General features: G+C 36.7%; 3 protein-coding genes across 3 annotated transcripts; 2 read left to right on the plus strand and 1 right to left on the minus strand.

Annotated features, from left to right (window-relative positions):
- The first annotated feature begins 3,538 nt into the window (after positions 1 to 3,538).
- On the plus strand, positions 3,539 to 16,991 carry LOC140146413 (uncharacterized). The gene is made up of 5 exons (XM_072168255.1): positions 3,539 to 3,665; positions 8,370 to 8,530; positions 12,198 to 12,302; positions 13,568 to 13,735; positions 15,669 to 16,991. The coding sequence occupies exons 1-5, from the start codon at positions 3,620 to 3,622 to the stop codon at positions 15,900 to 15,902; spliced, it is 714 nt and encodes a 237-aa protein (XP_072024356.1). The 5' UTR covers positions 3,539 to 3,619; the 3' UTR covers positions 15,903 to 16,991.
- Positions 16,992 to 17,186: 195 nt separating this feature from the next.
- Positions 17,187 to 36,943, minus strand: LOC140146412 (monocarboxylate transporter 2-like). Its single transcript, XM_072168254.1, has 4 exons — positions 36,686 to 36,943; positions 24,138 to 24,284; positions 20,509 to 21,414; positions 17,187 to 18,390 (listed from the first exon to the last, which is right to left on the minus strand). The coding sequence occupies exons 1-4, from the start codon at positions 36,882 to 36,884 to the stop codon at positions 18,251 to 18,253; spliced, it is 1,392 nt and encodes a 463-aa protein (XP_072024355.1). The 5' UTR covers positions 36,885 to 36,943; the 3' UTR covers positions 17,187 to 18,250.
- A 9,803-nt stretch (positions 36,944 to 46,746) lies between these two features.
- LOC140141492 (uncharacterized) lies at positions 46,747 to 48,873 on the plus strand. Its single transcript, XM_072163379.1, has one exon. It carries the CDS (start codon positions 46,747 to 46,749, stop codon positions 48,871 to 48,873), a length of 2,127 nt encoding a protein of 708 aa, XP_072019480.1.
- Positions 48,874 to 72,089: the final 23,216 nt, after the last annotated feature.

Raw genomic sequence — 72,089 nt, forward strand, 5'->3', positions numbered from 1 at the left:
AACGAGAAATATAATCGAAAACGCAAATTCGTGCTTTTTTCATAACCCATTTTAACTACATTTCCATTAGTAGGCCTATTAGGTCTACCATATGCCATGATTGCGATAAAAGCTTTTGGTTTTACAACACTTTTTGCGAATGTTTTGGCCGAATGCCTTTTTATTTGCAATGTTTGTCTGACTTTCAACTTTCACGTTTATAATGTTTTCTGCATACTTTAAAAGGTAATTAAACTGCTTTAAAGCATTTTTCGTGAATGTTTTCATGCAGTGTTTTAAAGCGCTCTTTATAGCATGATGCCTATATACGGTATAGTAGGCCATGCATAAACCACAATCTAATTTAAAGCCATAAGTGTTCCGTTTTCTACTTTTGAAATTCGGTTTTGTTAGGCTATGTCAATTTCCGTGTTTTTCAGTTTTCTTGTGACCTCTCCGTGTTTTGCCCGTTTAACATATATATAGGCCTACTTTTTGTCCGTTTTACAAGAAGTTTATTCAAGACATATTACAACTTTTACCCCACTTTTTACACGTTTATTTGATTGAAAACAACAACAGACACACTTTTTTAAATTTTTGTTGTTGTATTTTATTCACTTTTTATGCGGTACAAAATATTTTATAACTTTATTGTGGCTTTAGGCCTATAATAGGCCTATGACTTTTGTACGCGTTTGATATTCCACAAAAAGTTAAAAATAAAATATGATAACAACAAACAATTACAATAACAAAAACGGAATATTGAGTAATGCGACACATCAGAATCTTAAAACTCTTAAAATTTTACTTGGGATTCCTGTGGTGTAGGCAGCAGGCCTAGCTATAACGGGCGTTAAAATGCCTATCTTTGGCGCGGACGGGCCGCCGTGGTGCCTCTCAAGCACCAACTAAAAAGAAAAAGCAACGAGTAGTAACAACATCATGTTTGCGGTTCAGAAAAGGACAATGAACATAAAAATGCAATATTTGTCAACACCAAAAAAAAAAAAAAAAAAAAAAAAAAAGAAAATCACCAAAAACGATAAATTAAAAACATAACATTTTTAAAGCAAAATTATGAAAATTAGGACAAAACAGAAATCACAATATATCATGATTAGGCCTATGTCTCAATTTATTCTTCATTTCATAAAACTTCCTGATTATCTGCTAAAATAATTGCTTGTCAGTTATTCTATGCTACTTTTAATGTTCTGATGTCCGCAAATTTTAATACAGAGCATGATCTTTTTTTACACGGAACAGGACAAAATTGTGCTTAAATAATCATGGTTTCGTTCGCGGCAACACGACCATGCACTGTGCAACTTATTCGCGAAACCTGTCTGTCTGTCCGCGCGCCCTGTCGCTCCTCAAACGCCGACGCGACGCCTCGGCCTTGCCGGACGCACTGCTGCACCATGGAAACAACACTACAGTAAATAAAATGGCTACTCCATGTGGATAAACATCTGCCGAATGTGCACGGATAATTTTGTCATATTGTATATTTTACCTTCTAAATCACCAAAAAATGCCAATCTGCTGCAGTTGGAAGCCCTTCTCATTTTCTAACTTGACCAAACGTCACAAGTCACCGGATTATATATTTATGGAATAATCTTCAAAAATGGACCTAAAATCCGCTGTATTTTTCTAAATCGCGATTTTCGGCAAGTTCACTTTTGACCACTTTTAACCATTTTTGGTCCGCCATAGCGTCTAAATGAAGCATCACTGAGGTAAGTTTTTAAGTCAAACGTTTAGATATGGCCAAAATCTAGATAGTGTTTTTCAGTTTTTTAAATTAGGGCCTAGAACTTTTTTATCACCCATGATTCAAAAAATTTGAACACGGGTCACACGTTTTTACTGATTTTTTGCCTATATTTTAAAAAATAAGCAAAATTTCGAAAAAATAAAAAAACACTTTCTAGATTTATTTGTCTAAATTAATAAAATTCATGTTTTACAGTTTTTGATTTTCAAATAATTTTTTATGGCGGACCAAAATTTTTGGTCAAAAAGCCGTTTTTGGGATTTTCTCGAAAATTGTACTTTTTGACCCAAAACTGACATTTTAAATGGATTTATGAGCTCATTTCCTTTCAAAAAATGTATACTTTTATATACTTTACATAAATAGTTTTCGAGTTATGAGGTGAATAATAATGGATAATTAGTGATCCTGTGTGCCTCCTTAATGTGATCTTCCTTCCTTTTTACTAAAACGTCCAGAAAATTATGTTGGTGTTGTCCGAGTATAATAAAGTTGAACAATGAAAATGGCATCGAAAACGATGTATAAGTTACGTGTAAAGAACTTCAAGGCCAATATGTTAATAGTATATGTATAATTATATTAAACAATATTATCCACAACAATTGTGTAAACTTGAATTTAGAATCAAAATAGTTGCAATAGATTTGTTGACACGATCATCATTGTCAACAACTTTCAACATTAAAGCTATAATTGTACTAGATTTCTGTTGGAAGAAAATTTTATTAAAAATTCTGATTTTGAAAATAATATGACCTGCGAAAAACAAGGCCTTGGTGCCGTAAGAAAATTTAGAGATCAATCGCCGGAATTCCGAGATTTATCGCTGGAGTTGGATTAAAAGATTTATCGCTGGATTCTTAGATTTATCGCTGGATTGTGAGATTTATCGCTGGATTCCGAGATTTATCGCTGGATTCCGAGATTTATCACTGGATTCCGCGATTTATTGCTGGATTCCGCGATTAGGGGCCTATCGCTGGATTCCGAGATTTATCGCTGCATTCTGAGATTTATTGCTGCGTTAAGAGATATATCGCTAGATTCCGAGATTTATCGCTGGATTCCGAGATTTATCGCTGGATTCCGAGATTTATCGCTGGATTCCGAGATTTATCGCTGCACTGGATTCCGAGATTTATGGCTGGATTCCGAGATTTATCGCTGGATTCCGAGATTTATCGCTGGATTACGAGATTTGTCGCTGGATTCTGAGATTTATCACTGCGATCAAGAGATATATATCGCTAGATTCCGAGATTTAAATCAGCCAATCATATTGACTGTTACATGCATCCATGGTCTAACATTTTGCGTGAGAAAAAAAATCTTTCCAGAAATTTTACAATATAATATTTCTTTAATTTGAATATAAAGGACGTGTCTCAAGATCAATGCAACTCACACTGACTGCCCTTGTTTGTTTTAAATACATAAAAATAGCAAAATAAACATGTTTGAACTTTTATCCCATTAGGCCTAACCACTTTTCACTTGGATGCCATTTCTTCTGAATACGTCGACGGACTCAACTTCCGCGCGTGGATGGGGCTGCCATGGTTATAGAACATAGACCCATCTTTAATCACGTTTTACCCGGGCGTTTTACTGCCTACAATTTCAGACTGTGACCTCTGATTGGTCTTTGGTTTTGGAAAACCGCAGTCAAAATAACTAAGTAGGTATATAAATGCTTAGAAAATAATGTTCTTTACCAAAATACACATTAGTTATATGTGCATGTATACAAACACATTCGGGGCTTTAATTAATATTTTGTCTTCTAAACTGTAGTAGCCTATATACAAGATCTTCTAACTTTTATAGCTCTCAACATTTTGTCGATAAAACATGGACTTCGGAAATTTGGAATTTGTTCTTACTTCATTAACAATTGGTGAGTATATCTATAATGATTATATTGATTTGGGCTATTTGATATTTGATGGGCAACTGGTTACCTCTTGTTCATATCTAGGGTCCGATTTCTCGAAGCTTGGCCAGTGGTCAGACTTCCTAAGCCAGTAGGCTAGCCCTAACAATGTGCATCCATTTTATTGAAGGTGGTTTATGATACGAAATATTGTAAGCACTGATAGGCCTATGGCTTAAGACTGATGGCTTATGAAGCCTGACCACTAGGCCTATAGACAATAATTACATAATCCGGAGCCAGAGATACAGTAACTTGTTCGTGTCTGACGTCAATCAAACTCAGAAACGGTTTGTTTGTCGTGATGATTGAAATTTCTGTTCGCAGCGATGTAACCGCTTGCCGATGATTGAAATTTCTGTGCGCAGCGATGTAACCGCGTGCCCTATGGTTAGTTTTGCACTTTTAAACATTCAAACCGTCTCAAAAGTTAGGTCTCAGTGATATGAAACTATCTTTCCTGAAGGCATCGCCATGGGATAAGCAATGCCTATATAGAAAAGTAATTATAGCTTTATTGTAAAAGTACCGCATCGTTCACCCATTGTTTGTGATTCCTTTTCGAGGAAGGCGCGTATACCAGATGAATCAACCTTCCTTTTACGTGCTACTATCCAATCGCAGGCGGTGGGGAGTTCATTGTCACACGCGAACTAATTTGTTTTAATACCTGTCTCCAGTTATAAAATATTCCTGCCAAACGTGATCTTGCGTGTAAGACCCATGATATATCGTTTTTAGTTTCTTTCAAAATATTGCTTTAACGAATTGATTTGTTTATGATTTGACTTGAGAGCGTTCTTTGACGTATTTGAAATATTTTTCGGGGATCACGTGTTGAACACTACATGTTTTTCTTTTTTTCCCATCTTACTTTTTTTTTCTGCCCTACTTTCCGCTTTTCTTCCTTCATTTCTTCATTTCTTTCTTTCAGCATTTCTTATTCTTATCTCCTAGCTTTCTACCTTTGATTCTCTCTTTTTCCTGTTAGGCCTTATCTTTCTTTTTTTCATTCTATCATTTTATCGTTGTCAAATTTTCACCGGTCAATCACCTCAAATATTTCTGTAATCGGAAATACCGAGTATGACATATAACTTCCCATATACCGAATATCACGCACTGGTTTGGCTTACCACTCTGTAGGAAATTCTCAAACAAATATAGTTATACATAACCACAGTCATGAAGTTACTTCCGTTTTATTTGAACTCTTGGCCGTGACCTACATGCCGACACTAAAACAACCCCCCAAAGAAAAACCCGACCCAACGTTTTCATTCCATTTTCAGGCAAAAACAAAATCATCAACCCCCATGTCGGCGCCCTTCACAAGAACAGCGCCCGGCACAGCGTCATCATCCCTATATCTTCGTGTCAAAAATTGACGTGATAGTACGGCGAATCCTCTCGTTTTTCAAAAGCTACGCATAGCGATTTTGTTAGGCCGAACGACTCAGGCTAAGCAAACCATTTACACGATATGAGATACCACAGAGTTTCTATTCTACACGTTTTTACGATTTGCGCCTGCTCAGTACCCCATATGATGTTGCCATTACAAGAAAATTCGATTTGTTGTCAGGTAAAACCCAGGTTTTGTTTTCAATACACTAACTGGAAATTCAATACACTAATAGGCGATTGCTGTTGTCGATATACGCATATAGTTTACTGCATTTTATACATTAACTTTTTTAAATCGTACGTTAAAATTGTGATATATTCAACTGTTTGAGAATCAAAATCATATTAAGCTGAGATCCACGTGCTCTATAGAATATTAAATCACAAGTCTATAATACAATGCAATATATCGAGAGCTATCGAGCTATCACTATGTAACTTTCTTTATCTGCGTCAATAATAGAATATTGATTTTTATCGAATTGAATACATCTCTACATTTTGAGTTTGTACTTCAGCACTGAGTGATCTAGCGATCGATTCCTAGCCAATCAGATAGGACTCCTTTTCTTGCGTTCGGTGAAATACCAATCGCCCGTCGCTCACCAACGGAGTATTAAGCTGCAGGGAAAAATCTTTTGATACTGTGCACGGAAGCTAAATTTCTTTTCGCAACTACAATCAGTATGCTTCGACTATATTTATAAATAGGTATTTATAAATACGCACGTGACCCATGGGCATGCGCGACCCCAGACAAACGAGCACCTAGGTACTATGGGCACGACATACCAAAACCAGCAAGCGTGACCAAATCCTCATGGCATTGAAAAAGATAGGAACTCTTTAGATAAATGTCATCAAATTTAAGTATTAATTGAATAGGAAAATGATTACACATGGTGGGATATCGAATTTGTAATATATCAAAAACAGCATTTTGAAAGTATTTGCCGACGTCGGAAAAAATATTTATCGAGGGAAACGTTTACAATATACTCACAAAGTTGATAAAAACAGACAATTTTGCTGCAGAATAAAGGTTCTAGAACAATTTTTGTCCTCTCATGAGTCAGGAGAACCCTCCCTCTTGAACCTCTAAAAAGGTTCTTTAATTTTGGAGAACCTTAAAGATTTTCTACAGAACTGAAAACGATTCTGTATATCACGTTTTTTGGGCCATTTGCGATGGTTTTGTAACCATGTTTGGCTCTTTAGAGAACCTCTAAGGGTTCTCCTGAGGGGACAACTTTCGAACCTTTTTAGAACCTTTATTTCTTAGAGTTTCTTTCTACAAAAAAGATTTTTATACCATCAAATACCTAGGACAACATCATGATTGTGTGCAGAAGCTTTCTTGCGGACCAAGTTGGTCGTTTGACAAAGATATCGTCCATTTTTTAAATATTTTTATTCTTCGCCCATCACTTGAAAGCGAAACAATTAATTATGGTTTTTACTGTAGGTTGTTGGTTTTTATGTTCACTTTATTAATATGCGTGGTATAATTTTGATCAGGAAAGTGGTGTCTGAGTTTGGGCCCGCTTGCACACCAAACGGAGTACAGGAGACCTTATTAAAACATCGCGGTATCTTTCACACTATTAGTCTCCTCCACAGCAAGTTTAGTTACGCTCCCTCCACACAAACAGTCTGCCAATGGCCACGTATGCGCCGTTTCTGATAAGTGGGTGACAATGCAAAGTCTATAAAAACCTGATCAAAAGCGATCCATCCGGGAAATTGTTTGGGTTGGACAGATAATCAGATACGTGAGCAGCACGTGCTGGATGACGTCATGGGAAAAGTGCTAGCAAATCAAAAAGAACTCGTTCGTTATCATTGGCTGCTATGGAGACTATCCCACTATGGCATCAAAAAAGTACACTGCACTATCACTTTTATGGGTGAAAATATGTCATGTATCCCAGAAAACCGCTGGCTAGACCATATAATAGACCGCCATAAATGATTGCCGTTGCCCATGCGAGTCTACGGTATAGAAATATCACCAATCCCACGTATTTGGGCTATTCCGGTTGAAATCCATACGCCCCTTGGACATGATCTTAATCTCGCACAGGGGGTGTAGATTTCCAATGGTGTCATAAGGTAACCACACTCCTTGTGAGGGGGATTGAGGTCTTCCATATGGGGTGTATAGATTTTACCTGGAATGGCCCATTGGTTAATTAGACTTTAATTGGTAGGGGGCCTAATCTTACTCGATAGTTTTGCAGTTACCTCTGATTCATACTCCATCACTGAGTGTCGAGCGATTGGTATTTGACCAATAAGGTAGCACGCTTTTCCCAATGCAACAATTACAAAAAATCTCATGGGCTAAATAAAACCCAATCGCTAGCGCTCAGCGATCTAATATAAATTCTATTCGTAATATATATTTTACCCGCTTCTTTGTTGTGTCTTTAAGTTTACTGGTTAGGAAAATAGTTACGTTACTTAAAGTTAGTATGCAATTAGAGATAGTGATGATCCATGCGTTTTACGCCATACGGGCGTTCATACGTGCGTACATAACGCTACCTAGTCTCGGTACCAAGCTGGATTGTGTTCATTCGTCACGAAGGAGCACTAGCTCGTCACTGGAGAGTGAATATTAATTTTAGCAGGGGAAAATCACGGTGAATGAAATTGATTGCTGTTATTAGATGCTTAGGTCCGTATGCACAAAAGATTTAGACTAGATATAAAGTTAGACTTGGTCTAAGTGGAATTTAGTCTTAGGAGAAAGGACGTTTTCCATTGCATTTGCTTAAATTATTTTGTATTATTTTTGAACTTTGCATTAAAATCTTTAGAATTTGCTAGCTACTATTGGAAGGAAGTAAAGGACCATTCCGGATAGAACTAAATTCCACTTAGACCAGGTCTAACTTTAGACCTGGTCTAACTCTTTTGTGCATACGGACCTTAGAGTTTAGACTTTATCCACTAGTCCTTCAACTGCTATGCGCAGTCATCGGGTTGTGTTTGCAGTTGAAACGGTCATGTTTTCCGCCATGTTTACTGTTTCCAGGTCGGGGCCAAGGGACTCAGGCTATAGTGTTTGCCCTATAAGTAACCGCGTAAGTGCATGTTTGCTAGGTTTTGGAAGTTAAAGTTATACGAGTCGTTATTATATCCAATTTAGTACATTAGTAAGTTAGTTCTTTAATATATTAGTTGGTATGTTAGTATTTAGTATTAGTTGCGGTGGTCTATAACCCAAGCTTCTTAACTATTTTCTTGCTCATTCAGTGATATTGATGTCTATGAAGTCGATTTCAACGCATCCTTGCCCCACAGAGGTGGTTAGATCCCCAAGCGTACAGCCTACTACAGAATCTACGATACAGTCTCTACTATTCAATGACGCTGGACGCGCTTATACTTCATTCACCCTTGCCTTTGAAAAACTGGTAGGTTATAAAATGCACTATATGTGATATATCACTTAATATTATTAGCATCCCCGGTGCACCGGTAGAAAAACCCCAACCGCGTACACACTGTACTAAGATCGAGGGTTGCTAGAAAGCCGTTACTGACAAAGACATGCTCCCACAAAATAAGCATAAAGTCACCAGGTCACCATAGAAGATACAGTTGACCACAAACATGACAAAATTCAAGGAAACAAAATAATTCTGAGAAATATTGATATTTAAAGACCAAAAAGAGGTACCATCTGAACATGACTGTTTGGTATGATTTTAAAGGGTATTAAAAGGGGTTTAAATCAAAACTTTATTCTCATTTTCGACATTTTGTGAGAGCAGGTCATTGTGAGCTAAGGCTTTCTGGTTCTCAGCCCTGAACTGCAACAACTGCTAGTTGTCAGATATGTACAATAAGGGACTGGTATATCAATATGCTTGAGTGAACTCCATGAAACCATTACACTGTTAAATAGCCAATTGTGATGTGGCAGGAGTTTTAAAAACACGAGCCCTGAACAAAATATGATGCGCGCGCATACTGCCAGGCAAAAAACAATGGAAATTGTGATGATGCGTGCGCATACTGCAGCTTAATGCCAGGCATTGGCGTCAGAAGTCAACTCATCTATAGAATATTATTATATATAATATATATATTTTTCTAAAAATATGTGCTGCAAAAATAAGAGAAAAAGAAGCTAAATTAACAAAATTACAGTAGTTTTACATCAATGGGTCGAAAATCACTTTGTCCACACGTAATTTAATGCGATGTATCCGATTACCAACAGCATTGCGTTATGCATTGTAATTGGTAAACACCATCGTCTTTTCATTCAAAAGTATCAAATATTTTATATGCATGAATGAATTACAATCCAAGATTTTAATCCTCACTATTCATGCTAGATACAACAATGTACCTGAACTTCAATCCCGTTACTGACAAAGAATTATGAAATTAACAAAGCTATCACAGAAAAGAAAACGAGCAAGGTACACCAACTTAATGTGGGGAAACAAGTAAAATACAGACTAGACAATATGCAGGGGGGGGGGGGGCAAAACCAGCAAATGTAGGCATAGGAAGTAGGCAAAGTTCGATAGCCAAAAATTACAGACAGTCTGTTTGGTTTTGTTTGTTTGGTTTTGTTTGTCTGCTCCAGGTTACTTTATCCTTGTTGTTTTTGCAGGTTTAGCACTTTTGTGAGCCTTGGAACTGGTAATTTTTGGCCATCGAACTTTGCCTACTTCCTATGCCTACATTTGCTGGTTTTGCCCCCCCACCCTGCATATTGTCTAGTCTGTATTTTACTTGTTTCCCCACATCAAGTTGGTGTACCTTGCTCGTTTTCTTTTCTGTTGTTCATATTCAAGGTATCCTTTTGTATCATTTATTGATCCTTGATGTGTTTTGTGTCCTCGTCCGTTGGATTCCCCATTACCCACTTTTTTTTTAATCTATCACAATTTATTTTAAAATAACTTTTCCATCAAATACTAATAAAAAGATGTTCTTCAAAAAACTGCCATGGTTATTTGATGGGATCATTTATTAGTTTTTCAAACAAAACATCATGTACATACCCTAATTTTAGACTCAAACTGCTAAATGTGATATCAAGCTAATGTATACAGATGCTTTTGAGTCAATCTCAAATTTAATTTCATTTCTTTTACAAAATTATTCACTTTTATAGCATCTATATAGCTTTTTTGGATATAAAATGTATCCATCAATGACAAAATTGGTGGCGCTATTTAGTTACTGGTAATTACTCTTTCAAGCTTTTAATACAAATAATTCCTTTTATTGTTTGATAAAATATGTTTATAAAATTTCTTTGTGGCTTCTTTTACCTATTCCAGCTGTTTTAATGGCAGTATTAATCACCTATCCCTTGCAAATACAGAAATATGATTTAGGATAAATAGCGCCATCTATAGTTTGCATTTAGTTAATAATGAAGCCAATTCTATATACATCAAACAACAACGATTTGAAACGTCATTCGTGATATGTGAGACAAACTGCTGCGTCTATAACTGACTCTGGAGTATTAGGCGGGAGTTTGGCACGTTCTATTAACATGATTACGTCCACTCCGTACTTTACATCTATTTAACATATACTTCTAATGTAGACTAATGTTAGATTTGGGTAGGATTCTCACATTCTGGAAACGAATTCGAATTCACGCAGCACGTCCACAAAACTCCCTGTTCTTAAGTACACTTCTGCCTTGAAATCCTGTCTAGAAATCCACGCAGTCACAAAATGTAAAAAAATTCAAATTCAAAATCGTATCAGGTGAAATCAATGAAATTGTGTAATTGCTACATTAGTTTAACAATGTTTATGTTAATTTCGGGTACATTTTTTCATCTAGCATGACTACTGAGGATTAAGATCTTAGATTGTAATTCATTCATGTATGTAAAATTTTGAATGACAAGCCGATGGTGTTTACCAATATACAGCCTGTCTCAAAATAAGTTGTGCAAGTGAATAGCGCCCTCTTTGGCAATTAGAAAATACCGTTGTGACATAATGCTTACATCAACGCCAAGGGCGTAGTCTTAGGTCTCTAATGCCGTTTGTTCTGTTCAATTTGCTTGTTTTAATCTCGAGATATGCTTACTTAACAACAAAAGGGTAAAATCACAATTGTGCCACTTTTACCCAAGAAAGGGGGCTGTACATGTAAATCAATGATATCATCAAGTTTATCAAGAGTTCCTTCGTGAAATCAAAAGAATGCATCAATTACACAACAATACAAAATAGTTTTTACTGTTTTTACTGTTTTATCATGATTTAGGTATAATTATTCTCTTTTCCACTTACGACAAGTTACAAGATAAATAAATATTTCACATTCTGCTGTAAAATTAAATACATGTGCATGATTTTATCATGGTAAATACAGTGGGTTTTTTTGTCACACAAGATACAAACAAATTTTGCACATTTATAGGTTAATGAACTTAGATAAGTTCATGAAATTTGACAAATTAATGAAATTAGACAAAATAATGCACGAGCGCTGATGTTGATGCGTTTAATACACGAGCCCCGAAGGGGAAGTGCATTAGACGCATCAACATCAGCTATCATTGATTTACATGTACAGCCATATTCCCTAGTAAAAGTGGCACAAATGTGATTTTACCCTTTCGTTGTTAACTAAACATATCTCGAGATTAAAAAAAGCAAATTGAACAGAACAAACGGTATTTGAAACCTAAGACTACGCCCTTGACGTTGATGTAAGCATCATGTCACAACGGTATTTTCTTATTGCCAGAGAGGGCGCTTTTCACTTGCACAATTTTTTTTGAGACAGGCTGTACATGCCTAATGCAATACTATTGGTAATCGGACACATCCCATTTAATTACGTGTGGACAAAGTGATTTTCGACCCTCGGACATAAAATTGGTCCAATTTTGTTACTTTAGCTATTCTGTTTCTCTCATTTTCTCACCACATACTCTTAGAAAGATATATATTTAGAATGTATAACACTTTTTTAGGATAGCTGCTCTAAACTCCGAGAAATGAGCTCTCCAAATTGGGTATAGTGGTTTTTGGACCATACTGTATTTACTCTTGATTACGGTATTTTCTTTTTAATTATTTTAGGAGGAACGGCTCGGACTTTTTGAATATCATCACTTTAGACCAGAGTGCACCCCGGAATATTCCAGATTGAATAACACCTACCGACTTGCATTAATAAAAGATCAGGTAGGTATACACACGCATACAAAAGGTGCATTCTTAAGGGATCTAGAATGAGCGTTTATGGTGTTTCGACAGTATTTTTTGTGTGGGACATGAGAGCACCTCAGACGTATCGAATTGCATTCTGAATACGAAGCATGTCTTTCTGATATCAAATAATTTTCATTTTTGAAATTCACGATATAATACAAATTTTATGACAAATTATTAAAATTTGATATTTTTCAAAATTTTGATATATAACAGTCCTCGAAATAAATTTTATAAATCTAATGATATATTCTTAAAGTGTATGTAGCTGGGAGGAAAAGCCGACGATCAATTGAAGATATGGATTTTTTCCCAAAACGACCTTTTTTTTTTTTGGAGTTTTGGGAAAAAAATTCATATCTTCAATACGAAAAGGTCAACATTTTCAATTGATCGTCGGCTTTTCATCCCACCTACATACACTTTAAGTATAAATCATCAGATTTATAAAGTTTACTTCAAGTACTGTTAAATATCAAAAATATCAATTTTAATGATTTGCCATAAAATGTGTATTACATTGCGAATTTCAAAAATCAAAATTATTTGATATCAGAAGGACATTCTTCGTATTCAGAATGCAATTCGATATGTCTGGTGTGCTCTAATGTCCCACAATAAATACTGTCCAAACGTTCATACCCCTACCCTTAAACACTTAACAAAGTTCAGAGTCTTGCAATCTTATTGGTTCTTAGCCATGTGTTATGACATGATATGCACGGTTCAGCGCGTGCGAGTCGACGCGATACTCGATCGTACGCGCTATTTGAAACAATCAGAGGCTCTTAGCAACAACGGGACTGATCGATTCTAAGCCCTAGGTAATTCCTTGTAAAATGTAGGATTTAATTTGATTAAAATGTGATACTTATGTTAAATATTTTTTAGCCGTTGTCGTGCATCTATCGTCTCATTTTGGGCGGTAAAATAACGAACTCGCCGGTGTTATTTAAGACGATAGATGGGCGACAGCGGCTAAAAACAACACCTTTATTCTCTATTCTCTATCTATAGCACAACATACCTTCTTCACAAGGAATGGAACATAACTTACAAACACAACCACAATTTCCTTACAAAACTCTACACTCCCACCTACACTTCTACAATCTCACCTCATCCCACTACCCACCCTTTCATGTAGATATGTGGGAGCCCATACACATACCACACCCACCCCACACATCCCCATACACCCCACACATAACATTTTTTTTTGCCTTTTCTTATTCCAGCCACAAGATTTGTTTGAGACTCATGTTAACAATTTGGAGTTCTACGTGTCCTTGGCCGATTGGGTCATTGATAACGAGGATTTATATCCGGGTCATAGGTCACTTACCCCGGAATTTGAAGCAGCATACCAGCATTTGCTTACTGTTATTAAAGAACTTGATAATTTTGTAAGTACAATATCTTCATGAAATTTCAGTTGATTCCGATTTTGCGTTCGCGAGTTATGCATGATTATGTGTATTACACTGCTCCATAGACAATGCGTTGTAATTTCGTTCTGGTGCACCAGAACGAAATTCAAATTTCACGATATCTCTGCTAAACGAATTAATCTGCAAGAAATATTCTGTACATAAACATTATGTAGTCAGAGATTTCCAGTGATATAAAAATCTCAACTTTTTTTGAGAAAAGTGGGGGGATGAGGCTGTGGATCACGAAATGCCCTTTTAATTCCTACTTTTTTTCAGATCGTACTCCCATCTGTTATCATCAAGCGGGAGACTGTGATCATTGTTATGTGGTCGAGATGTTTTTGTCCTTAGACTTGTGTCCTCGTCCTAGTTGAAAGATTGCCCATTTACGTTGCCGTACATTGATACAGCGTTTAAAACCACATGTGGTCGATCGCTGTAAATAGATCCTAACCTGGTATAAGTCCAGATGCTTCAATGTGAATGTGGTTTGATACTTAAGATCTGGTAGAACTTGTCTCATGTGTACCAGGAGCGTTCCTTACACTGATTGGTCGTTATTGTTTTAACTTAGCATGGACTGTAATAATACACAGGTCCAGTAATATTCTCTCAACAAGAACGAGGACAGGAGTCAACGAGTCTGTTTGATTAGGCATTGTCTTGTCTTCAAACCTTGAGTAGGGTCCCTATGTTGACACTATCACTAGTAGGGCCCAACGTTTGCTTGGCTGAATCCAAAGAACGGTTGGATCTAATCCATCCGGATACCATGAAAAAGCTTTTCTTTACTCTGGTGAGACCTATCTAGGAGTATAATGTGCTCCAGTTGTGGCTCCTAACAGAGAAGGTCACAAAAATTACCTGAAAGGGGTCCAGAGAAGGCTCACCAGATACTGTTTTCCTGATCCTTGGCATTCCAGGGCTTCTTACAGCACAAGGCTCCAGACCCTTGACGTTCCCACCATTCTTTCTCGCTTTGATTATCTTCGCATTAAAAAAAATAAAATAAATGTAGATATTTATATAGCGCTTTATGCCGTAAACAGCCTCAAAGCGCTTTACATTTATTCCGCCGTCATTAGAATATGTCGGAACCACGTTTGCAGCCTACAAGTGGCGCAGGGTCCATCAGTACAACGACTGTGACTACCCCTAACAGCTTCCCATTGCACCTGGGTGGGGTGAGGCAAGCGAGGCAAAGCGCCTTGCCCAAGGGCGCAACACGGTGGTGGGACGGGGAATCGAACCCACGCACGTCGAGCAAGCTCTCAGATTATGAGTCCAAGGCCGTAACCACTGAGCCACCGTGCCCTCTTATTATGTTTGCTGATGGGTGTCTGTGGAATAAATTCAATATTAACTATATCAAGCTGAATATACTTTCCTCTAGACAATGAGCCAACATAGATTTCCGGCATTTCCATCGCAGCCGGACTGACGCTTTCCAGTCCCTCTTTGTCGCATTCCCTAGGTTATAGCCCACCTTACCAAATGATGTCTACAGTGAAATTGTTTTTAGTTTTTCGTAGTTTTTGTACCTTTTAATATCTGTAATATGTTGTGTATGGGGTTTTTTGTCTGTTTGTTTTTATAAACTATTTATCTTTTTCGTCAACGGAGATCCACTTGCTTGCATGAATTCAATAAATCAAATCAAATCAATCAAATCAAAGGTAAAAAGGTCATGATCTCATCACAGTGATCCCAGTTACAGTCTGGCTTCTTCAACGATGGAGTCCCATCTGAAATTTTCGTGGTAGGAATTAATTTCTTGTGTTTGGATAAAAAGGTCCAAAAATATAAACATATTAACGTATTAAATTTATAGAGGGATTGTCATAAATCTTAACTCAGACTAGCCTTCCTTTTTTGTAATCTCTTGTCATGTTCTGTACTCTTTCAGATGATTTACAACGATTTTGTCAATGGTACAAACATAACCCCTACCGAGTGTGAACCAACAGCGCCATCACCGAAAGAAGCCATCGAATTTGAAAGATATAGCCGTGCATTAGTCATCCTTGCCGATATCCGCGCGATTCTGCTGTCTGTCATGTTGGATGTTTCTGTTTGTTTGTCTTCCTCGGATGTATACTCGCCACATGTTACTGAAATTCCAACATTGCCTGTTACTTAAGATAAAAGCAACGGGGAACTTTTGTAAAATATTATATATATTATTAATTTATTGAATTTATTGCAATGTTTTCACTGGGACAAACTCGTACTAAGATTTCGATATCGACGTCTAATTCGATTGCGACAGAAGATTACCATAAATTCGTATTCGTGCGATTCCGAATAGAACATTTCAAATCAAGATCGCAAAAGCTGGATGCCAGAGGTAGATGTCTCATTTACGACAGAAAATCACGGTGTATTTAGGGTTAGGGGTTAGGGTTCGTTTCTGTCTTAAATGAAACATTTACCATGCCAGGTGCAGTGAGCGGTATTCATCCAAAAACCTAGGTGGTCAAATTGGCGGACAATCAAATGTCATGTATCATGGTACCTATTTGAGCAGGCAGGTAAATATCACTTGAGATCTTCTCAACTGCGTGGGCAACGACATCGACCCTGGAGCCCCCACAACCAGATGAAAATAAATTTCACTTGCTATTTACCTCTCTGCTTTGAAGCAAAACTGTAGCTATTATTTAACTGATGTCAAAATGGATTCACCAGGTAAAATATTTTGCTTACATATTGGACATAATATGAAGACCTGAGCGCAAGAAGACCGTAAGTCCATATTTGGCATTTTGAGATGTGATCGTTTAAACTTTTTAAAATAAGATAATTTGGAAACCAAAAGAGCCATAATATTGATACTTCTCAGGTACATGGGTATAGGCAAGAAAAATCATTTTGTATATCAACCAAGTAAATATCTGTAATATTGATCGATATTGATCGATTTATCATTTTTGGACTTACGGTCTTCTTGCGCTCGGATTGAAACAAAAGCTTATAACTCAAAACTTTATGCAGATGTTGGAAATATTTTACCATATTGGTAATCTATGTGCAAAGACGAGCAATTCGACACCTTGTTTGTTGAATTTGAAGGTTGTTTTTGACATTAGTTGACCTTTAACCGGAAGTGACCCTCTAACTCATTAACCGATCTCAAAATATATGATAAATTATATATTTTCTTAATCGTTGTGTCAAAAAAAAATTGTCAAAATTTATGTCTTCATCCAATAACTTCAAAACCACCTGTAACTCAGTCTTCTAAAGAAAACTGCAAATATTCGTATAGTTTTTGGCAAATTAAATTTTAGCCGCGGCGAAAGACGCTGACGAAAAATTGGCCATTGTATCTGTCGCAATGGAAAAGTGCCCGCAACACATGGGATAAAGGGCCATACAGACTTCAAATATTTGACGTAGAATTCGTTCAACAAGTATTCGTTATTCAATCTAGTAATCATTTTTATCATCTAACGAATGTTTGTTGACGAAATATCAGTTATATTTGATGTTAAATATAATATCAACAACCATTCGTTAGAAGTTGAACATGATTGGAAGTAGCATATAAATAGACTAAATATAACGAAGACATGTTGTATCGACTATTCTACGTCGCATGGTGGAATAAAAAGTCTATAGCGGGCCTCCTGGCTTTCAGCATTGCCAGGGAACTTCGATCTCCGGGAATTGCGACTGAAAAACGTCACGATTCACACAAGTGGTACCTCATCTCTGCGATCTGAATTGACATAGGTCAGTTTATTTCCCGGCATGCTTAGTAGGCACACCCGTCTTGCCATAGACCATGGAAGATATTAAATAAACATTTGGTCACAATTTATCAATATGTTAAATATTAATACAGTAAAACATAGTATAAGAACTATTCTATTGTAAATCAGTTATACCAAGTAACTTATGAGGCATTAAATATGCAGGATGTTATGAACTTCCTAATACTAATAGGCAGACTATACAGGTCACAGACGTGGCTTCACTTCCGCAAATGGCCATTGGTGGTACCTCATATTCTGACATTGCCCTTATGAACTTTCACCCTCCTGGCATTGTTCAGTGTGGGAAACTCAGTCCTCGCTCTTATGCTGGTTTCATACTTTTATGCTGCTTGCAGCTGAGCGGCATGACGCATGAGCAGTGCAGCTAAACGGTCACAATCAAGGCTTATGATTTTGGAATAGATTCATCAGGATTGTATAAAGTCATTAAGTTCGTTAATTATGTAGACAAATCCAATTTTCTACTCACGGTTAGACAGTTTCGTCAACCAGGTCGGTTGACTTCTTCAGTAATGCGATGATCCACCTACACCCCCGCGAAATTTCTCATTCCACACAGATCAATACCTGAACTTCTCTTCGCAACATCCCCTGAAAATTGGATTTGTCTACATAATTAACGAACTTTAAGGCTTATGATTGGCTGATACGTCATGCTGCTTGCTCTACGTACTGTATATCCATGATAAGTCGATGTTTGGGATGCAGTTTAACCAAGAACACGACTGTGCAGGTCATCGATACATTTATAAACCAGGTCGATACTGATGATGAAGGCGACAAAGACATTCATAGATCCCATGACTATCCAACTTGCATCGTAGTTACCTGTGAGTTCGTACAACCAGCCTGTAGGGATGATATATAAGAGCACAAATAATGCTGCGCTCTAGTGGGTTGGATTCTCTTTGGCCCTGTTACCCTTTTTAATTCTGGCTGCGCTCTATAGCTGCGACAGTTCCCAGGTTGGCTGCAACCTAGGTATAGTTTGATCAGCTCGTAATCGGCGGGTATTGTTTGATCACTACGCCGAAAAGTAGGACCATGTTAAGAGTGTTTAAGCTGACTTAGGGGGCTGGCATTTTCTTCGGAAGGGGGGTCACAAATATACTGGGGGGGTCATAGAATTTTCAGACCAAAAATAGGGGGGGTATAATTTTTTAACACCCAAAATAGGGGGGGGGGGTTATAGAATTATTTAGGGCTGGTGACTTAAAATTTGCGCATTCTTTAACTTCGCAGTCGAAATGTGCGTACAATCTATGCACAATTTTTACACGCTCCGCGCGCCTTCTTTACACTTACAATAAAAATTTTACCGCGCTCCACACACTTTCTTCACTTTTAAGTTTTGACGCGCTCCGCGCCTTAGTTCCAGTAATAAATAATTTTTCTTGAGTCTGTGTAGTTGGAAGGGGGGGGGGACATAAAATTGTTCGACCCGCGATAGGGGGGTCGTAAAAAAAAATTTGCCCGCGATAGGGGGGTCATAAAAAATTGACTCCGGTCACCGACATATTTGTGACCCCCCCCCCCTTCCGAAGAAAATGCCAGCCCCTTATTAAATACTTCGTGATACTTCTAGCGAGATACCACAAGAAAATTATCGAAATATATCAATCCGCGATGTTATAAGGCCCGCCGATTATGAGCTGATCAAACTATAGTTAATGTATTTTGAAGATTACAATCAGAGCAGGGCCAGTTGGTGTTAGGGTGCATGAGTAAATAATTTTGGGTTGCATATAATTTTACTGTACAATACTATTATTCCTATTGTTGACTTTAAAGGATTTGTCGTTTTCTGGATTATGTACTACTTTTACAACAAACCTTTTGTGCCTTAGATTCAATTCCTTGGGTTTTGGATATGGGTCGCAAGGTACTAGATCATGAGATGGTAACAAAACACCATAAGTTAGCACAGCCTAGGGCCAATTTTGAGCTGGTATCGCCAGCGCTCAAATTAGGTCACAGCCAGAGTGGAGCAGACCTGCTGGAGGCAGCGTGATCTTGTGGCAAATGGCAAATCGATTTGAAAATATACTCTTTTTGTAATGTTGTTGATAATCAAAAGGATGAAATAAAATAAGCAGAATAAACTAAAGGAAGACTAAAGCTGAATTTATACTCGATCACTCTTGGACAAAAGCGGTTCTCTCGCACTGTTCTGTGTTTAGTTCCGATTCCAGAGCGTCGAGCCGATTGATCGACACCCATTGCTTTTCTGAACTCCTGAGCGATGTCGCTGGTGAATGCATCAACCCACTGTGGCATCAGCCAATTATTTCCTAGCAATATGATCTATTGATTTCATAATTAATTTACCTTTCTCGATCATTAATCTTCTGAGATAGATTAATTCAAAACAATCATTATTGACAGCAACGGATGTTCTAAAATTGTGTTCTGTGGCCCAAAGTTGTTTAGTATCAAATGAATACAACATGCATGGCAAAATTCGGCGATTTCCCCATCGCTCTCCAAAAGCGATGCATCGCAATTGCTCAACGATAGAGCATAAATTCAGAGTAATGAGGGAAAACAGCTGGAGAAATAAAAGAGGAGTAAACAGTCGAAAACGTCGACAGTATACTGTCGGACTTTGGAATAAGTAGATGTATTTATATAGGCGTGGAGTGGTGCCGGTGTGTGATTGAGGTGGGGCTGCGCGATATGTGTGGATGCGAGTACTTGTATGTTGGAGTGCCCGTTGAAAGCGAGGAATTGTGAAAGATCTACGCATACAAACCGAGGAAAAATGACAAAGCGAAGAACAAGCGAGGATTTCTAGATTATTAGATAGGCAGACCTCATTTGAAAAACACAACTTTCCTCGCTTTATATGGGTGTAGAGTGGATGCCTCGGTATCTATGTACAGAACTTTTTATGCATGAAAGGTGTAGGGCGCCCTCGCTTTCAACGGGCTTCCACGTAATGGTATCCCGTGGTGTCTTATGGCTTACCAATGAAAAATCCAGCTAACATCCGGGCAGCTCCAGTCACAACAAATATCCACGCCACCGCTTTTGGTAAGTTCTTTACTCCAGTAATGTCTATCATCATTACAAATACAATCAACATCGTAGTGCCCAGCGTAAATCCAAACACCACAGAAAGCATTATTAGTATCACATAGTTGCTACAGAATGAGTCTAATATCAACGAAATTCCACTGAGTAACAAACCCATCGTTAATAAAATTGTCGGAGAAATTATTTTTCGATCTAAAATCGGCGAAATAACAATTTTGCCTATTAAACTTCCTATGCCACCCGCAGTAGCGAGGGAGGTTGCACCATAGGTAACTAGTCCTTTTCCCTTTGCGTGTGGCACAAGGTATACCATCCACCCTGCGTAAACGAACATACCCACAAATGTAGATAGCAGTAACGCAAGGAATTTAACGTTGCAAAATAGATGGAGACCATATTTATCCAATTTATCGTCTTCTTTTGGAATAGGAATTGATTTTACATTTAATGGTGTGTGTTCTGTGGCGCCCTCATCATGCTCATGTAATTCTGCGTATTCTGTAGCGTTCTCGGTATTCATACTGGCGTTAGCTGCAACATCATCATCGTCAACTTTGATGTCTACAACTTCTTGCAAGGTTTCATGATCCCCGTCATCGGTTACCGCTTCTTTCATGACTCCACCGCAAACAATTACGTGGGCACAAATACCACCGAGTATCAGCAACGTGCCTCTCCACCCATACTCAATAATGAGGTATTGTGTTAAAGGTGCAAATATAATGATGCCAGATGATGACCCAAGAAAGGCAATACTGTTTGCAATTGCGTAATATCTACTGAAATATTGCCCTAGTATTGATGTGCTCATGACGAAAGATAATCTCAATGATACTCCTGAAGGAGAAAAAAAAAAAACATATTAGGCCTAAAAATTGTTTGATTGGCGTAACATAAGAAAATTAGGGTAGGTCGGTCGGCAATTTTTTTACACACGCATTTGAAGCTGTACATTGCGTATGATAAAGGCCTTGGAACTTTTTTGTTTCTTTCTTTTTTTCCTTTTTTTCCTTTATTTTATTTTATTTTTTATTTTTGCAAAAAAAATAAGAAAAAAAAAGTCTAGGGTCGAGCCTATTTTTAGGGTCGGTCGGGTTACGCCAATCAAACAATTTTTTAGGCCTTTGTATTTAATAATGAAGATGGAGGCATTGCTGTGCTCATGACAAAGGCTAATCTCAGCGGTGCTCTTGAAGGAGGAAAAAAACACGATACAGAACAAAGTTTGTTTATAATGATTATGTATTTGTTAATTTATTCATACATTTTTATGTAATTATTTATGTGTAATGTATTAATTAATTAATTATTCGCACGCGATAACATATTTTTGATGCAGATGCTTTTTAAAGGCACATACAGTGATCCCAGCGAAAGAAAATTGTGTACAAATTGCCTAAAAGTGAAGAATAAGTTATTAAAATTGTCATTTAGATACTTTGAAAAATTGGGCAAAAACGAGGAATACAGCAGTATTGACAAAATAGAAGCCCCATACAAATAAATGTTGCTAATTTCACTACTTATGTACAGAGATTCGTGTAACATGCCAATAGAGAGATTGCGATTTCCAGGCTGAGCAAATCACGCGGGTGTCAACGGCAGATGTCAAGTTTCATTTTTCATTTCGAAAATAAAATTCATAGTTTTCAATTTCCATGACTATATTTGGAATTAGCATGAAAAATGCATTAAATTGAGTACAAACAAGCCTAGTATTGGTTCAGTGGTTATCGAAGCCTATGGCTAGCATGCAGAGTACTCGACTAGTCAACACCAAATGTCACTACTATGGCAAGTACTTAGATTTGGAGGTAACCTTTATGCCCAAAATACACAAAATCAACACGCGTAAGGTATAGACAAAAATATGAATCAAATACTGGACTCACCAACGATTTTTTTCAGTAACGTTGCGACCCGTTCACCGGGTCTTCATCAGACTGCGCAGAGACTTGACTGATGGTTTGGTCACGTGATGGTAATCGGCGAGGAAGTAGTTTCACGGTGGGGTCCCAGGCGTGTGATAGCAGGAAACGGAGGCCCCCCCTTCTTGTTGAGTACTGGCTGCTCGGCTCTTTCCCGGATGGACCCCACCGTGACTACTTCCTCGCCGATTACCATCACGTGACCAAACCATCAGTCAAGTCTCTGCGCAGTCTGATGAAGACCCGGTGAACGGGTCGCAACGTTACTGAAAAAAAATCGTTGGTGAGTCCAGTATTTGATTCATATTTTTGTCTATTTTATACTACTGGATGACTCAAAATATTCATAATCACGCGTAAGGTATGTTTCAGAATGAACGAGGCAGCATCATATTATGCAAAGACAACGTCTTCAGACAGGCATCACAAAACTTGCTTTTACTTTTTTTTGCTCGATATTAAAAATAAGTTTCTCAAGACGAACAGTGAATGTGAGTACGCAACAGTTAACCCCATGAGAACTACCTGCCGATTGGCCAAAAGAAGTTTTCATTATCAATTGGACCAATTAGCAACATTGTTAGAATAATTTCCACACACACAAAATTGGGGTAAATTATTTGCAAAGCTCCATTCTGATTGGTGATTAAAGTGAAGGTATCATGTAATTGACCAATCAGAGGTAATGTTAGATCGGCAGGTAGTGCTCAGGGTTTTTAATTAACGTCTGAACCTTAGCCGCGTCTTTCAATCTAGTCGGCAATGTAGTCAATATCAAGCTATTTTGTAATTTCAACAACGGCCGGAACGTGTAAATTCAGCCAAACCTTATGTATTACAATTGTTTTATTTATGTGGGCCTATCTTGAAGACACAATAAATAGTTGTCTGTCGTGCAAAATAATCAGTTTCATACTATATGAAACGAAAGTTGATACACAATGGGTTAATTTTGTGTGAAGCGCGAGATATTTTCAAATTTACAAAGCAAGATATTTACCGAATGTTTGCGTATTAAAACAGTTCGAGGGTTGACAAACAGAAGGCCTTAACTCACTTTTGGCCATTTTGAGATTTTGGTACCAAAATAATCTGTAATACCCATAGATTCTTAAAATCATAAACCCTTAACTCAATCAACTTCCTATTGCATCTATAGCACAATAATACTTGGTCACATTTCAATGCAATATTATTTTTACTAATTTTTCTCAAAAAGGCACTTTTTGAGTTAAGGCCTTCTGTTTGTCAACCCTCGAGTTCTGAGAAAAGGGAACATTTCGTTTTCTTATGTTCTTCGAGTTGTCAGCGGGCAATCGCCTACAACCCCGTCCAGCCCCTCGCCTACCAGGCACGTCGCAGTGGCAACCTTAACCACTAATAGTCGCGACGGCAATTATTGGCGACTAAGTCGTAAACAGTGGTACGTATATATTATACATTTTACATACACCCGCGTAAACTTTTTAAACATCAAGGTCCGAATGCACAAAGGAGTTAGACCGGGTCTAAAGTTAGACCTGGTCTAAGTGGAACTTAGTTCCGTCAGGAATGGTCCTTTACTCTTATTTCCTTCCTAGAGTAGCTAGCAAATGAAAGATTTAAATGCAAAGTTAAAAAAAATTTCCCTACCTGTAAAGCCTATAAGTACCACTCCAAATCCCGTGATTGTCTTTGTAACCCAGGAACATATCACCAATCCAGTCGCTCCTATGAGCCCACATACCATAATGATGGATCTTGAAGACACTTTCTCACCAAGAGGTCCCGCGGATAGACCTTAAAAATACACATTAACACTTATGATGGTAATTGTGATATGAGCCTGATAAACAGTAAAATACTTAGTAAACGTAGGTTGCCGCCATACTGCCACATCTGACGTCAGCATGGCAAATAAATCTAAAATCAACACACAGATAATCTTTGCACAACCCCTTATGTAAAAATTGAACATAAACATCCCTAGGACTACGAGAAGGGGGGGGGTACTAAGCCCCCTAAGAATTTGTATCTTAGCCCAAACGACCTAAGCTAATCATAGATCCATCCATTGCTCTCATTTTAGTGATCAAATTTTTACAACAACACCTTACCCTGGGGTAGGACCGTCCAAAAAAAATGAACAGGAGGATGAAGCTCACCAATGCTTTCTACAGTAAAATCAATGATTTGTATTTTGCTCTTGTAAAATTATTGTAAAAGAGCTACTGACCTTTTACTTGCCGAAAATCAATTTTGCCTATACTTTTGTACATAGCCAAAATTTCCCATATTTGCATGGGCGCCCTCACATTATGACGTCATAGCGATATTATGTGAGGAATGTTTGTACTTATTGTGGTATCACTGGATAGAGGAGACCCATATAGCTATACTTTGGTATCAAGTATAAAGGTATGACGTTTATAGTTGAACATTAGGGGGGGGGGGGGCAAACAACTCAATCCCTTCGTAGTCCGTGTTAGATGTCCCAGATATCATGAATTCATTAGTGGGCATAGGATTTCCGAGGTGTTACTGAATGTATGACAAAGGTAAAACCCTGATTTGAGTTTAAAGCCATATTGTAATATCTCCTGATGGAGCAGGCCCTCAATATTTTTCACAATTATGTTTTTACACGATTGTAATGCGCTTCATAAGGGTAAAATACCCAGCAAAATCAAGTCTTTAGGTGCTGTAGTTTTGTGAAAATCAGAGATTAAGAATAAAGTGCAGGAACCGTCGTTTAATTATTACGATGGAAATAATAGTCGAACGCGTATGCCATGTTCTTAGCATAGTACGTACATGGCGTGCGAGACGGCATTACACAGGACCGTGTCGAAGCAAAGTATTCTACAATTCTATACAAAGTATTCTACTTTGGTCGAAGCACGACCTACGTGGTGATATGCACTAGCAATATCGGCGCTGGTAGTAAATTCCAATTTTCTTTGGTTTACTAGCTACAGTTGTTCGGCTCAAAATTAAAAGGGAACATAATGACAGTAAAAGCTAACATTTTATGGAAGGGAAATACTTAATTCAAAGTATTCTGCTTAATTTAATTATTATGGAAATGTTATAATACAGCTTTAATATAAAAGCTGTAGACAAAGGTAAATCTAGGCAGACCTTAAAGGGGGGTAACCCTAATGGTTTTGGATATGGATTGTCTTTAAAATTACATAATAATATCAAATATCGCCCCCTTTATGCTGCTTTGTGAAAAAACGAGAGCATTTTCAGCGTAAATGTGAATAAATAGCCAAATTTGCAATCCAATACGTGAATTGCATTATGGGCAGGCAAGCAACAACAACAATTCCCGTTCGTATGACGAATGCTGACATGCTGTACAATGTCCGGCCCGTATTGAACGGAAAATATTTGGGATTTTTTCGTACCGTTTCAGAAAAAAAGGAAACAAAATATATTTCCCCTTGCAATATGTACATTTCAAATGAATATAAAAAAGTTTGGGTTAAAAATGGAGAGGAAAAAAACCCCTTCCAATACCGGGTTTTGAACCGGGTACCTCTCGGGTAAAACATAATGCGCTAACCAATTGAGCCATTCAGTACACTACGTCCGTCGTGGAATTTTTATAACTAAATACGGCACATCGTCTCCTCAGCAGGTAGTGTGGTTCGCTTTTTTCGTGGTTCGCTTTTTTCACAGAATGTGTATGACGCGAAACCAAAGTAGCTGTTGAGGAGACTGATGATTCGCAATTAATTCCCTGCCCAGAAATCTATTTACAAAATGGTAGCCTGTAAAAACCGCTGTGTTTCATGATTTCTCCGGAAATACATCGACTTGGAGCGTCAAATTTCAGTAGTATATAAAATAGTATCTTATTATGTGATACCAAAACCTCATCAACAATGAAAAAAAATCGGGGGGGGATGATGCTGTCGATCGGGTTACGGACCTTTAAAGACTAGCACTTGCAAACCAGATCATTGTGTTGCGTAGTAGCCAGTGTGATACTAATTCGGCTGCTGAACGAAGAGGAATACGTCAAAGTGCCCATCTTTCCAACAAAAGGGACTTATATTATAATTGAAGACCTAATTAAAAAGACTAGTTTGCGTATGACGTTCTGTCAACCAGACAAAAAAAATGCAGTACTGTACCTTTGTCCTGACATCAGACGCAAACTAGTAATTATCAGATTATAGTCTTCTTTTGACATGCTGAAGTTTGATTTATGAAACGACACGTCTGTCAATGTCGTTACTCATGTCTTGTCCTGTGTCATAAACTGGGGTAGCTTTGTGTTACATAGTAAAAAAAAGTTAAATTTTACCTACAAGTCTCATTTGAAGTGGTTCATCCTCCTGAGCATTTTGACACCTGTTTTTTTGTTGTTGAAAATCGGTTAAAATGAGAGAGTGCAGGCAAAAACAATCGTGAAGTAGAAGGGTATTTACCCCCCCCCTCTTTTTTCCACATTTACAATAATTCTAAGCAAGTGTTAGTCTTAAATTTATTTGGTCTAGAGGTCTGGGAGCTCATTAAGACATATCTTTACTAGATTCAATTTTTAATGGGGGTTTTAGATCAAATTTACGATATGAGTCCCTAACCCCTACCCCCCTAATCCACAACCAACCTTGGCACATTTCATTTCATTTTTTTGGTACCCCAGTATATGACACATGACCTTCTATTGAATAAAGATTTAATATTTAATGTGTCATGATATATTGACATGGCATGGTACCAGGGGCTATTTTAACATGACTCCTGGTACGTTCGTGCAGTGAGAATAGAAATCCGTGCAGTGACAATTAAAAATTCCGTGCTTAAAATATTTCTATACTAGTTTCAGCACGAAAAATGACTAAGAAATTAAAGGAGTTCCTCTACAAGGTAAGACTGATCTAGTCGGAAAATCCTATATCCTAATTGTGTAGTTTGCGGTGATCAGTCAAACATTCAATTGGCGGGGGAAATCAAGCAAGCAAACTTTCAAGCAAGCAAACAAAAGTGTCCAATTTTACCCTATTTTGGTCCAAAACATGGTGTTTTTGAGCTAAAAAGGAAGATGCACAAGGCAATTTGGGGCCCCCAAAATTTGGGGGCCCTGGCCCATCATTCTGGCCCAATGGTTAATCTGACCCTGCTTCTCGGTGCTTACACAGTCAAGGTATAGAGTTAAGTACCAAATTGAACACTTTCAACGCTACTAACTACCCAGCAAACACAAAACGTTTTCGACATCATTCGCAAAAGGTTATAAAAGGTTGTCAGAAAACGTTTAAATGTCGGGTTATATAAAGGGGATATTAAGAGTATAAAACGTTTTCATAACCTTAAAAAACATTTTTGATAATCTACTGCTCAGCAAACAAAAATGTTTTACAGAAAACGTTTAAATGTCGGGTTATATAAAGGGTATAAAACATTTTAATAACATTCCAAAAACATTCTTGAAAACTTGATGCAAAACATTTTAAACAAAATGTTATTTGGGGGTTGAACAAATATTTTGCGAAAAATGTTTGCAGAAAATATTTTCAATAACGTTTTAAAAACGTTTTCATGACCATTATATAACCCGACATTTAAATGTGATTAAAAGGTTTTGAAAAAAACATTTTAAGAACATTTCTGTGTTTGCTGGGTTCAAATATTTTAACATAATGTTATTTAAGTATATGACACAATATTTGGCAAAATGTTTCCAAAATAGTTTACAATAACATTTTTTGAAAACATTTAAAAATATTGTTGTAGTGTGTTTTCATACAAAACGTTTTAAAACGTTATCATGACCTTTATATAACCCGACATTTTAATGTTATTAAAACGTATTTACCTAAACCAAAAGCCAAAATATAACTTATTTAAAACGTTTTTAAAACGTTTTTGTGTTTGCTGGGTAAACACATAGACACTTAATGATGCGCACATCAAATCATTTGGGTATTAAACGTATGGTGAGTAAAAAAAGTGCAATAGGTCAACGAATCAATATTCACGTTTGTGAAAAAAGGAAGTGAATCGCAGCTACCATTTACTTTTTATGAGTCATTTTACGGCGATACCCAATTAAACTTTGGCACCATGTATTTTGAATGAGAGCACACAATGTGAAATAACGACACTAGATCTGAAACGGGTTTTAACTTAAATCAATGTTGATTTTTGCGTTCTTTCAATTTCTTTTTTCGGTTCAAACTAATATTACTACTTAAAAGTCCTTCACACCTCACCCAATTCCACTTCAATAATTTGCACGCATTCCTTTCGACATTTGAAAACCCGCCCACAAATTTGTATGTTTCTTTTATAGAGAATGAAATTTTAGTGTAAAGGTATATGAAAAACAAAACAAAGTAATATGTTTCCTCTACTTTTACAAGACCAGAGACAATCAAACTTTGGGTGCACCATTCTACTTCAGTGCCAATGAGGTTAAGAAAATGGCAGTTGTTCTAAAAATCTACCTTACAAAGAGTGTACTGACATTCAAAATTCGATATCGCTGTAAAATGTGCCATAAAAACAGAACGGTAAGTGCTAATTTCTTCGTTTTTTCACACAAGGTCACATTATCATGCCTATTATAAAACCTAGAAGTTCCATCTGGTTATTAAATAAAGATGGATTCTTTGCACTATTGCAGCTATTTACTCATCCTGTATATTGCTTGTATAAAATAGACACCCTGTTTAAGGCTACATGCTCTTTTTGGTTGAAATTTTTGGCGGGAAATAATCCCGCCAAAACATTAAAGTAATCTTTTCCCACAACTAAATATCATAGTCAGGAAATTAATGATGCATCTGGTAGCTTAGATCATAACTTTCATTATACTTAGTTGCAATTATCCCAGATAATTCTTGATTTGTTTTTACAGAGTCTTGAATTGTCGATGTTTTTGATCAAAAACATCACTCGGTGTATTTTTAAACTCGAGGCATTAACTATTCTTAAATTAGCCCCAAATCACAACTTATTATATACACGTGTAGCAAACACCAATGGAAATCATTGTACGTTGTTTGCGGAGCGTAAATTAGGTTTGATTTTATTTCACAATAATTCTAAGGTGAGAATTTTGACCTGACATTTCCTTTTTGGATTTCCAATTTAAATTCATTGATATGTGATATTTTGAATAAATAAAGAGTACGCTTACCTTTCTGCAACACTTCCCGGTATCATTGAGCATCTGCTGATAGCCAACAACAAAATATGGTTCAAAAGTACGTACACTACGCGTATATACTGGCACGGCGAGGTAATGAAGAGAGCTATTTACGGTGGGGTATCTATTGTAAGCTATTAGGGTATTATATCTTCCCGCAAATGACAAGATGTGTCAAGCAGGTGCATACATAAGGGCGGTATATTCAAACGGTATTGTCTGGATCATTGAGTATCGATTGCGCACGTATACACGGATGTGTGTGGTCACTCCCCAGGTTTTGACATGAATTACAAATGACGTCGTGAATGACCCAGCGTTTTCATTTTATTATTACAAAATTAATCGTCATTTATCACGAGTCCTAAGAGTCGTACCAGTTCAATTCATCAAAATTAATTTGTATTAAATGAAAATCAAACAGACAAGTAGAGTCATATGTCTTTCTATGACTGTATTCCTACCAAAATCTGATTTTTAATACACTAGAAACGTGTTGATATGTATATCTTCGAAAATCGCCGAATGTTAACCACAGTCACCGTGGCACAGTAGGCATCTTTAGCATTCATAGATCCTTGGCAATTACCTTGATGGACAAGTACCTTTAAGGACTGAACATCTTAGTATTTTAAGTTGAGCACTATAGACATTTAGTTCATGAAGAGTGTGTTAATTTTTTTGTAATAAAATTTGAATGCAACTTTTTCTGCCGAAAGCAGTATGTATTGGAATTGGAACATGAAACACGACTATTGGGCGAAATAATAGCCGGATTGCCATGACAAAATCATTCTGTCAAGTACATTTGGGCTACGTTTTCCATGTTGCCACGAAGTTCTTACGGTACAAAATGCTCAATAAGTCTGCATTTCGGGCTAATGAATTATGCATTAGAAAAAAAAAATGGCAGGGACGGTCATAAATTCTTTATACGGGGTTGTAGTAAAATGTTTGCCTTGAAGAGTGATTATAAAATGTTTGACTTGATTCTGGACTTTGAAAAGAATATAAAGCTTTGAATGTGTGAAGTTTTTATTGTTTTAAAGAAGTTAATCTGAAATAAGGTATCTGTGAAGGATTTTACGGATATTTAGAGGGCCTGCACCCCCGTCTTACAAAAATGTGACCGTCCAAGGCGAATGAGCCGTAAATTCCTCCCCCGGTCAATTTTGTTTTATTTCGTGTTTAAAAAATAAACATCATAAACTTAAAAATGGTATATCATTTGACTTCAAACGATATCCAGAAGCGAAGTTATGGTTAGTTAAACTTTGCTCCTTCAACAAAATTATAGCTTTTTTCGTTTCTATGTGTGTCTCTTTTTCCACATTGCTGGCAATAAATATCAAACAGTCATAATTGGCGGTCATTTCAAATCATCCCCAAGTCAGCGAGGTTTAAGAAGGTTCTCTCATTGTTAATTGTTGGTTATGCATACCTATACAAAATACAATGCCTGGTAACCCACGACTTGAAAAGGATTTAGCAAAAGCAAACAAAGACCAGAGCTATTAAAAGTTCTATAGCCATCTAAGGTAGAAGCTTATTATCCACTTCAATAATAGGATTATTGATTGGTGTTGTGACTATCAAAATAAGACAGATGTCGCGCCAGCTTAAGTGACCGATGAATACGACCTTCGTACACATTTTACACCATAACTCAGAATAATTTAGGGAATTTACGGCTCGTTTGTGAACGGCACCTAAATAGTTCAGCCTGATACGAATATTTAGGGGAGACCGGGGCAAAGTGGAACACGGGGCAAAGCGGAATCATCAGTCGGCTGCGGAGCAGGTGACTACAAGCTCCTATCTTTGGCTGCATCCTTTTTTGTACTTTGTGTACTTAACCCTCTATCTTTTTAACCAAATATCCCACAGAGTCGTGCGATATGTCAAACTTTTCCTCTGGTCATAAGGAACAAAAAAGTCAGTGGTCACATCTCTGTAGGATCATTGGTTAATGAGATATAGTCACTTTTTTGTACTTTGTGTACTTAACCCTCTATCTTTTTAACCAAATATCCCACAGAGTCGTGCGATATGTCAAACTTTTCCTCTGGTCATAAGGAACAAAAAAGTCAGTGGTCACATCTCTGTAGGATCATTGGTTAATGAGATATAGTCACTTTTTTACTTTCTGTACTTAACCCTCTATCTTTTTAACCAAATATCCCACAGAGTCGTGCGATATGTCAAACTTTTCCTCTGGTCATAAGGAACAAAAAGTCAGTGGTCACATCTCTGTAGGATCATTGGTTAATGAGATATAGTCACTTTTTCTACTTTGTGTACTTAACCCTCTATCTTTTTAACCAAATATCCCCCAGAGTCGTGCGATATGTCAAACTTTTCCTCTGGTCATAAGGAACAAAAAAGTCAGTGGTCACATCTCTGCAGGATCATTGGTTAATGAGATATAGTCACTTTTTTGTACTTTGTGCACCAAACCCTCTATCTTTTTAACCAAATATCCCACAGAGTCGTGCGATATGTCAAACTTTTCCTCTGGCCATAAAGAACAAAGAAATCAGCGGTGGCATATCTGTAGGATCATTGGTTAATGAGATAGAGTTACTTTTTCAATTTTGTGCATTTAACCCTCTATCTTTTTAACCAAATATTCTAGAGAGTCGTGCGATATGTCAAACTTTTCGTCTGGTCATAAGGAACAAAAAATTCAGTGGTCGCGTATCTGTACGATCATTGGTTAATGAGATATAGTCACTTATTGTACTTTGTGCACTTAACTCTGTATCTTTTTAATCAAATATCCTACAGAATCGTGCGATATGTCGAACTTTTCCTCCGGTCGTAAGGAACAAAAAGGTTGATTGGCGCGAGGTTCATATTGGTGCGTATGCACCAAATATGTATCTTGTAAACCTTACGTTTTGCCTTGCTTGCTTCGTAATCCTGTTTGGGCTGGACAAAAAATATGTTCCACTTTCCCCCGATCTCCCCTAGGTATATTCGTCTTAAGCTTACTGATTTTCTTTATTTTATTACTAGTATATTGTGAAAAACCAAGTAGCTGTGGTGTTAGCTCAATATACTAGGAAAATATTATAACCGATGACCCCATGTTGAATTTGGCTAATTTTGCTGATAAAATAGCACGTACTCGATCGACATCCGCCATCTTTCTTTGGTGCAATCAAATATGGAATTGTCAATTAAATACGGGGATAAGTCTGTTTCACTATTGAAGTAGTACGCAATACGTTCGTCGTACATACGTACGTACATTTTAGGCTAAGTGTTACTATGTGTATTTAAAATGCCTAGCAACTGTCACTCAAACTTACGATGTGTCAACTGCCGAAAAGTGAATTCACTTTTATACAGGGATTGAATACGAGTGTCACGGCCCGGGGTTTAGTGTGCATTCAAATCCTTACTAGCCGTCGGAAATGATTGCAAATTACACATTTGTAATCATTTTGACCACAAAATATGATGTGAAACACAGGTAAGCAATGAGAACAAGTCCTCCAACATTTTTTACAACATGAGACTAGCATTGACTAGTCTCAGCTGCATGTACTCATCTGAATTCCTACTGACTGAAGACAGCCTGAAGACATAATCATAATTCATATACCATGTACATGTCAGATGTATAATTGTATTGGCAAATATCCACAAAAGCGTTCATTATCAATTTATTTTGATAAATTGTCACATTTTATGCCATGTATTATATTCTTAAAACTAACCGGTGGATTTGCGAACAATTTGTCGCAATAAATGACGTTCGCGGTGAAACGGTGGGCCAAAATGGGTTATATTTGGTAATATGCAGACGAATGGTCAAATTAATAGAAAAATACCTGTGATAAATTTATCTGTACACATTGTCGCACTCCGAGTGACGTATGGTATATTTGCAACCCTGTGGTGGATTTGCGAACAATTTGTCGACATAAATAACGTTCGCGGAGAAACGGTCGCCCAAAATGCGTTATTTTTGGTAATATGCAGACGAATGGCCAAATTAATAGAAAAATACCTGTGATAAATTTATCTGTACAAATTGTCGCACTCCGAGTGACATTTGGTATATTTGCAACCCTGCTGTGGATTTGCGAACAATTTGTCGACATAAATGACGCTTGCGGAGAAATTATTAGAAAAAAAGGGTTTATTTTGCCTAGGCCTATCCTCCATGCTAGGCAGGGTCTTAGGCAGGATCAGAAGGTTTGGAAGTGTAAATTTAACAAACTGGGTGTGTAAATTTGAAATTTATGTACAAACTGGGCAAAAACTGGGTGTGTATTTACAAATTTGGGTGTGTAAAACACTCCCTACACGGCTGGCTGCCTAAGCCCTTGATGCTAGGTATGATCATCAAATTTCCAAGTAGCCTTTTTAGTACTTTTTTGGTCCTGGTGACAACCCTGCAAGTAGGATATTTCACATTGAAATTGTTTTGTCTGTAGGAAAAAAATTAGCAAAGTTATGGACAAATGTATTTTTCAGAATTCTGTGACCATCATTGATGGTATCTTCCAATGAATTACTGTACAAAAAAGCAAGTACCCATTATATGCAACATTTTTCAGCACAGCAATCAATTTTACAGAAAAGAGATTTTATTTGAAAAAATCTTACTATCACTGTATAATAACTTCTGTATCAAGGTGTACCAATTGACACTTTTTGACTTTCAACCTGAAGTTTCTGGTGTCCAAATTTCAAATTTCCTACACAGTTATTAAGCTATTTCCGTGGTCACAAGTTGGGAGTTGAAGAAGGGCCTCTATTATCTATACGCATCTGGGGCACATGATACGTGATTATAGCCTTCCTTGTGTGTAGCCTTCTTCACTCTGTACGAAGGCTACAGCATCAATGTATTGAAAAATGCAGGGTCCATCGATCATGTCAGTAAATGAATATTTTGTTTTGGGACTGATTATTCGGATTACCACCCGGCATGCAAGTATTCCTGCATTAAATACATCAGAATTATTACCATTGCAAGATGGCTTAAATAAAGCTAGTTCACCACGTAAACTTGTATGGCTCAAAATTCGGACCGCTCGCCATTAAGTTTACTGTTATTGCGTATTTTGAAATTGTTGACGTTTTAATGATCCCCGATTTCCGGTCGATTATTTTAGCTGTGTCACGTCACGTGCATGACGCTGGTGGTAACCAGCCTAGCCTAACTTCAGTAAAAAAATACGATCGCCGATATCGATGTGATGGATGTGATGTGGGACTTGCATAGGATCACACAGAGATATTTCGTGCGTCACTTTGACCATTTGTAGGCAAGTTGGCCTTACTTTGTCTGCGTTATGTGAAAAGGACAGTCTTAAGTAAGTATACGTGCAACGCTTTTGATGTTTTGGGAGACAGTGAGGGATCCGAAACAGCGGGTGGCGGAGCTTATTCTTGACTGTTTAATATTCATTCAATACGCTGCCTTACGGTAATAGTCTTATACGATGGACAGATAGTATCAGTTTGTGAATGAGGACATCGTATAAGTTCCTTGTACTAGGCTTAAAGCTAGCATTTCAAGTATCTCTTATGGCAAATAACAGATGGTGCCCGCTGGAATCTCTTGAGGCATTGTCTTTTTTAAAGACATTTCTTGTTTTATACAATTTGCCGACATCTTATGCACCTTTGCATCACTTAAAGCCATATTATAACATTTCATTAAAAATAGATTAGTATTTATTTTCCATAAAATGTTAGCTTTTACTGTCAGATATGTCCCCTTTTAATTTTGAGCCAAACAAGTGAGGTAAAGCATAGAAAATTGGAATTTGCTACTAGCGCCCATGCATGTTACTCCCGCGGTTGTAATACGGTACGATCCTCTGGGTGTATATGTGTATCCCGCACGCCGTGTACGTACTGTGCAAACGTGTTCGACTAATATTTCCATCGTAATAATAAAACGCCGGTTCCATCGTTTTATTCAAAATCTCGGATTTTGACAAAACTACAGCACCTAAAGTCTTGATTTTTGCAGAGTATCTTTATTGACTAAAGTACATTACAATCGTGTAAAAACAGAATTAAAAATTTTTGGAGGGCGTTCTCCTCAGCAAATGTTATAATATGGCTTTAAGTTGCGAGAATTTTACGCTACTGTGCGAAAGGTTAAGAGATGGTAGAGACACGTGTGCATTTCATTCAACATTTAATAAAGAGATTCTGTGTACTTTCATAGAGTTCAATGGTAATTCAATTAAATGGAATGAAATTTTAAATGAAACATACCATTCTAAGTAAATCAAATCGTTTTTTTTATTAATATTATTATTACATTTTACAGATATTAATTTCGTGCAATTGTAGGCACCTGTGTTCATTTTATGCATTTTTGCAGAGTTTGTATTCGTTTTTGCATTCTGATTAGCATTTTTTGAACATAATACCCTAAACTTAATGACATTAGTGATCCTAGTGTGTACTTTCATGGAGCTGTGGGTAATTAAAAATAATGACAAGTCAATTATTTGATAGTGAAATACATTAGTGAACCAGACATGTTAAACATGTTAAAAATATCATTTTTTGATAATTGTCATAAAATTTGTATTATGTCAAATTTCCAAAATTCAAAATCATTTGATATCAGAAGGATATTCCTCGTATTCAGAATGCAATTTGGTATGTCTGAGTGATGTGCTAGCTCTTAGGTCCCATCCGAGCCCGTAACGTCAAAAATGTGTCGCTAAAATGCTTGATTTTAACGCTTGATTTGTAAAAGTTTACAGAACTCGAGGGGAGACAAACCCTCTGCCAGCAACCCCTTCCCCACAAGCTTGTCTCCGTTAGCTGATCTTTTTGATTTTACGTTTGCTAACGTATAGTGACCCTTTCTCATAAAATAGCCCCTGCATGGAATGATGATAAGATAATAACATGTTATATGAGTTCTACGTTATCTGATATAATAATATATAAAAATAATGATATTTATGTTAAATTATTTAACGTAAGTGTCAATACAGGCTAACTTGTTGACAAACAGAAAGTATTAAAATAAAGTTAAACTTACTCATTAAACTTCCAATGGCAGGCATCATGGCAATAATTAAACCAACAACCCAAGTTGAGGTATTGAAATACTCTGTTATCTCTGGAATCATGACTCCTAATGCTTTAATCAGTCCTTCGTGTATCATAATGCAGACATGAGCGCACAAAGCTACGAACCAGGCTCGGTTAGAGTCTACATCTGACGTTGTTGTTGCCATGATGTCTCGATTCAGCTTGACAGCCGTCTACACTTCAAGTAGAGAATGTTCTGTCCACTGTCTTTGGTAGCCTCGTCTAGAATAAAAAGCTGTCTGCGACGAAGAAAACCGACAACACACCTTCGCTTCTTCAAGAGAGCGCAGCAGTTAAAGCCATATTATATATAACATTTTCAAACAAAATAGATTAGAATTTCTTTGCCATAAAATGTTAGCTTTTACTGTCAGATATCCCCAACTACGGCAAAGCAAAGAAAATTGGAATTTATTACCAGCGCACATGTCGCCAATACGTACCACTCCTTCGGTCGTGCTGTGGTACGACCCTTTGTTGTGTACATCACCGTCCCGCACGCCGTGTACGTACTGTGTGTTATGAACATCGTGTATGCGTTCGACGTTTTATTCAAAATCTCGGATTTTGACAAAACTACAGCACCTAGAGTCTTGATTTTTGCAGGGTATATTGGTTTAATAAAGTACAATTTAATCGTGTAAAAAAGGAATTTTAAAATTCAGTGAGGGCGTCTTCCTCAGCAAATGTTATAATATGGCTTTAAACGTCACTAGCAAATTGGAGGTGAATCAAACTACGAGTCTGAATTAAGGAATAGACATAATGTAATTGTAGCACAGTCATCTCACTGTAAGAGACAGACTTTGTGTTTATATTAATAGTTTAACTGGCACAACTTTCACATTTTCCAAATTTGACAAAATATTTGGTATCAGAGAACGAGTGCGATTATTACATTGGTTTTTGTTATCTTCTGTTTTGTTGTTTACACTGTTTACCCTGGGCATGTAGTATTTCCGTGTGCGTTATTTTCGCATTTTTATCACGAAGAAACAAGGTATTCGCTGTCGTATAGTGCACGTTAGAACATGACCGTTGCTAGATCACCTAGAACACACTTTCTTTGTTAGGAACCACTGGTCGAAATGATCACAACACAAAGCCTATGGCATATCAAAATTCGGAACAGGACGAGCCCAGGCTAGTTGGAGCAGTAATCAATGGTTACTAACGTGTACTACGACAGCGAATTGTGTTCAAATACACACTCACCTTAAGCGGTAGAGTAGTCTAGCTTGTGCAGCAATGCCATAATGATGATTGGTATGTTTTCCGAATGTGTTTTTTGAATTATTGTTGTGAAACTGATACAGACTTAATTTTCGTTTTGTAAGCCCGTTTACTTTGTGATGCAACATACCAGCTGCTAGGTGATGATCGCTGTGATTGTGTTTCTCAAATTATCGTTTGATGAAAGTAATACATTATCATTTTATATTATTACTTTCAGTGAAATTGTACTTGTTGACAAGCTTTCTTCTTGTTAGCTCCAAATAAACCCATATTGTAACATTTTCTTTAAAAATATACTAGTATTTCTTTTCCATAAAATGTTAGACATGTCCCCTTTTCATTTTGAGCCGAACAGCTTAGGTAAAGCAATTTGAAGTTACTACCAGCGACGATGTCGCCAATGCGTGTCACTCCACTCGGTCGTGCTACGGCACGGGTCTTCGATGTGTGTATGACCGTCCCACACGCCACGTAGTACTGTGTTATGACATCGCGTACGTGTTCGACTAATATTTCCATCGTAATAATTGGACGATTCCCGCCCTTTATTCAAAGTCTCGGATTTTGACAAAACTGCAGCATCTAAAGTCTTGATTTTTGAAGGGTATGGTATTTGAATAAAGTACATTATAATCATATGTAAAAAACAGAATTTTGGAAAATATTGAAGGCGTCCTCCTCAGCAAATGTTACAATATGGCTTTAACTATGTTTTGCAACAAACCAGGTGATGATCATTGTGATTTATTAATTTGTCAGATTGGCGTTTCATGTGAAATACATCATCATCATGATTACTTTCGGTGAAATTTTGCTGGTTGAACAAATCTCCTTTTGAAAGCCCCATTAACTTTGTGTCGCAGTATAATTGTGGTTTTCAAAGCATCCTTCAGGCAGTGACGATAGGTGGAGCCGGAGGGAGCCCCACAGAATTTTTAGGGATAAAATGGGGACGCCAAAAAGAGACACAAATTGATAAATGGGGATGATAATTTGACTTTGCCCCCTAAAATAGGAAAAAAAAGATAAATGGGACGAAAATTTGACTTTGCCCCAGCCCCTCCACAATAAAGCTTCTGCTTTCATAATTACATGCAGATTTGAAAGTAAACGCAAAATGATGCTCGAACTTACGGTCGATTTAGGCTTTTTTACGAAAAGGTGTAATGTGTGCCTGGGGGGTACACAAATTTGATTTGGGCCACATATATGTGATGCGATCAAGCAAAATCAGTCGGAAATATTAAATGTTCGGTTTTATAGGATAGTAAAAGCATTTCTGGAATTTGCATTAAACACCATTGAAGTTGAACAACCAGTTCCGAAGATATGAGCAATTAAAGAGTTTCCAAAACAACAGGAAACGTAAGGAAATATTTCCTTTGTATGCCTATATCTCAAAATCTATATTTCCGATGTCACAAGCACTATTCCTTCCGCTCAGCATGTAGTATTTCCGGGTGCGTCATTTTCAGCTTGAAGCACGAAGAAACAAGAAATTCCCCTGCAGCTCAATTATCTATTTCCCAGTCGTTTTACATATACGTTGGTTACACTCACCAAGTAGTATTTGCGTTGCGAAATGCTTAGAACGACGGTAGGTTTTGCCCCTCTACAATAAAAGGCTGGCTAAGCTTCTTCTTTCATGATTACATACCGATTTGAAAGTTAATGGAAAGTAATGATTATGGCTGTTTTTTACGAAAACCACATATGGGTCGCTAAAGAAAACCCCGTCGCTTATTCTTAATGAAATCGATGTCACACACACGCTTACCACCACTCATCTTAGGCGAGTGGAACATGTTACGGGATGCAATTTCATACCGCGTAATCCGAGTTTGCAACTTTTCATATCGCATGAAATACCCATTTAATCGTACATTTCATGACCATTTCGATTTAAATTTAAACACGTGTGGTATAAAACTGCAGCCAATAACATTCTCCAAACGTTCATATCATATTTATTGCATGAAACCCAGAGGATGATTTAAGGAAGCCCCATCATGCACTGTAAAAGTGTTATCACTAGAGTTTCAACTGCCACTTTACTTTTCAAATCCCATTGAACTCTGTGCAAAAGATGTTGTTTTAGAATTGCCCGTGTGTCATTATTACTTGGTCGATTTCAGATCTAAAGTGATGTATGCTTGAAGGATAATTCGCACCTACTGTAGATAACATAAAATGTGAAATCGACCAACTTTTTGAAGACGTTTTTATTGTAAATATATCTGTCCAAATTCAAATTTAACCATGCACGTGTGTATGCAGTGGGCGGGCAGTGGTGTCATGTTCACTCACACAGCTGTGCTAACCGCAAGACTTGCTGGGAAGTGCTTAAATCATCCTCTGCATGAAACCTTTCCACATGGATGTCGACTGCAGACGACAAAAATATTTGACCATATTTTGGAATCGGCATGACAAATGCATTTAAATGAGTACAAACAAGCCTAGTATTGGGTTTTGAGTCTACAACCCTGGACAAAAGGGTTGGAATGAAATTAGTACGGTATTACAAATGAGCCCCCGTTCCCCTCGATCAACGTGGAATCCTGACATTTTGTTCATGTGCACTCAGTAGTACCCAACATTGATTGGGGGGACAGGGTGATGTTTTGGGGTGTGCGTAATGTTTAGACTTGACGCTAAAGAAAGCGTCATTTCATCACTCTAAAGTTAACGAAAATATGGCCATTACAAGCTGCATATTCTATTTTTCATTCCAACCTATTTTGTCTAGCATTGTAGCTCTTGATATTTTGAGAAAATATCTCAAAATTGCCCGCAGAGCATTAAATTATTTGTGCGCAAAATGGCCACTCAAAGTAGTGAGGATATTTTTAATGTGTTTATTTTAAATTCCTTTTGCAAATGCAGCTCAACCATCTAAACCAAGAACACGATTGTGCAGGTGATCGATACATTTATAAACCAGGTCAATACTGATGATGAAGGCGACAAAGACATTTGTAGATCCCATGACTATCCAACTTACAGCATAGTTACCAGTGAGTTCGTATAACCAACCTGTAATGAAAGGGGAGAAATGATTATAAATCAATCTGCTACCGTATAATCCGACGTCAAAGTGCATGGTCTGTTCCAAACTTTGCTCTTTTTTCTGGCATCTTAGGCCTCGTATCCATAGGCTGTTCCCTTGTGGCGTGTGCCCTTGTTCCAAGGCACACAGACAACCTATGGATACGGCCACTAAGCAAAACAAAGGTTCGTTGTCTGTGTGGCAGGTCACATGGGAAAAAAGTAAACACGGAACAAGGGCACACGCCACAAGGGAACAGCCTATGGATACGAGGCCTTAGAGCACCCAGAATAGAGATAAAAATCGACTGCTCAGTTAAGGTGAGTGCATGCAATAGCTGCCATGTGAACATTTGACAATTTACACACAGTATACTATACTCACCTTGTACTTGGCAGATACACATCGCAGCTATTGCACTTACCCACTCCAGGCACAGAGCAGTCGAAATGTTCTTTTAAGGCTAGTTTTTATGTGCCTAGACAATTTGGAATGTTACCAATTGAATATTTGAATCAAAAATTATGCTAATTTTAAATTAGACTAACACTGTATATGTGATGTAATCAAGCAAAATTCGTTTTATATTGATTTTGAGATAATAGCCAAACAAAGGCATTAATATTTTTATGTTTCGGAAACTCTTCAACTGCTCACATCTTTGGAGCGAATTGTCCAATTTCAGTAGGGTTTATTGCAAAGTACAGAATAGCAAATGCTTTATACATTCACACACATAAAAAAATTAAAATTAAATATGTCCGACTTCAGATTGATTTTGCTTGATCATATCACATGTAACTGCCCAATTTGGTGGTAAATCGTTTCCTTATTGTTTTTAAAGTTTTTAGAGCGTTTATATAAAAGTCGCCCATGAATATGTGTCAAAAATCGTTTGCTCCCCTCCGCTTTTGCCTGGCCACCATTTCCCCATTTTACCCCAGGCTCATAATTATTGCAAAGCCTGTACTGTATATTTCATTATGAATGAGCATTTTCTTTCAACATTTGAAAGACCCACCAATCGATGAGTTTTGTCATTCTGTTATTTAAGCAGCATACTTCTTAAAGCCATATTGTAGCTACATTTCCATACAAAATAGATTATTATTTCTTTTCCATAAAATTTACCTTTTACTGTCAGATATATCCCTTTTCAATTTTGATCCGAAAATGGAATTTACTACTTACGGTCGTTTGATGGCATGTGTAGAACTGTGTTCATTTTAAAGCAAATTTGAACATTGATGGCGCTATTGATCTTAACTCTTGTTTTCATCCTTACAGGGTGTAGGCACTTGTATAATGACAGTTTATATCATGAAACAAAGGGAATAACTTGTTGTGGCTAAATTAAACTTAAATATAATGTAAATAGCTCCCTCAATTTGCTCACAAATATACAATTTATAGAATATGTGCGTATATTAAAATGGCAATTGTTGGTATTTTTCAGGTCTAAAGTGGAAAATTATGTTTGAACAATTAATTTAATGATTACATCAAGCAACCGTGTATCAGCGCCGATGTCACAAATGCGTGTCACACCCTCAGCCATGCTATGGAACGGTCGTTTGATGTGTGTATGACCGTCCCGTGTACGTACTATGTTATGAACATGGCGTACGCGTTCGACTAATATTTCCATTGTAATAAATAAACGACGGTTCCTGCGTTTTATACAAAATCTCGGATTTTGACGAAACTACAGCACCTAAAGTCATGATTTTGCAGGGTATTTTAATAAAGTACATTGCTATCATGTAAAAAAAGAATTTTGAACAATATTTAGGGCGTCCTCGTCAGCAAATGTTACAATATGGCTTTATTAGCATGAAAGTTCATCTGTATTGGTAATCCATATATAGAAAAATTTTAACTCTTGATCTCAATACAAATATTGAGTATTATTTGTATTGAGATCGAGAGTTCAAATCTTTCTAAATATGGCTTTAAATAACATCATCGTGTGCCTGTTCCTTTCTGCTTACCAATGGAGAATCCAGCAAACATCCGTGCAGCGCCAGTCGCAATAAATATCCACGGCATCGCTTTGGGTAAATTCATTGGTCCGACGATATCCTTCACTAGCACAAATATAATTAAAATCGTACAGCCATTTGCAAATCCAAACACAGCAGAAAGCGTTATTAGTATCCCATAGTTGCTAAAAATGGATCTAAAATCAACGACATTCCACTGAGTAGAAAATTGATTGTTAACACAATTGTAGGAGAAATCATTTTCCTATCTAACAGAGGTGGAATAACTATTTTGCCAATCACATTTCCAACTCCACCCGCAGTAGCGAGGGACGCTGCTCTATAGGCAAGTAACCTTTTTTCTTTTGCGTGGGGTATAAGGTATATCACCCACCCTGTGTATACGTACAAATCCACAAAAGCAGTCAGTAACAAAACAAGGAACTTAAATTTGAACAATAGTTTTAAACCAAATTTGTCTAATGTTTCATTTTCTTTTTGAAGTTGATTTGATTCACTCTTCCTATGTAGCGACGTGTTTTCTGTTGCGCTCGTGAGACATTCTTTATATTCCGCATCATCAATACTATTTTCGTCATCACTTTCAAATATATCGTATCTTTCTTGCACGGATCCTTGATCCCCATCTTTGTTTATCGCTTCTTTCATAACTGCTCCACAAACAATTACGTGGGCACAAATACCACTGAGTATCAGCAAGGCGCCTCTCCATCCATACGCAATTATGAGGTATTGCGTTAGAGGGGCAAATATCATTACGCCAGATGCCGCTCCTGTTAAAGCAACACTGTTCGCGATTGCGTAATATTTACTGAAATATTGTCCCAACATTGATATACTCATGACGAAAGATAATCTCAAAGATACCCCTGAAGAAAAAAAAATAGAGAGTGAAAGTTAGCAGTTCATTTTTCCTTTAACCCTGAAGAAAAAACAAACAAAATCAGAATGAAAGAGAACAGGTAATTTGAATGTATCATCACTTGACCTTGAAATATTCAAAATGGCTGCCATTTGCACGGTACATGTTAAAAACATTGGAAAAATAATGCCTTGACATCTTTATGTCACCATTTTCATCCAAAATGTATAAGATAAAATGTATAAGCAAAATATACAAAAAAAAATATTTTCAGTCAATGTCTCATCACTTGACCTTGAAATATTCAAAATGGCTGCCATTTGCACTGTACATCTTAATGTCGTTGAAAAAACAATGTTTTGACATCTTAATGTGAAGCAATTGCCACCATTTTCGTCTAAAATGTACAAGCAAGTTATACAAACATCAACTTTAGAAAATGTTTCATCACTTGACCCTGATATAGTCAAAATAACTTCCGTTTACAATGTATAGGTTAAATATCTTTGAAAATTTAATGATTTGACATCTTTAAGTGAAGTAACTGCCACCATTCTCGCTTAAAATGTATCCAGATATAAGGGAAATAATTTATACAAACTTCCCATTTGCACTGTACAGGTTAAAATCCATTAAGGGGTACTATACCCCTGTGGTAAATTTGCGACTATTTTTGCATTTTTCTCAAAAATTAATAACACACTAGTAACAAAAGTTAAGTATATTATTGGGGCAAGGAATCCAATTACTACACTGAAATTTCAGTGATTCAAGACAAGAGGTTCAGTAAATATGATAGGAAATGAGGTACATCCTAGTGGTACTTTATTTCTTATCATAAATAACAAACCGCTTGTCTTGGGTCACTGAAATTCCAGTGTAGTAATTAACTTCCTTGCTCCTATAATACACCTAACTATTGTTACCACTTGTCATGGTGAATAAGATCTCAATACAAGTCTACAGTGCTTTAATATGAGAAGTTGAGATAGACTGGAAATAAATCTTGGATTCCTTTGTTATAATTTGTGTGTGAGCATTCAAGCAAAGAAATGATATGGATATAGCTAAATCTCTCCATGGAAAATTCCGGGTCTGAGTTTTGTTCTATTCATGAACCTTGAATGAAAAATGCACCTGTTATTTGAATGAATATTGGAAGCATGCTTTTTGTAGAAAGCCAACTTCACTTGCTATCTGGACACCAGGGTGATAACATCAATATGTAGAGAATTCACAATTTACCCATAGGGTTGTGACACCAATATTTTAATTTTCCACTTAATTGCAACTTGGATGCTGAGATCCAGGCTCTGCAGGAAAATTTCATTTGTGCTTGCGCGTTCATCTTCAATTATGTTACTGACGAGAGTAAATAACCAAGTATACTTGAACTTCGGCGAAGATGTGAGGAACGGCAGCCATGACAGACATATTGTTGGTGTGATGTTACCGAGTCATCTCCGGATGCAAGTCATATAATTTCAAGTTTTATGTAAGTTCACTTTTCATATTATGCTGGTGTATTTTTGGTGTCATAACTGATTGTGTCCATTATGAATATGTTGGCTTATTTGATACATTTTGCACAATTTCTTATGTGATTGTTAAGCATGTTCATACATTGTTCATGGTGTGAGTGAAAACATAAATTTTGAATTTATTAGTGTTTCAATTATGTGCATAGGATATTGATTCATTGTCATCATGTCAGGTCATTTGGAGATAGAAAAATTAACGGCTTTAGGCGAAAAGGCGGGTCTTAAAGGTAAAGACTTATTAGATTTCATTGATAAAGATTTCATTGATAAAAACTTAGAATCTTTTTTATCTTTTAAATCTGTAGCCCCCGTTTTCGTTGGGTTTGGGAAAATCATTGGCATCAAGTCTTTTCAATAACATCATTGGACCTGATCTACCTCAATCTTAACAAACCAGCTTCAAGGAAGACGATACTAAACGAACAGCGCCAAAAAGAGCGTCAAGATAGAGCCGATGAGCGTGCACATGAGAAAGATTTGGAAGAAATGCGCATGAAGCGTGCTAGCGATAAAATTTCCCAGGAGCAGGAATATTTGGAAGCGCAAAGCAAAGTTAAAATTGAGGAAGCAGAACGTGCAGCGGAAGTTAAGGAGCAGGAACATGTGAAGGCATTAGAACGCGAACAAAGAATACTTGCAATGCAAATTGATTTGGAAAAACAGAAGCGCGACACCGCTGAAGCGATACAACATGCCAATATTAGGGGTGTAGATTTTCCTAAATCAAATACCAGAGTGCCCAAACTTCCTACGTTTGATGAAAGTAAAGATAACATAGATGCCTATTTGCTTAGATTTGAGAGGTATGCTGTACAACAAGGTTGGTCACCTGATAAATGGGCGGTATATCTAAGCGCACTTTTGTCTGGGAAAGGGTTGGAAGTATATTACGCACTTAGCGACACTGAAGCAAGTAATTATGACGTTCTAAAATTATGTATCCTGAACAGATATGAATTGCATGAGCAAGGCTTTCGTAAGAAATTCAAATATTCAAAACCTGAAACTGGAGAGTCAGGACCACAGTATGCAACACGTGTTCTAAACTACTTTAACAGATGGGTAGAATTGGCAGCCAGGAAAACAGATAGAGAGGGTCTTATAGATTTGATAATTTGTGATCAATTTATAAATAGTGTACCCAAAGATATGGCTATATTTATCAGGAAAGGAAACCTAAAATATTCAAGCCATGCCTGAACTTGCTGACCAATATATTGAAGCTCATGGTAGTTGGGGTTTTGCATCAAATGGAGATAAAGGAAGAGTAACCATGGTAACAAAAACTTCTCCAAAAGTGGTAAAACTAACACTAGTATGAAGCCAAATGAGTCAAAGTATCAAAGTACAAATAGAAATACAACCCAACAGCGATCAAATAATAAGGCTAGTACAAGTACAAGGTTCAAAGGTACATGCTTTATATGTAATAAACATGGTCACCAAGCTCGTGATTGTACAACTAGGCCTAGATTAAATGCCATGTTTGAGTCAAATGATGAAAGTAAAATGAATAGTTTCATCGATAAGTATACATGTGACAAAAGTGATGGACATACATGTACACCGACAATAGAGACACAAAGTAGTGCAAAAGCTTGCAACGATAAAGCTGCATTCATGATGGTATGTACGGATCAAAAAGAGGTGATTCCGAACAAAGGTGTGTACAAATTAGATTGTGGTCATGAATTGACGGTAATTACATGTACAGCTGCATGTTCACGACAGTCTCATAAATCAGAAATGGTTGTAGTCAACGGATATGTAGGAAACCAGAGAATGCCGGCACTAAGGGATTCAGGGTGTGATGGTGTCGTCATCAAAGAAAGTCTTGTGAAACCAGAACAAAAGACCGGTGAATACATCACTTGTATTCTAATTGATGGTACAGTTCGCAGGTTCCAGACGGCTGTAGTTCACATAAACACTCCATTTTTTGTTGGAAAAGTAACTGCAAAAATATGTGCTACGCCAGTGTATGACCTTATTCTCGGTCAAATGCCAGGAATGCGGAGAGTGCATGATCCAGATCCAAATTGGATCGATAGCCCAACCATCACAAAGTTGAGTAAAGAAGTCACAGTCGACAAACAGGTCAGAGTCGGACAAGATGAGGGAGAATCATCAGTGACAAAAGTGGAGAAAACACGTCCAATAGTCGTCCTTCCAGAGAAGAAAGACATTGGTAGTGCTGTGGAGACTCGAGGTCAAGCTAAATTGCGAAACAGACCATTCAAACCACTTATAGTTCCTCTAGCACCGGATGAAGTTGTAACTCCAGCATTGCTACAACAAAAACAAATGGAAGATCCAACTTTGAGGAAAATGCATGAAGCTGCAGAGTCCAACACAGTGAAACCTTGTCGAGGCGGCGGTACTTGTGTGTTTGTGAAGGAGAAAGGCTTATATAGAGAATTTAAAGCTCCAAACATCGATTATGGGAACCAGTTCAGACAAGTGGTAGTACCCCAGGAATATCGAAAACAGGTGATGAAGATAGCACATGAAGCAATATTGGGAGGTCATCAAGGAGCAAAGAAAACTAGTGACAGAATTAGTACCAATTTCTACTGGCCAGGCATGGGAGCAGATATTAGACGGTATTGTCAGTCGTGCGACATTTGTCAGAGGACAATTCCTAAAGGAAGAGTTACGAAGGTACCATTGGGTGAAATGCCAATTATTGACACACCATTCGAACGCGTTGCCGTAGATATAGTAGGACCGATCAAACCTATAACGGATCGAGGTCATCGTTACATACTTGTACTGATTGACTATGCAACTCGTTATCCAGAAGCAGTTCCACTCAAGTCTATAGAAGCGGAGGTGGTAGCAGAAGAACTTCTAGTAATGTTTACTCGTCTTGGTGTACCCAAGCAAATACTGACAGACCAAGGGACGCAGTTTACGTCAAATGTCATGAAGGAGTTGAACAGATTATTGTCAATCAAACCTTTGGTAACCACACCTTATCATGCCATGTGTAACGGAGCCGTAGAGAGACAGAATGGAATACTAAAAGCTGGACTCAAGAAGATGTGCGAAGAACGACCAAGAGATTGGGATCGATACATTTGCCCACTCTTGTTTGCTTACAGAGATACACCACAATCGAGTACAGGATTTGCACCGTTTGAGTTATTGTATGGTAGAAGCGTAAGAGGGCCAATGACAATTCTGAGTGAACTTTGGACAGGAGAAAGTGAAGAGGGTGAGACCAAGAATACTTACCAATACATCATAGACCTCCAGAAACGTCTAGAAATGACATGTCAACTCGCCAGAGAAGAGATTAAGAAGTCCAAAGATAAGTACAGGACTCAGTACAACAAGAAGGCTAGACCACGTGCATACAATGAAGGTGACGAAGTTTTATTACTTCTACCAACAGATGCAAACAAACTCTTGATGCACTGGAAGGACCATTTAAGATCGTGACGAAATTCAACAGAATGAATTACCAGATCGACTTGGGTAGCCGAAAGCAAACTTTCCACATCAACCTACTTAAGAAGTATCATAGACGAGAAGAAATAGCAGCAGTAATGGAAGAAATCGAAGAAGAAGATGGTATTGTATTCGAGATTGCGGCAGTGGCAGTGATTCAAGAAGAAATAGATGACGAGCTCAATGAGAATGTCAGCAGTGAAGAATTATTATTTATTCCTCCTTTAGCAGCAAAAGAGACAATCAAAGATGTGAAAATCAGCACAGACTTGGATTCTGAACAAGTGACAGTGGTCAAACGCATCTTAGGGAATTACAAAGATGTTCTTACTGACATTCCAGGAAAAACTAACTTAGGAGAACACGTCATTGAACTCACTGACGAGGAGCCGGTTAGATGCAAGCCATACCCAATACCACATGCAGTACGAGATGAAGTTCGTAATGAATTGGATACCATGTTGGAAATGGGGATAATTCGACAAAGCAGCAGTCCATATGCATGCCCATTGACTGTTGTAGCCAAACCAGACGGATCAACTCGGATTTGTTGTGACACGAGATTGTTGAATGCAAAAACCGTGTTTAACGCCGAACCTATATCGGACCAGGAGGAGATTTTTGCCCAGATTTCAGAAGACAACTTCTTCTCCAAAATAGACTTAAGAAGTATACAGCTTCAAAGAAGTATACATTTCAGTTCCAGGTGTCCAAGGAGGACATTTTGAGTTCAACTTTATGCCATTTGGATTAGTGAATTCGGCACAAACGTTTAGCCAGATCATGAGAAAACTTCTTCATGGACTGAAGAACGTTCACAACTATATAGATGATATATTAATCCATACTACAACATGGGAAGAACATATGGAACTCGTGAAAGAAGTGATGAGAAGATTGAGAAAGGCAGGACTGACTGCAAGACCATCGAAATGTCACATAGGATGTAGTGAAGTAGAATTTTCTGTCATGTTGTGGGAAAGGAGTCGTCAAACCTAGACCAAACAAAGTGGAAGCAGTCCGAGATGCAAAAAGACCAGAGACAAAAACCCAATTAAGATCTTTCCTTGGATTAGTTGGATACTACAGAAAATTCATCCCTAACTTTGCATCTGTAGCATGTCCACTTACAGATAGGACCAGGAAAGGAGAGCCTAATAAGATAACTTGGGAGGAAAGTCAGGAACAGGCTTTTCGTACTTTGAAGAATAGAGTGACAAGTGCACCAATTCTGCATTTACCAGACCTTAACAAGACATTTATCTTGAGAAGCGATGCTTCAGAGAATGGACTGGGAGCAGTACTTCTACAGGAATTGCAAGGAGAGCAATTTCCTATTGCCTATGCTAGTAAGAAGATGACGAAATGTCAACAGCGATATTCAGTAATGGAGAAAGAATGCCTCGCCATCATATGGGCAGTTCGGAAGTTCCAAGCATTCTTATTTGGAAGAGAGTTCATTATCGAGACAGATCATCAACCTCTAGCATGCATCAGGAAGTCCAAAGTAGCTAACGGCAGAATAATGAGATGGGCACTAGCTCTACAACCGTACCGATATCGTTTGGAAGTCATAAAAGGCAGCCAGAATATCGGAGCAGATTACATGAGTCGAGTGTAAGAAACTTCAAAGATAACTTTAGGTATCATGATCAGAATTTTGTGAATTAGGCCTTGCGAAAATTAGTGTTATATGTATTAGAACCATGGAAACGGTGGAATAAAACTAAATGAATCGAATCTGAATGAATCGATTCATGTTAAATCAGGTTATGTGAAGGTCTGCCAAGAATTTTGTAAATAGTAATAGTAATAATATTGATAGGCCTATAATAATACGACTTTATTTCAACTTATCCTCCATTGTTTTGAGTAAAATGCATGAATGCATTTTCTTTTAAGGGGGGAGTTAATTGTCATGGTGAATAAGATCTCAATACAAGTCTACAGTGCTTTAATATGAGAAGTTGAGATAGACTGGAAATAAATCTTGGATTCCTTTGTTATAATTTGTGTGTGAGCATTCAAGCAAAGAAATGATATGGATATAGCTAAATCTCTCCATGGAAAATTCCGGGTCTGAGTTTTGTTCTATTCATGAACCTTGAATGAAAAATGCACCTGTTATTTGAATGAATATTGGAAGCATGCTTTTTGTAGAAAGCCAACTTCACTTGCTATCTGGACACCAGGGTGATAACATCAATATGTAGAGAATTCACAATTTACCCATAGGGTTGTGACACCAATATTTTAATTTTCCACTTAATTGCAACTTGGATGCTGAGATCCAGGCTCTGCAGGGAAAATTTCATTTGTGCTTGCGCGTTCATCTTCAATTATGTTACTGACGAGAGTAAATAACCAAGTATACTTGAACTTCGGCGAAGATGTGAGGAACGGCAGCCATGACAGACATATTGTTGGTGTGATGTTACCGAGTCATCTCCGGATGCAAGTCATATAATTTCAAGTTTTATGTAAGTTCACTTTTCATATTATGCTGGTGTATTTTTATTTAAATATCATGTTTTGGATTTACAAACTAGCTTTGCAGAATGTGCGTAACATTCTGCAATGCAAATTATCCTGATATTTATCAGACCGAAACTTTACCAAATTAAACCATGAAAGAAATTTAGGCCCATTATTTTTCATGTTTTATAACAATTTGAACTTAGTTGTTTTCGGACAAAGATTTATTATGATATTTGAGGCAAAGACTTTAATGACAAAATTATCCAAAATAAAATGTTGCATTTTATAAGAATTATCATGCAGTCATTGAAAAGATATTCACAGAGTGACATGTTTTGGAAATCATTAATTTATAATTTAAATAACCAAATGTCAATCATTGTTTGAATGTTTGGAAACCTATTTGGACATAATGAAATTGACAAATTAATGTGTCTGGATTTAAAGAATATATAGATTATGTTATTATTTATGTGGTAAATAAATTGAGTAAATTATGTGTAGAAATAAGGATACAAATGGTCGTCAGCAAAACAAAATACGAGCATCGGATCAAGTCAATTGTAAATATAAATGATATTTTGTTGCATGGAAAAAGATATTAAATTCATGCTCAATTATTACTTTCGTAAAATGATTTCAGATAAGACTTTGAGTTAAGCAAACCGAGCATGATGACTTTTGAACTAGAATTTTGATTAAAAGTAAGGCCTGCAGAAATTCGGAAACTTAGAATCTTTTTGGTCTATTTTAAATCTGTAGCCCCCGTTTTCGTTGGGTTTGGGAAAATCATTGGCATCGAAGTCTTTTCAACATCATTGGAACCTGGAATCTACCTCAATCTTAACAAGCTTCAGCTTCAAGGAAGATCGTATGGTGTGAACTTTTATATCACGGATTTCGTCATATGAACTTTTGCGTATTCATAGAAAACCGGTAACTGGAACCTGTGCACAATTAATTTTTATCAAATAAGACAGTATTTTGGACGTTATAAAAAAATTAAAGAGATCTCTGCCAAATTCAAAGTATATTTGTATCTTTTAAAATTAATTGTAAGATTATCTTTTTGAAAGTCATAAAGACTATTTTTTTTAATAAATAAATACATTCTTGATTTGTTATAAAACTTAATCTGGTCCAGTTTACATTTACTCTTAGCATCCCGACTGAGTATCTTGGGTAAGGTGACACCACTGTGTTATTAGTTTGTGAGAAAAATGCAAAAATAGACACAAATTTATCGAGGGGTGTAGTACCCCCTTAAAAAACACGTCTTGTCATATTTATGTGAAACAAATACCACCATTTTTCCTAAAATATAAATTATCTAGATAATAACCAAAATATACGAGGTGATACCACCATCTTCGCCTTTGTAGTGAAGACACATTGATGAATGCAGGAAAAAACAAAAGGGATACCCAAATTCTCCGTTGTGCCTCTTTATATGACAAATCAAATCTTAACATTGAAAATCATTTGATTAATTAATTCTTTTAGATATTACTATCCAAAACACGCATATTTAATCAAATGTTCTTGTCTTGTAGGTCAGTGCGCGACACTAGTGCTTGCGAGTCACTCTGTACCATTAATTTATACGCGCACGCACATTTTTCGCATCTGACGATTAAAAGAAACTTAGCCTACTTATTTGCCTACCTGTAAAGCATATAAGTACCACTCCTAATCCCGCGATTGTCTTTGTAGCCCAGGAACATATCACCAATCCAATCGCTCCTATGAGCCCACATACCATAATGATCGATCTTGAAGAAACTTTCTCACTAAGAGGTCCAGCAGATAGGCCTTTAAAATAAGTATATATTTCATTCTTGATTAAGTTCATCAGGACTGTAATATTCCATTAATTCAGCATTTTCTTCTATAAAAGTCCAATTGAAACACTTACTGTATGGGACGTTTCAAGAGCTAAGGTCTGCTCTTTTCATCAGCCAGATGATGCACTGATCTGCTTGGGTTGCCAGTTGACTTCTTGTTGGTATTGATTGAAGTAACACTGTCATCACCAGAAATCAATACATCATAAAGGTGGCTTAACTTGAATGTGCCATCAACTCTGTTCATAGATAGATTGGGTGCCCCGCCTCCGGTTCCAAATGGATTCCTTGACCCATCTTTTTCAGTTGTCATTTTCAGTTGCTAGAATTGTGCTAACCTCCCAGCCTATAACATGGTTACTTTAGCTAATGCAGAAGTGAGCTACGTGCTTTTCAGTTTGCCCTGGTAAATCTGTTTTCGATGCTTGATTTCACATGTTCCTGTTTTCTGGTACCAAACGCTCTGCCCGTTTCTCAAAGTAGCTTCACAACCTTGGCATGGAATTTCATTTCTCTTTTGTTCTTGGGATGTACCATAATGTTACGCAGAGTGGTCATGGGCTTCATTGCTGTGGCAATATTATGTTTTTTGAAAATCCGCTGTGCTTTTTCTGACAAACCTTTGAACATAAGGGATAACAACAAGTCCTTTATTCCTGTTGGTATCATCTTTCTTTTAGCTGGTTTAACTTGCTCCTGCTTTTGTTTTATGGCACTGAAAATGACAAGTATACAAGATGGGTCAAGGAATCCATTTGGATCCGGAGGCGGGGCACCCAATCTATGAACAGAGTTTATGGCATATTCAAATTAAGCCACCTTTATGATGTATTGATTTCTGGTGATGACAGTGTTACTTCAATCAATACCAACAAGAAGTCAACTGGCAACCCAAGCAGATCAGTGCATCATCTGGCTGATGGAAAGAGCAGACCTTGAAACGTCCCATACAGTAAGTGTTTCAATTGGAATTGTATAGAAGAAATGCTGAATTAAAAGTATATTTCAAAACAAAAACGCTTTGTCGAATTCTCTTTTAACTTTGAAAACTGGATTGTTGAGCTTATTGTACATCTCCAGTGCCAGATAAGTGGTGGTTTAAAGAAATTTATATAAATATTGACAGATTTTTGACCACCCTGTATCTACATAATTGAAGTACTTGACCGCTAAAAGTTCCATATGGCTAGGTGGGCAATTAAGTTAACTATATTAAACATGTGTCAAAACTTTACATTATCAATGTACGTCGAGGGGTGACAACCCTAACTGAATTAATATTTTCATTCTTATTTTGCTTGTTACACCCTGTATATGGGTCACCCTGTATAATTACTCCCATTGTATGGTTTCTGAAATCGTCTGAGTATATGCTCTCAGAATATATGTGACGTGTCATGTCAAAAGGAGACACTTTTGGGCAGGGTCATAAATGGAGAAATAGCCAAAAATCTGCACGGGGTGATTTTTTCACAATTTCGGTTTGTTGCGAATTTGTGATGTTATTAATGTTAAAAATATTGTCTGATAGTTTCAGACCGAAATATAACTGGCATCTTGTATTTTTTGAGACATTTTTCAAGGTTATTCCCACTCTCAACATTGTCAATAATATTTTTAAAGGCCGATATCTCAATTTCCAATTTTATAATACCATAACTTATGAACTCAATATCTTTGCTTAGGAATGCCAGATTTCATTGGGGAAAACGGCGTTGTGGAGCAAAATATCTCTTTATTTAAGATATGTAAAAACCTCAAAATTGATAACCTGCCCAAAAGTGTCTCCTTTTGACATGACACGTCACATATATACTTGTGTTGGGTTCTAATGTAAACTTTTGAAGTTATAGTACCAAACCTGTAAAAGCACGTGATTTGTTTGAAAAATACATCATTATGTGCAGGTACTAGATAAATTGCACACTTAATACTTAGTTACCGAACAGCTAACACAAATCCTTTAACACAGGACATGTGGGAAAGATGGGATCTTTTGTTGACCAATCACCCATGCAATAATAGCTTGTCAGATTAAAGAAATGATGTTTTTCCTGGTGTATTGTAGCAATTTTGGGCAATGACTAAGTAAATAACAGTTTCAACGCAGGACAACCGATTCTTATTGTTCTGCAAGGCTCACTCAGTCATTCAATGAGGCAATACAAACGATCGAATTTGGTATTCAAATAAACAAAATTTTGAGTTACACCTTTTCAGTGTAAATTTTTTTTCTCGGCCAAATGAAAAGCAATAATTTTCATTTTTTCAGTAAATGTCTGGAAAAACTGTAATGCTTGATACTGTATTTTTTTTCCAAATCTTAGTGTTACACTTAGGCGTGATATTCAGTCATTTAGTGCAAGATTTTCGATTTTGATAGGCTTCAACTCTGCCCGCGAGCCTTTTTTTTTATCAACCTTTTAGCTTTTCAAAGCAATATAGTTGGCTAACGAAGGATTTTCCCAACTTTCTAACGCACATCACCGTGAGCGATATGTCATAGTTTTGTCAGAATTTCCGTTTTGATTTCACCTATTTTTACTGCCAGCTGAAAATTTTTCAAAATCTACGCGTGAAATCCGAGGCATTGTAAATCGATATCCCCGGGTGCCATATGCAGTAATATGAAGACCGGCCTGGCTACAGTGTTGCCAGAACTTCAATATGGCAAAGAAATTCCCAGGCCTAGCGCTCCTATGACACTGTGAGTGATTGATTTCATCATCACCGTGATCATCGGACCAATTGGCTTCTCCTCAAAACAACTTTGCCCAACATTTGGTAAAAAAATCAACAATCTTACATGCAATTGGGCAATATTTTAAACAAAACTTTCATTTACAAAACATAAATATTACGCTGTATGTTTTATAAACTGTTTGGAACACACTTCCAAATAACCTTCGTAACATCTTCAGACTTTCGTTACCGCCAGCTCAAAACCAATTTTTGTAAATTGATGGTTTTTATGTTTGTTTGTCAATTTCGTGCTTTACGCGCTTTGAGTTCCTCATCGGAAGAGATTGTGCCTTATAAGAACCATTCATTATCATTGTTAGCTTAAACCTGTTCAAGCAATTAATTAAACGTGCTTGAATAGACCAGAATAACTTGGATGTTAATTCTTGACCTACATGTAGTGTTTCAATTGTCATGAAGGTGACTGGGTATGGTGCCTTTTGTTTGTGTTTGTTTGAAACTGCTTTTGGAAAACCAGCGAAAGTCATAAGAAAGCAGCCAAAACAATACAAGATTAAACATCGAAGTTTATAAAAAAACAAACTATTAAATAACCTAAAAAAACTGATTTGTGGCAACAGTGGGCCTTGCATTGAAAGTCATATTTAAAATGTGTTGAGTACCACCCCAAAGTTCATAATACACCCCCTACTACCCACCTCACACACCTCTGCACCCACCCCACACCCGCATATTATACATAATATTACATACCGGTATAATAATATTTATATAGCAGTAGCACGTTATAGCCATACATTTAAATAGTATAGCCCTATTATGACAAATAGGCCTACATACATGTCAAGTTAAAAACAAACCCGAACACAAGTCTGAAGGGTGTAATGAAAATGCCAACCCGCGATGGGGGGGTCATACAAAATTCACCTGGAGATAGGAGGGACAGAAAAATAAAATCCCTATAACTTTACCACTTGCTTTGCTACATGGTTTACCACTAATTTTTCTAGGTTTGGACAGTACAACGTGCGTCTCTTAATACGGACTAACCTAGGTAAACAAACAAACATACAAACACAAACGACATAGGCCTAATCATGGAAACCATATTTGCCATTGCAGGCTATCACCATGATCACGGAAGCAAATATCCAAAATTCACTTTAATTTACCAAAGCACCCATATGGGAGATTTGGGCCACAAAATCGCCCGTCGAGTATTCCTTGCTTTCAATGCAGAAGAGACCTGGATTAGATCAATGGAATTATCGACTATTTATGCTGCTTGCTTTCGAGATAAAGTACTGAGATTGAGATTTTAGGAGCATGACGTGAAAAAAGCTGAAATCAAAACGGAAATTCTGACAAAACAATAATAGATAGACCCACACGATGTGCTTTACAGAGGTGGGAAATATCTTTCCTTAGCGAATTAGATTAGTTTGAAACGCTAAAAAATGAATTCCGCAAAAAGCTCGTGGACGGATGTAAGGTCTATAAAATTCATAAATCTTACACTAAACGACACAATTTCATACCTAATTTTAACACCAGGATTTTTAAAAAAATGTATATCCAAGCACAATGTTTTTAACTGACATTACTGAAGAAAAAAAAATATTGCTTTATATTTGACCGAGAAAATTAATTTCATAGCAAAAGGTGTATATCTGAATTGTGCTGATTTTAACATAGTCCAGTCAATCTAAACAAATTAGTGGTGTCACCCACCACTAATTGCAACAGAATTCTTTTCACTTTTATACATTTTAGAGATGTCCCCTGAACATCATACCAAAAATATACCAAAATATACTTGGTGAAAAGGTAGTTTTTGGCGGGAAAAGGTCATACAGGGGTCAGATTTCAAAATTGCTTTAATCTTTTTAAAAACTATACCAAAGTATTCCTCTAGTCTTAAGGATTCAGAAAAAGTATAGTTTGTCATATCTGTGATGTACCATTCTCAAGTTATAAGCAAAAAGGTCAAAGGTCAAATTTTGGGCTCCACGTGGGTCAACTTCGAAAAAATGCTCTGATCTCCTTAAAAATGGTCTCAATGTGTTCGTCCTTTAAAAACACTCCAAAATAAGAATAGTTTGCCATATCCTGGATGCTGATACCTAGGTAGCAGGGTAAAATAGGTCATTGACCATTAAACTCTATTGACCCCGACCTAGTTTTCGTTGTTACGCATGTAATTAAACAACCTAAACAGTGCAAATATTCTTTAAATGAATTATGTTTGCAAGCCGAACAATTTGAGACCATTTTGGTTAAAATTAGACAATTTTTAGTTTTTTGACCTCTGTTGAACCCAACATTTGACCTTTGACCTTTTCGGCTATAACTCAAGAACCGTACATCACAGGTATGGCAAACTATATTTTTTCTGAATCCTTATGACTAGAGGAATAATTTGGTATAGTTTTTTGAAATTTAACCCCTGCATGACCTTTTCCCGCCAAAAACTACCTTTCCACCAAGTATATTTTAGTATACTTTTTGTATGCTGTTCCGGGGACATCTCTGACATTCATAGGAGTGAAAAAGATTCTGTTGCAATTAGTGGTGAGTCAAAACCCACTTTGACTGGACTAACATGTATCGATCGACTTTTAGCGCGACTATGCATTTCTAAAGAATCGGTTGTCCTGCGTTGAGACTGATAAGGGTTCCCAAACCAATGCTCATTATTTAACTTTTACAAGGACAAATTGAAATAGTTACCTCTACATGTTATAAAATATTATGTTCCATGCCACACACCAACTCTCACAGGTATAACGCATGTTTTACTCTCCATGTACAACTTTATAGTTGTAACTTTGCAGTACAAGGCCTAAAAGATGATTATAATAAAATAGGCATGATCATGAGTGACTTGTCTACTATCTACAAGCCATTCTTTTTGCAGTGAAGTTTCAGAGCTTTTCAGGTTGAACATCCATCCACAGATGGATATCATCATGTTATCACTCCTCATACATAGGTCTATTTTAGGTCATCATACCACTGAACATGCTGAAAGCCATAATATAACTGTAGTTTTTGTGGGTAAGGTATTTCATAAAATCTGCAGATCTATACACTGTATAGAAATGTGATTTCTGGCATTGCATTTTACATTCATTTGTTTGTTGTTATCAACATTCTCAATGGTTAAGGCCAAGTAAAAATAAAAACATGTTTCTCGTCCGGGTTTTTAGAATGAGGGCCTTTTTATTTTTTATTGGAAAACGACGCTAAATACCTGTATTTGGCACCATATTCCGGGTATTCGACATACAGATTGATATCTGAGAAAAAGGAGGAGGCCCTTTTTATTTTATTGTTTTGAGAGGTAGACCCCTTTAGTGATCACAAATCTCTTCTTAAATGATGTATTGTGCATTTACAAAGCCGTAAAATAAGTTTCAACTTCTGAAACATCTTTTTCAACAAGTTATAACTGAATGTTTACAAAATAAAAAGAAATTTGAAAAATCCTCAAAAAATGAGGAGGGCGCGGACGAGAAACATGTATTATTTTTTACTCGGCCTAATCAGTCACCCTGTATGTACCAGGTTTAAAATGTTGGGGTGGCATGCAAAAGATGAATCTGTAATGCAAGGACGAAATCAGTGATGCCATTCAGTAGAGTGGTTTATTAACTAAAACTATAAACAAGTATCTGTTTACTAAGTATTGTTAGTAATATGTGTTAATAATAATATATATATATATATACGGTATACAACAATCAATATATACAGCATTAGCATCTGACTTTAGCTTAAACATACTAATCATGATTTGTTGCCAATTAAGTCAATGTTTTAATTAATAGATAACTTTCTTTTATTAATATTTCGTTATCATAATTATTCACTTGGTCTACTTTCCTGTTAAACAAATCTAATAACTAAATGTAGGGTAGCTGCAGGTAATATGGGACAGCAGGTAATATGGGACAAAAAGTAGCTTAGAGAAGGTAAACACTTTAAGTTGATTTTTTAAGTGTTTAGAGACATCAATTGTGCTTCTAGAAATGCAGTTTTGGAGTCTGTGTATCAAACTCTTGGAAATCAATGCCAAAAAGAGTAAAATTGCCCCAAAAATTATGTCGTTTTTTTGGCCTGATATAAAATTAATGACGTCACATTTTATGATTGTATATACAAAAACTCTGGTACTGAGGGGCATTTGTCATTTTTATGATCTTTAGGTGATGGGTTAAGCTTATCAGCAGGTAAAATTCCACTGACAAGTGACACTTTCCTTTTATAAATGATTATTTTCTCTGATTTTCAACTGAATGGGTGCAGGTAATATGGGACACATAGAAAATTGTGTGCATTGTCAATGCGAAAAGCAAAACTGTTAGAAAATTGAATTTTCTTGTAGAAATTTGCATTTAACATTCAAAATCATGTAACAAAAATGTTTTTAGAACAAAAGAGTGATTTTCTGAACTTTCTGATTTTCACCATAGAGATAACACAGTGTCCCATTACCTGCACATGCAGGTAATATGAGACACTTGACGATGACGTCATTTTGACGTCATAGCGTCCAAACAAACATAAAAACAAGGTAACATTGCCTGTTTTATTAATCTGAAAGGACAGGTTGTTCATCATAACAATCTCTTGTGGGCATATCTTCTTTAGTTTTTATGCAAATAAGCTAAACGTCCTTAATGGTCCCATATTCCCTGCAGGTAATGTCTAAAAATAATTAGGCCGTTTGTATACATTAATTATGCATCTTTAAATTAGGAAGGACAGGTTTACATTTTGTTTCTACATGTGCATTTCTTTGGTTATAAATTTATCTTCACTTCCTTAAAATAACCTAATATTATAGAGCACAAAATGTATCTGTGTATTAGAATGCATATGGTCGAATCCAACGAAAAGTGTACACGGCATGTTCAGGGCCATAACTTAAAAGTATTAATCAATTGGCATTCGTTTTTGTATTATGTTTATTCGCTTTGATCATACGCTTCGCGCCATATATAATAAGACCCCTTCTGTGAAAAACTTAGACACAGAGACCCCAAAACATGCTATTTTTACCCATTTTTTCAAAATATTTCTTAAGGTATTTTTAAAAACATCTAAATCAGTTATGAAAAGAAGTCATTGGATTGAATCTAAATTGATTTCCTGAAATTCTAAATGGCACAAAGGTAGGTTTGGTAAAAAATATGCATTACCTCCGAATACATGTTAAAAGCTGTGCCATTTCCACAAAGTGAGAGAATAGTAAACAATAGTTAAGCAATAGGTGCAGGGTAATACACTCTTTATTTCTACCAAGTTTCAATAACCTGCGTTTAAATATTTCTGAGATGTCAACAATAAAAGCAAGTATTCGTAGGTAAATTTCGGTAACCGAATGTTACCTTCGAATACACTTTGACATCATGACAGTATTGTGAAACACTGCCATTCATGCCAATGCCCATATTGGTACATAACGAAGGCCTGTATGTTTGCTATCAAATCATATGTCAATGAAAGTTGCGAATTCACATACATGCCCACCATGCAAAACTGAATACAGCTTAATTGGTGAAAAATATGTACTGAAATAGACGACGGTCTGCTCATTTGAAAGAAAAATCAGATTCAAAGAAGATTAGAAGGGATAAATACTTGGATTTGTCAACTGTCATGTGTGCTTCATTTTAAATGTTTACCGACCTTCTGGTTTCTTAGTAATTTGTGTAAAAATTGATTTATTCGAAGGTAACTTTTGACGTTTTCGCTAAGGTTACCTACGAATACCATGGAAAAAACGACTGTTCTCATTGTCTCATGATCTAGACAACACATTGATGGACCCTGGTATAAAGCTAATTGTAGTTGCCCTCAAACGAAAGGCCACAAGACGTAACTGACTCCAAGATGGACTTCACAAGTCTGCAATAACGGTTTTAAGCGATTGGTGTGCAATTAAGCAAATTAAAGTCACTTTAGTGCCTTTGTTTCTTACTTCAATCCTCTTTCAACCGCTGTGAACCGACATTATTAATACATGATAGGGTCTAAAGTATCAATAAACGCACATAAAGAAAATAATACATTCAAAGTGCTTTATAAAATGAAGTTTTGATTGCGATATCCACCAAAAGTCTAATTCTTACCTACAAATACTGAAATGTTACTTACGAATACAGCATAATACATGACATGTGTAATGAAGTGTCCCTACCAATGGAAATTAATTGTCAAAAAACTTTAAGCGGTACCCCAGGACACTATTATTACCCATATACGGATTCATTCAACAATTATTTATTATGTAAAATTGCTGATTAACTACTTGTATATCAAAATGAAGTGGTCAAAATCTTGCTAAAAGCATCAAAAAATTTTGATCTAAGGTAATAGCATTTATTCATTTGGACGTACCATCTGAAAGGGATCTAAAAATTACCATTTTATTAATTCATTACCATAATAGCAAAATTTAAACCTATAAACTCAATATAGATATTGTTAAATCGCGCATGTTACCTACGAATACGGGTTTCTTCACCTTTTCATTGTATAAAGCGTTAGGTGTATGCGTATAATTCCTAATATTCTTGAAAACATATATCATACTCGTTCTTATACAATGTGTAAATTGATTCATACTCATTTGATAAATAAAATACAGAAACTGACCTAAACTTCATTTTCAAAAATAAACTAGCATAAATTGACTAAGATCATATTGATCGCGTTATAAAAATAAAACAAATATTTTCTGGTTGAGTTAGCATTTTCCTGACACCCTGTGGTCTACATTACACGAAAAAAGCGTTAATGGGAATATTCCATTTGTTTTAGGTTGATTAGTATTGCGATAGTGAAAGCATCCTAGTGGTATTCGTAGGTAACATTGGGTTTTGATATCACATTTACTATCACACGTCCTGGATTTATTTTTCAAGATTAGTAATGGCACTTTTGGTTCCTATAAGGCCAATATGTCATCAATCAATGGGCAAAAGGAACAAATTGTGGAGACATTTTTATTTCGGACTTTTATTTTTGGCCCGTGGACACTTTTGGTTGGATTCGACCATATACTAGTCATGGTAGGATAAAATGCAAATCTCTTATTTGACTAGAAAAACCTCTTTTCAAAATAGCCAGCCAATGCCTCATTTCAAATATATAGTTTTAGTTTTGGTTTTGGTTTTGGTCACGTGGTTTCCTATTGTCCTGCCTAACCACTTGAATCATAAGATATCGAACTCATTGTTTCTACCTTTTGTTTAAAACCGAACATTTGTGTCAGTCAGTTTCGGTTTTGGTTTCAGTTTCTTATAAGTGGTGTGGATCGTAAAATTATTTGATTTGAAGTTACCTACTCTTAGTATACAAAAGAAATGTTTAAATTTCGCAGTGCAATATTCACGAGCAGAGAAGTCGAACAAAGCAGTCTACATTTGAAAGCATTGATTTAGTTTGAAAGCATTGACTTGAGACTACGAATTAGCCTAAGCTGATTTCACTGTGAAAATATATAGACCATCGAAATATTTCCACAGACATTACAATAGGCACTTGACAGATTATGACTTCAGTGTTATAAACACTATTATACACAACTCTATTTATGTGCATGTCGCATGACGGAAGATCAATATCATAGAAAGCTGGTTTAAACTAACTTTTATTCAATTTATTTATTGGAGAAGAGAGAGAGAGAGAGATAGAAGAGATCGCCAGGGAAAGAGGGTATGTGTGTGTGAGGGGGAGGGGGTAAGGGTAAGGGAGAAAGAGAAACAGAGGGGAGAGAGCATTGGAAGTGGGAAGGGAAGGAGGGGGAGAGGGGGGCTTAAGAGTGGAGTGGAATAATAGGGAAGAGTCGATATCGAGTGTGGGGAGGGGGAGGGAGGAGGTTATATATAGGTGGCGGAGGGACATAGGTAAGAGGTATGGGTTGTGCTTTCCGGGGAATAATCTAATTCATAATCAAATCATCTACATCATCATGCATCGTTTATATTTCAGACAAATAAACAAAACACCCCCACCCACCTCCCCTCAATATATGCACATGATGTCTATGCATAACTTATCAAACTCGGGTGTAATTTTATGGTGTCATGGATGTGTGCCACATACGGCAGAGAGCATCAAAAGTCGTCCGCGTTGATAGATATCGATAATGAAAATGTTAGCACAATAGGCTATTATATACGTATGGTTATAGGCCATTATACTTTTAATTATATATACCCTCTTGTGTCCTCCCAGCACAATAGTGTTATGATTGCATACCAGTTCATCTCCACATTTTAATCCCTTGATTTTTGGTTTCTGAACAATAGAGAAACCAAAACTATATATTTGAAATCAGGGAATGTTTTGATACAATTATCTTGCCACAAAAGGAGATTTCTAACTTCTGAATCACTTACAATAGAAAGACCTTGGGCTACTCTTAATACTTTCTGGGTGGAACAATGCTCCTTGTATGTATTAAGTGACAACACTATTCTGTTTTACTGGTGCTTCACTATATGACTGCTTAAGGTATACGAGGTATTAATGGTCGAAGCAGCCATAAAAACCGATTTTCATTATCTGAATCAATATATTATTGAAACATAACACTTTGGTGTTTTGCAAAAGTTCATTCTACAAATCATATACTTTGAAAACCTGCTTAATTTATTATTGTTAATGAGTTATGTACGTTTTACAAAAGTGTTGTTGTTTCAGCCCTCTTTACAACATAACTCAAGAACCACAGGACCTAGAAAAGTATATCTGTGATATTTGAATTCTTCTACACGCTCGCTATGAATTGAGCAATGCAATTTTTGCTGAAGCTCACTGCTATTCGCAAGGTGCTGTGAACTACATTTTTTTGTTGCTGCTTCGACCAACAATACATCGTACATCTAATTTTGGGTGCTTTTCAGTCTGCCGCCTGGACAACCAATTCTTTAGAAATGCTTAGTCGCGCTAAAAGTCGATCGATACATGTAAAAATCAGCACAATTCAGAGATACACCTTTTTGCTATGAAATTAATTTTCTCGGTCAAATATAAAGCAATATTTTTTTTTCTTCAGTAATGTCAGTTAAAAACTTGGTGCTTGGATATACATTTTTTTTAAATCCTGGTGTTAAAATTAAGCATCAAATTGTGTCTTTTAGTGTGATATTTTTGATTTTTATAGGCCTTGAATTCGCCTGCGAGCTTTTTACGGAATTCATGTTTTAGCGTCTCAAACTAACATAGTTTGCTAAAGAAAGATATTTCCCACCTCTGTAAAGCACATCGTGTGGGTCTATATGTTATAGTTTTGTCAGAATTTCCGTTTTTGTTTTACCCTTTTTCCATTCAGTCTCCGAAAATGTCAAACTAAGTACAAGTAGGCAATGGTGAGTACTTTTATCTCGAGAGCAACCAGCAGAAATAGTCGATATTTCCTTTGTTGTTATCCAGGTCAATTTTTCATTGAAAGCAAATTGCCCGACCAGCGATTAAATCCCCAATTGGGTGTTCTGGTTAAACATGATCAGTAGGAGCGCTATAGGTCTGGGAATTTCTTTGCTATATTGAAGTTCTGGCAACACTATAGCCATGCCGGTATTCCTATTAAACCCAGGGATATCGATCCACAATGCTAGTACTAGCCTTTAGATTTCACGTGTTGATTTAGAAATTTTTTCAGCCGACAGTGAAAGATGGTGAAATCAAAACGGAAATTCTGACAAAACTATGATATATAGCTCACGGTGATGTGCTTTAGAAAGTTGGGGAAAATCCTTCATTAGCGAACTATATTACTTTGAAAAGCTAAAAGGTTGATCCAAGAAAAAGCTCGCGGGCCGAGCTGAAGCCTATAAAAATCGAATATCTTACACTAAATGACTGAATTTCAGGCATAAGTTTAACACCAGGATTTTAAAAAAAATCAGTATCAAGCATTATAGTTTTTCCAGCCATTTACTGAAAAAATGAAAATTATTGCTTTTCATTTGGCTGAGAAAAAAATTTTTACACTGAAAAGGTGTAACTCAAAATTTTGCTCATTTCAACACCAATTTCGATCGTTTGTATTGCCTCATTAAATGACTGAGTGAGCCTTGCAGAACAAAAGAATCGGTTGTGCAGGTAGCTGACTGTTTTAAGCATACTCCCAATTTACTCCTACTTACAGTAAGACCTGTGGAGCTTTGGACCGTGTTTAAAAATACAAAAATATCAATAAACTGAGTCTGGGCCTAAATTGAGTATAATTTTTGAAAAAAGAGACTGACAGGGCAAAATTCTATTTATATAGAAAAAGGGTTTATATGGCAAGAGCTTATCTAAAATCTGTTGAAACCTATTTCCAATCGGGCCATTGGGTGACCGAAACACAAAAAGGAGAGTGAAAATGAGGGTAAATGCATATTCTCTGGTAATGGTAAATGTGGTCGCACAATCCCGTCGCCCATTTCTAATTGGTACACCCCCACCCTGGGCTTATTGCATGCTTGACTACTGAGTGGATCTTTTATAACAGGAATGTGAAACTTATCTACTTATCTAAAACAGAACATTCTAGTTGATCATGATAATACTTGCTATTCAACAGTTCAATAATTATTTATCGAGCTACTGATGTATGTTTGTAATAATTATGGCAATTTCCTTCCAGCAAAAAAACACCCAATCAATCTATCCATTCTTAGCTTTGCTCCAACATGTCCAAAGCCGACCTATTTTCCACCCAATAGAAAGAAAAAATGAAAAACCATGCCATATCCCTCTGACACACTAGTAAAGACCGGCCGTAGAGGTTCGTGTCAGTTCTTTCTGGCAAGCTCTTTCAATCACTAAAAGCTGCAATATCTTTACTCTTCTTTAGTGTTGACAATGTTTCATGTAGTACAGATTATTAATTTATCACTGATATATACAACTAAATCACGTTGAATTACAATTATAGGCGGAGGAAGCTTGGAGAACCGGGGTACACATTTTTCCATGGGGACATCCCTAAAATTCCTAATAGAAGAAAAAAAGGAAAAATTACCATGTGCAACTTTTTTAGCAGCATCGAAAAGCACTATGTTTTGGGCCCAAATAGGGTAAAATTGCAAAAATTAGACAGGGGGCGGAAGGGCCCCTGACAAAAAATGAATGAAAAAAATGCCCCTCTGACAAAAAATGAAAGAGAAAATCTGGAGGGCAAAGAAAAAGAGCAAGGAGCCCCTTTTCCATCAAAATTCACCCCCGATCATGGGCCAAAAATAGTGTAAAATACAAAATGTTTGCACGCTGTGTGTGCACATTGTCACAAAGGCATTTTCATCCCATCATGGGCGAAATACACAATTTTTTTTCCCATTAAAGCCTTTTTGGAAGCTCAAATACATGTACAGTCTCTCTAAAAAAGAAAACCGGTATATGTATTTGCAACTGCAATTTCTTTTTTTTTGTCATTTTTTGTCTGTGCCCCCGCAAATTTTATTTCCGCTCCCCCCATCAAGAAAACTGGCAACACCCCCTGTATTTTGGGCTAAAATAGTCTAAGATTTTTGCGCGCTTCGCCGCAACAAAAAGTCCCAGTAAAACCAGAATAAAATATACTCGTCCCCCGACCACCCCTAAATTGTAATACTTCCGTCGCCACTGATTCCAATCATAAATGTATGGTTTATTAATACTGGGTTGCATAAACATACTATGCTACATTAAAACATTTCCACAATTCCGCATATTTTATGTCAATTACATGGGTACAATTTCATTGCACATGAACACAAATTTTAGTATCATTAATATGTTTCCTCTGCCACTTGATGTGAATGGTACATTATGATGAGGGAGGGGGTCAAAATAGTTTTGAACCTATATGAGGGGGGGTCAAAAGTTTTAGGTCCATTAAGAGGGGGGGGTCATAAAGTTTTGGGTTCATGAAGAGGGGGGTTAAAAATTTTGACATGAAAAAAATATTTTCCAGCCCCCCCCAAAGTATTTCTGAAACTCCTTATGTATTTCTGAACACTCCTTATGTAGGCGCTGGGAATGAAATAGCAATTTTCTTCGTTTAACCCATTTGTTTGCCTCGAAATTATAATCCTTGACAATATGATCAGTGAAACCGGCATTTAAATAGGACTCTATTATCAATACAAATCACATGATTTAATTATGTGTTTTTGTTTGTTTTGTTTGTTTTTGTTTGTTTTGTTTTTGTTATTGTTTTGATTTTTTGTTTTGTTTTTGTAGTATGTATGTCTGTGGTCATTAAAAAGATTTGCTGTTTTGTGTTAAGTACGTTCGCAAATAAGTTTATTTCATCAAAGTTTCTTTATTCCGTCAATTTTTTGTCATGTTGACAATATGATCAGTGAAAACCGGCATTTAAATAGGACTCTATTATCAATACAAATCACATGATTTAATTATAGACAGGCCCGTACGGGGGCGATTATGTGAAAAGTGGACTTTCTTCCTAAAATTTGGACCTCTTTTGACCACAAAAGCATAAAATCTGATTTTGGGGAGATTTTTAGTACCTTTTTATTTTTTTGCAAATTGTGGTGGTAGTGGTGGTGGGGGTGGAGGGGGGGGTTGCGGCTGCGCTATAAGGCCTCGTATCCATAGGCTGTTCACTAGGGTGATTCACAAAAATGAAATTGGTATTTTTCAACGGACACCCCTCATTTTGTTCATTTTGGTAATAAAATCATACCTGCAAAATATGAAAAAAATTGAAAAAGGGTAGGGGGTGCTACCGGTCAATGAACTTTTGTACACAAAGTCAATGGGATTTATGAGCCATTTTCTTTACAACACAAAAAAGCCATGTTAATTTTCCCTGATTGTGCCAAAAATATTTGATCATAGTGTGAGTAATGTCCTTAAAATAAATGCTAAAGAAAATTGTAAAATTGTTAACCCGCTTTCCAGAAAATTGCATTTTGTGAAAACTGTTACATTTGTGGCAAGGCAGTTGCTGGAACAGCCAAAATATTATGGTACTTGGCTAATATAAAGTTGTGTTTATGGGGCTCTAGCTCTTTCTTTTTTTTTTTTAATGTTTTTTTTTTGTTTCTTTGTTTGTTTTTGCTTTGTTTTGTTTTTATTTGATCATGATTATGTGTTGTTTTGTTTTGTTTTGTTTTTGTCCTGTTATGTTTTGTTTTGGTCTTGTTTTGTTTGTTTTTACTTGATCATAATTATGTTTCCTATATTGTATTTTGTTTGTTTTCTCAGAGCATGTAGGTCTAGTGTAGAAAACTCAAGATGGTATGATTTTTTCTTTTTGTCTTTGTGTTTTTTTGTTTGTTTTGTTTGTTTTTGTTTGTTTTTGTTTTTGTTATTGTTTTGATTTTTTTGTTTTGTTTTTGTAGTATGTATGTCTTAATTAAATTAAAAGATTTGCTGTTTTGTGTTAAGTACGTTCGCAAATAAGTTTATTTCATCAAAGTTTCTTTATTCCGGTCAGGGCATTTTTGTCGATAACACTTCACAAGGTTTGTAATTTTATGTAAGTGTAGTGTAATGTTTAATGTGTAATCCAGTACTCAGTAGTAAATGTGTCTTAGCCACTCTAGCTCTTGTCACAAGTACCTTGCACAAGGTGTAGTTTTGAACTGGCCACTATCCAATGTTGTGACCCCAATTTATATACATTTCTTTTCAACCATGGTGAATCTAATCCTTCCTGTGGTCATTCAATTCAAACAATACAAATCTTCATCAGGTATGGCCATAATGACCACCCCTGATACAGATGTATGGATTTTGATAGTTACTATTACATAAGATTTCAAAAGCTGGTATCACCATTGGGGTAAACTAATATGTGAAGAATTTTAATCTTTTTTTTTATCAACAGTTCAGTTCAATAAGGTATAAATTTGGGGTGCCTGGTGGGATTCCAGGGGATATCCCAGGGTATTCTTTTCTTGAGCTACACTCCCTCTGTCACTTTTGAAACATTTTTATTATTACAGTCAACTATGAACTTTAATTTGGTCAAAACCCATGTTTTCACAGTTAGTTAAGTAAATCATTGAACATTTACTTCAGTTTTGCAAGCCTGGTAGACTTTTTAGGCCCTGAAATAAGCGTTTGAAATTTTTGACAAAAAATCCCATTGACTTTGTGTACAAAAGTTCATTGACCGGTAGCACCCCTAAACTTTTTTGAATTTTTTCATATTTTGCAGGTATGATTTTATTACCAAAATGAACAAAATGAGGGGGTGTCCTGTTGAAAAATACCAATTTCATTTTTGTGAATCACCCTACTGTTCACTTGTGGCGTGTGTCTTTGTTCCGTGCTCACTTTTTCCCATGTGACCTGCCACACAGACAACGAACCGTAGCGGCCACAAAGCAAAACAAAGGTTCGTTGTCTACATGGGAAAAAGTGAACATGGAACAAGGGCAAACGCCACAAGGGAACAGTCTATGGATACGAGGCCTAAGGTTGCAAAGACCAAAAGCAATACGGCCAAAAGAATCTAAACAAAGAATATAAACTTACTCATTAAACTTCCAATAGCGGGCATGAGACCAATAATTAAACCAACAACCCATTCGGAGGTGTTAAAATATGCTGATATCTCTGTCATCATGACACCCAATGCTTTAATCAGTCCATCCAGTATCATCATGCAGACATGAGCACAGAAAGCTACCAACCAGGCTCGGCTCGAGTCTACATCTGACGTTGCTACTACCATGATGTATTGATTCCGCTTGACTGTCGTGTCCAGACGCGAGCTCATTCTGTCTTAAACAATGTTAAAGTGGGTTTTCTTATTTCTAAAGGTGGGCATACACGAGGCAATTTCAATTGCAATGCCCATTACTTAGTGGGTGAGATTATGTGCTCACTGACTATGAAGCTAAGCAATTGATCAAAATACACGAAGCAATGTATGGCCTTGCAATTCCTTGAGCGTGCTCATAGAGTTGGGGATATACTCAAAAACCTGTCCAACTGCTCAAAGGCCACGAGTTGGGGTTTTCTAACTTCGTCTACACCTGCTCCACTTTTTTGGATGCCGATAATGCATTATTCTCTCTCATATAGCTTGTTTGAAAGCTGGGAACCTTCTTTTGACATCTTCAACTGTTTGAAAAAACAGGGTGTGATTTTCATGATTTTGACACAATTTTATTGATTTTCATCCCGTTTTGGGGGTATTTTAGCCTAAATCCGTGCTGTTTTTAGGATTTTTACTTCTTTCAGAATATTTTTTTATAGAATTATAATTTTAATCCATTCTTTCAAGATATTTCACAAGCTCTGAATCAATCACACCCATATATTGGGTTTTCAATGTCAAACGAGGGGTCAGTACGATCCTATAGGCCTATCCCATTGTTTCAACAACTCTTTCACAATATGAAGTTTGTTTTTTACTTTTAACTAGTATGTCCAAGCGGAAACACGCTTGGGTCCTGATCGGGCCAGGCAAGTTGTTTGTTATAATGTAATATTTTTCGACAAATAAATAACAAATGACCATCACATACAGGTCTGTGTCTCTTTAACATTCTGATTTATGATTAAGGGACCGTTCATAAATACTTTGATGTTGGGGTTGGCACTTGACATTTTTGGAGTCAAAACTTTTTGACCCCCCCCCAGAGAACCTGAAACTTTTTTGACCCCCCCTTCCAAGAGGTTAAAAACAACTTACTCAAGATTTTTAATGCTTAAGACTTGTTTATCAGGGGTGCAGCCAGCTTTCTTGGTCAGGGGGGCAAACTATAAATTTCGGGGCAGATACGAAAAACAAAATGCCGGTTGCATCATTTTGACCCGGTATTATCGATGAGATACATACATATACCTTTTCTTATAGAGACTGTACAACTACATGTATTCGAGGTTTCAAAAGGGCTTTATTAAAAATGGGTTAATTTTACACTATTTTTTGGTCATGATCTGGGTAAAAGGGCTTTATCGGTACAATATGCAAAATTTTTGTATGATCCTGTTCTTTTAGAACGTTCTTGTTCCCTAAGCAACGTAGGCCTATTATATTCAAAGTATTGAAAACTTTATGTGCACTCACCACTCACTCCTATTTCCTCCGCTATGTTGTTTAAAGCGACTGTTCTCTTTTTCTTATCATGGTAAGCTGAGTGCCCCACGTTCCAAAGAACTTCGTGTTCCTCGTACAAGTCGAGGAATTTTTGGGCCATAGGTGTTGCTTTGGCC

This window comes from Amphiura filiformis, chromosome 2 (genome assembly GCF_039555335.1).
Source record: "Amphiura filiformis chromosome 2, Afil_fr2py, whole genome shotgun sequence".
Taxonomy (NCBI): Eukaryota; Metazoa; Echinodermata; class Ophiuroidea; order Amphilepidida; family Amphiuridae; genus Amphiura; species Amphiura filiformis.

Excerpts from the sequence above, each read along its gene's own strand:
- LOC140146413 (XM_072168255.1), top strand. The coding sequence starts at position 3,620 with ATGGACTTCGGAAATTTGGAATTTGTTCTTACTTCATTAACAATTG. Across the intron at positions 12,303-13,567 it reads TTGCATTAATAAAAGATCAG|CCACAAGATTTGTTTGAGAC; the intron begins GTAGGTATACAC and ends TTCTTATTCCAG. Across the intron at positions 13,736-15,668 it reads TTAAAGAACTTGATAATTTT|ATGATTTACAACGATTTTGT; the intron begins GTAAGTACAATA and ends GTACTCTTTCAG.
- LOC140146412 (XM_072168254.1), bottom strand. The coding sequence starts at position 36,884 with ATGGCAACAACAACGTCAGATGTAGACTCTAACCGAGCCTGGTTCGTA. Across the intron at positions 24,285-36,685 it reads TGCCATTGGAAGTTTAATGA|GTCTATCCGCGGGACCTCTT; the intron begins GTAAGTTTAACT and ends TGTATTTTTAAG. Across the intron at positions 21,415-24,137 it reads GGTACTTATAGGCTTTACAG|GAGTATCATTGAGATTATCT; the intron begins GTAGGGAAATTT and ends TTTCTCCTTCAG.
- LOC140141492 (XM_072163379.1), top strand. The coding sequence starts at position 46,747 with ATGAAGCCAAATGAGTCAAAGTATCAAAGTACAAATAGAAATACAACC.